The 72,089-nt window shown below is 39.0% G+C and overlaps 2 protein-coding genes and 1 long non-coding RNA gene across 4 annotated transcripts; 1 reads left to right on the plus strand and 2 right to left on the minus strand.

Annotated features, from left to right (window-relative positions):
• The first annotated feature begins 4,987 nt into the window (after positions 1-4,987).
• Positions 4,988-10,814, plus strand: LOC111841123 (uncharacterized). Its single transcript, XR_002837603.2, has 2 exons — positions 4,988-5,200; positions 6,918-10,814. It is a non-coding gene; the product is annotated as an uncharacterized lncRNA (long non-coding RNA).
• Positions 10,815-12,912: 2,098 nt separating this feature from the next.
• gapdhs (glyceraldehyde-3-phosphate dehydrogenase, spermatogenic) lies at positions 12,913-34,434 on the minus strand. Of its 2 annotated transcripts, none has more exons than XM_023806624.2 (11): positions 34,271-34,434; positions 27,342-27,401; positions 25,262-25,358; positions 24,943-25,049; positions 24,691-24,781; positions 24,338-24,456; positions 18,976-19,057; positions 18,730-18,881; positions 18,478-18,640; positions 13,637-13,734; positions 12,913-13,380 (listed from the first exon to the last, which is right to left on the minus strand). In XM_023806624.2, the coding sequence occupies exons 2-11, from the start codon at positions 27,368-27,370 to the stop codon at positions 13,311-13,313; spliced, it is 1,008 nt and encodes a 335-aa protein (XP_023662392.1). In that variant the 5' UTR covers positions 27,371-27,401; positions 34,271-34,434; the 3' UTR covers positions 12,913-13,310. The 2 variants fall into 2 exon arrangements, with proteins under 2 accessions (XP_023662392.1, XP_072572655.1); XM_072716554.1 differs by lacking the exon at positions 34,271-34,434 and adding an exon at positions 30,623-30,632 and having other exon boundaries at positions 27,342-27,403.
• Positions 34,435-39,559: 5,125 nt separating this feature from the next.
• Positions 39,560-56,949, minus strand: LOC111841121 (ATPase H+/K+ transporting subunit alpha). Its single transcript, XM_023806623.2, has 23 exons — positions 56,938-56,949; positions 53,148-53,267; positions 52,920-52,979; positions 52,312-52,515; positions 51,970-52,083; positions 51,746-51,880; positions 51,458-51,575; positions 51,019-51,287; positions 45,758-45,956; positions 45,440-45,549; positions 45,197-45,331; positions 44,789-44,981; positions 44,470-44,645; positions 44,205-44,341; positions 43,497-43,647; positions 43,038-43,206; positions 42,141-42,295; positions 41,913-42,036; positions 41,148-41,293; positions 40,709-40,842; positions 40,522-40,623; positions 40,155-40,246; positions 39,560-39,791 (listed from the first exon to the last, which is right to left on the minus strand). The coding sequence occupies exons 1-23, from the start codon at positions 56,947-56,949 to the stop codon at positions 39,763-39,765; spliced, it is 3,084 nt and encodes a 1,027-aa protein (XP_023662391.1). The 3' UTR covers positions 39,560-39,762.
• Between the last annotated feature and the right edge of the window lie 15,140 nt (positions 56,950-72,089).

Raw genomic sequence — 72,089 nt, forward strand, 5'->3', positions numbered from 1 at the left:
TTAGTCTACCTATTCTAGAACATTATTCTATTTTTTAGAACACAAGATAATTATTCAAAAGTATTCAGTGTCATAACTACATATTTGACGTTTATAAAATCAAACCGTTTGAAAATCGGTTAAAAATTGAGCACATTATGGCTATTTAAAAATTACATGTTTTACTATCAACACCATATTTTGGGTGAGCGAGCAGCCTGTGGTAAGATGGCCGCCATATGCGGACGTTCGACTCCGTTGGCCAGCAACGCAGACGAGACATTTAGTCATTCTATGTATTTCACTTAATACTAGGGGCTTAAGAGAGAATACCAAGAGAAAGTCAGTATTTCTGTTTTGTAAGGGCGAAAAAGCACACTTTATTTTGTTGCAGGAAACTCATTCCAAGCCAGAGGATGAAAGATTTTGGGTCAATCAGTGGGGAGACAAAATTCTTTTTGATCATGGGTCTTCTAGATCAGCAGGTGTAGCTGTTTTGTTTTGTAATTCACCTGGAAAATTAGTGACATCTAAATTCAGTAATAACGGTCACTGGTTAATCTGTGTTTTGCATTTGGACGACCATTATTTCATTTTGGTCAACGTTTATGGTTTTAATAATGCAGTTCAGAATAGACAGTTGATCTCAGATGTTTCTAATGTCATTGTGAATCTTAAACTTGTTTATCCAACTGCTAATATAATTATGGGTGGTGACTTTAATATGGTTAGTGATGAGTGTCTTGATAGATATCCCTCCAGATGTGGTCAAAGTTCTTCTTGCAACCCTGTTTTAACGGATTTTTGTCGTACTCACAATTTATTGGATCCTTGGCGATTTAAATATCCCTATATGGAACAATACTCCTGGTTTAAACCAAATAGTGTAGTAAAGTCAAGAATTGATTTTTGGTTAATTTCAGTTTCTACCATGAATCTTGTTAGTGACTGCTGTATGTCAGCAGCCCCTCTTACTGACCATTCAGTTATTAAATTGATTTTTAAACCTCCTGGTGTTAGTCGACAAAATAAAGGGTATTGGAAATTCAATTCTTGTTTATTAAAATGCCAGTCATTTAATGAGGGTATTAGGGCCTTGGTCTCTGAGGTGATGTCTGATAACTCAATAGTATCATACATCTCTAAATGGGAATTTCTTAAATTTAAAATTAGGGAATATTCAATTTGTTTTGGGAAAACATTGAATAAAAATAAGAGATTATCTGAAATTAATATGATTAAAGAAATAAATGTCTATTATAACAAAAAATCACCTACAGATAATGAAAAACAGAAGCTACAAGATCTTTTAAACAAGCTTGATATAATTTATCTTAATAAAGCAGAAGGGGCTTACATCAGGTCTAGGGCTAAATGGATTGAGGAGGGGGAAAGGAGTACATCATATTTCTGTCGGTTAGAAAAAAGAAGGCAAGAGAGGCTTTCAGTTAAATCATTATTAGTTCAGGGCCAGGTAGTCACTGATCAAGCTTCAATCACTAAGGAAGTTGTTTCTTTCTATAGTAATCTATATTCATCAACCCCTTCTATGGATGATAGAACATCCTTTTTTGAATATATTAAAGACTTCATTCCCCTTATAGATGATGAGTTTGTAACACTGTGTGACGCAGACATAACCTTTGACGAATTAGATAAAGCAGTAGGCAGTTTATCTTTAGACAAATCGCCAGGATGTGACGGCCTTACTGCCAATTTTTATAAACACTTTTGGAGCATACTTAAAAAACCTTTTATGTTTATGTTAAGAGAAGCAACAGAAAAGATGTCATTTCCATCCACCATGAAACAAGGGACAATAATTTTAATTCCTAAGCCTGGTAAGGACCCCAAAATATTGGATAACTTTAGGCCGATTACATTATTAAACACGGATTATAAAATTGTAGCCCTTATATACGCTAATAGATTGAAAGTGTTTTTACACAAAATTATAAGCGAATCTCAGTCTGGCTTTATGAAGGGAAGGTCTATACACAATAATATTCGTTTGGTGTTTGATATTTTGGATTACAGACATCTAATAGAAGACAGTGGCTTTATTCTCTTCATTGACTTTTACAAGGCATTTGATTCAATTGAGCATCCCTTTATTTTTGATTGTTTAAGTTTGTTTGGGTTTGGAGATAAGTTTAGAAACATTATAAGGTCATTGTATGAAGATTCTAATAGTTCGGTTTCTTTATCAGGAGGTACTTCACCCAGATTTCCCATTAGTCGTGGTATAAAGCAGGGTTGTCCTTTGTCTCCATTTCTGTTTATTATAAGCACAGAGATGCTTTCCATCTTTGTTAAGAGCTCTAAAATAGCTCCAATAAAGATACTTGGCCAGTCTATAATCATTAGTCAATTTGCAGATGATACTGCTTTTTTTTTGAAGCAATTATCAGAGGTTCCCAAAATACTACGATCTATTCACATTTTTTCTAAAGCCTCTGGTTTAAAAATTAATATGACCAAATGTGAATTAATGCCAATCCATCAATGCCACTTAACTGCTGCTTATAACATTCCTATAAAATCTAAAGTCAAATATTTAGGAATGCTTATCTCAAAAGATTCATCTGATAATGAACCTATGAATGTGTGGGAAACGATTGATACATGTCAAGTTAAACTCAACTCTTGGCTGTTGAGGGATATAAGTCTGTTGGGTAGGGTGTTTTTGACGAAGTTGGAAAGTATTTCAAGACTAATTTATCCTGCTTACACAATTGCCATTTCAAATAGAGCCATCAAAAAAATTAATCAGATGAACTTTGGTTATATCTGGAGAAAGAAGACCCATTATATGAAAAAAGTACATATGATAAAACAATATAAAGATGGAGGTTTACAAGCTATTGATTTTGATTCAATAAATGGGACCCTTAAAATTAATTATCTGAAATCCCTTTTAAATCAAAACAGTTTTTGGTTTCATATCCCTAGAGAGTTATTTAAAAAAATAGGAGGAATAGAGTTTCTATTAAGATGTGATTTTAATGTCCAACGTCTCCCAATTAAATTATCTCAGTTTCACCAGCAAGTCTTGTTATATTGGAAGATTTTATACAACCATAATTTCACACCACACAATACACCACTTTGGAATAATAGATACATTACATTTAAAAACAAATCATTGTATGATAAGGAATGGATGGAGAAAGGCATTTGGTCAGTGTTCCATTTAATGGACAAGAGTGGTGTTATATCATATGAGAGTTTCTGTATTAAATATTTTAATTGTAATCGGGCTAAATTTGGATCAATTGTTAAAGCTATCCCTAATTCCATTATAAATCTGATTAAAGAGACTCTCCTTTATTATAATTCCATGACCTTAAGTTTACCTTCACTGGTAATTGAAGGCTGTAAATTCAGAGAAGGTAAATTATCAAACAAAAATATTAGGAATATATTTAACGATATCTCCTATCCTAGCTTAGTTTATAGAAATTCAATTTATTGTTATTTTCAAAAGGATACCATTCATAGTCTTAGAACTAAATATTTAAAATTTCCCTTATCTCCCAAAATTAAAGAAATTCATTTTAAAATTTTAAATGGAATATATCCATCCAATGAGTGCTTAAGACTTAGATTTGGATTTGATACTAACAAATGTATATTTTGTGATGATATTGAAACTACAGATCATTTGTTTTTTCATTGTATGTATGTAGAGGCATTATGGTTGGACATCCATGACTGGCTTTATTCAAAGGTACGGAACCTTGATAACTTCACCTTAAAGGACATTAGCTTTGGACTTGTAATGAGTAACAGTAAAGATGATCTTTTGGTAAATAACGTCCTTATGTTGGGTAAATTTTATATACATAAGTCTAAGTACTTGAAAGTAAAACCATCATTTTGTGCATTTCATAATGAGTTTATTCTATATACAAAAGCCCTAAAGGTGATGAAAGGTAAAAATGCTGTAAATTTGTTTTCAATTATTATAGAATATGTTTTGCAAGAGAAATTCTAGCCCCCCTGTATGGAGGTATTCTCCTTTTTTCTTTTCTTTCTTTTCTCTATCCATTTTATTTTATTTATTTATTTTTTTGTATGCACCTGATTTGTAGTAATATAAAGGTGTTTGATTTTGCCGAGTTGTTTGTATATGAATGATTGTTCAATAAAAAAAAAAAAAAAGAATTTAAAAAAAAAAAAGAAAAAAAAAAAAATTTAGTCATTCTATAGATATCGATGGTCACTGCCCACGCAATGCCAACGTTACCCACAATACCCCAAACACCAATCCCTGTATGGTAATTGTAGTCCATCAACATCATATCATCACAGGAAGTAAGAGCAGAATTGACATTTTTTTTTGCTGTGTAATAGAAGGTCTGGGTGTAGTCTGTTACTACCGAAAATGTTTACACCTACCGAAAATGTAACTTCCGCTACCATGTACGCATGCGCACGCTTACGACTTCTGGAAGGAGGCGTGCTATTTTTACGGCATCGCGTCACATTTCATCCTCTGTTGATTTTTGGTGAGAACTGAGAACGTCGACAGCGAGAGGAAAGAGAAGATTTAACTGGATAGTAATGTAGACCTTCGAGTTTTACTCCACTTCAAAAGATTTTATTTTGCACAGGCCATTAATGCCCAATGTGCCTCAGAAAGAGCGACGTAAAATACGGCGTATGGCCGTCAATGTCAAAGGTGACATTACTTAAATGTTTTTCTCTATGTGCTAAATGAAATCACCATTATGTACTACACCCAGTTCGATGTACTGTGAAGTTACTTAAACTAAGCCTGCTTTTTTTCTCCTTAGTCATTTCTTTTCTTAATTGTATCAGTGTAATTACCACACACTCGTGTCAGTCATTGCAACTGTGTCTTGTGGTGCTAAATCAGGGGTGTCAAACTCCAGTCCTGGATAACACCTGTTTTCTGACAAAACATCCTACCTATCGAGACGTGCTATCGAGCCTTTCTGCGCATGTGCAGTTCCACCGTCTTGGGATACGCTCAATGTACGTCACAGTTCCGGGTTGGTTTATACCGGCTGATTAACTTCCGGTTACACCGGCGCGACAGACATGACTCTTTTTTACAGTCGCCGTCTTCAAGACCTGCCTCGTCTGACAGTCAATGATGTGGACAGACTTGTCAGGACATCATGCCCCACTCCCTCCAGCAAACGGGAAAAGGGATTTAAGATGTATATCGGCAGCAACATCGACATTTATGAGAGTAAGTCCTTACGTTGAAATGTTACGTCTTAACAGCTACTCTGAGCTAGCGTTAAATAAATGCTATCGTTTAGATGGCTAAAGTAAAATTTAGCTGTTTTGTTTGAATATGACCGACATACTTGTTAGCTAACTTTCGATTGTGAGTTTTTCATTAAGTTTAATCAGTTTCAGTCAATTCATTAATCACTTTTGAATCAGTTAAGTAAGTTCAGGTGTTATTGTTCATGTTTACAAATCTATACAATATCCGAATTGATCTATTGCTCTTCGTGTTTAGAAGTCTAAACAAAATGGAAATTGTTACTTAGCATACAGAATACCTACTGTTATTGTTTTACTATTACGCTGTATACTACTCTTGTTCCCAATTTTTTTTTATACTACTATGTAAATGTTATGTAGGCTAGCATACAATTGTACAGTTTTTCCCACAACGTGGTCATGGACAGTGCTTGAAGTGGGCCGGAACGCAGCGGAACGCAGTTCCGGAGCTTCTGTATTTTCGTCTTTTGGGTTCCGCCACTTTTTTCTGCATTCCGGTACTTACTGAAACTGATCCAACGCAGCGACAGTGGCCCGAGAATAGACAATATCACAAGACCGATAAAAGACTACATTACCCACGAGCCACGACAGTGCCCTATCATATGCATCCACTGAGTCCCAACCAATCGCATCAGCTTTAGCCCTAGTCTATTGTTAGGCCTACAAGTATCACACTGGTCTGGTTCATGTTGTTTTAATGGTTTTTCAGTATTCCATTTGTGAATTAGAAAAAAGTAGCCTATGCCTATAGGTTATTGCTTGGAAGAATGATTAAATTAAAATAGTTTTTGAACCAACACATCCTAAAGACTTGTCAAATGTCGGAAAATTAGAGTTCCTGCACTTATTTTTTCCCACTTCAAGCACTGGTCATGGACCATCAAGTTACTGCTGATGTGCTCCGAAAAGGGTTTTTTGTTTGCATGTGTGTATGCTTTAGTTATGTATCTATTTATTTAAATGATTGTGAAGGAATGTTATAGGTGTTATAGGTAACTGTCATAAGACATATACACCACACACACATATTATGACTGAATATTCAAATAAACTAAAAAGCCATTTGCGATACTGTATTTTAGTCTTGTCTTTCACCAAGTTACTCATTTTCTTAACTCTAAAAGAGCACTTAGATCCTCCAGCCAAATGTAGCCGAGGTCCCGTTTGAAGTATAGAGGAGATCGAGCTTTTGCAGTGGCAGCCCCTAGACTCTGGATTTTGTTGCAATTGCAGGTTTAAGTATGGCTGCTGTAACAAAGGAAGGAGACAAAGTCTGGATTGTAAACTTTTTTTAATGAACCGGTCAAGAAGAAGATCAATCAGAAAGAATGTTGGTACGAATTGTATGTGGTAAGACAAAACGTTGCAACAAGCAAAAATAACAACAGGGCGTCATAGTAAGAATATTAGACAATTTACAGATATTTATAACACTATATTTACACTGCAACGTCGTTCCCAAACACTTAACCTCGGCGGCTGCATTTGGCATTCACGGTTCCACTCAAATACGGTAGGGACAGCACCTTTTTTCAGACGCCTCCTACTTGTTCCTTCCACAAAGTCATCAGGTCTGAAATGGACACTGCACACCTTTGTGTGTTTTGTTGTTTGGAAGTTGTCCCTTCTGATGTTCACTATCCATTTTTTCCTAATCTCCTCTTCCACAGGAAAGGAATGAAAACTTACACAGGAGACCGTGAAGATACCGAGCACAAAGGGACACTACAGTGCTCCGACGCTGCTTTAATTTGTTTTTGACATCGCAAAACCGTCTTCTCCATGGTTATGTAGAGTAAACACAAAACTGTATTACATAAAACTTTTTTCGCTTGTTATTTAACTGAAGGTGCGATACTCCCACACAGCCACTAGTTTCTCTTGCAAACCGGAAGCTTTCCTGTCTGTATAAAGTATGAGCGGAAATACGTCAGCATTCTCGTTGCATACCCCCAATTAGGGTTTATTGATGGGAAGTTCGGCTCAATTAACTGATTTGATTCTTTCGAACTGGCCGTTGTAATGAATCGATTCTAAAACCGATTCTATGATTCACTTTTTTTTTTTCGTCTTTTTTTTTGCGCCTGACCATATGACTCAAGGAATCATGGAATCGGATAATAAATCTGTCTCAAGCTTACGTTATTTGACTGAAAGATAGCGCTGGTGTTCAACAAAAATGTTCAGCTTGACTATTCACAAAAAAAAAACAATATATAAAAAACAGAAAGATGTCGATGCTGAATAAACACACGTGTATATACAGTTCTTATTTTCTTTACTTAAGCCAAATTCATGTGCATGAGTATCAAGGACTACACCACAGTTAACAAAAACTGCAATATTACCAATACAATCACACATACATACAATGAGCATGAGTAAGCTTGTATACGTTGTTGTGTAAACGTCAAAGTTAATACAGTGGTACCTCAGAACTCGAATTTAATCTGTTCAGAACTCCGGATCGAATCCTAAAAAGTTCGAGTTGTGATGGAATTTTCCCCATAAGAAATAATGGAAAACCAATTAATTGGTTGCCGGCCCCAAAAAATTACACCTAAATATGTTTTTTTAAGCATTTAAACACAAAATGAACCGGATAAAACAAGAAGAGCATATACTGTACTAAACACATCTAAGCACATTTATTAAAACAGTAATTTGTAAAGTAAGAAAATAAATGTATCCAAATAATGTGTAAAGTTAAAAAAGCCAATGTGTCCTGCCCCAATCGTCCGCTCCTTCCGTGTGCCACGCTCCTCGTTAACCCCGTGTGGAATCCCCATGTCATCAGCTGTTTCTGGTTGTTGTCATTAGTCCTCTGTATTTAGTCCGCTTTCAGTTTGTTTCTCCAGTTCAGTCATTGTATTGGCCGTCTGCATTTTGCCTTCCTTACCTGTAATTAAACCCCGTATTCCCCGATACCCTGACGTCTGCGCCTTTGTCTCCGCTCCGTCCCCACTCGGCATGACAATATTATTATAATTAAAAGTATTAATGGTTTATTATTAATATTAAAATAATTCATAAGAAATATTTATTTATAGATGTATTTTATTATATAATAATAATTACTGTTACTGTCTATCATTGTCTAAATGTATTTTTACTGTCAAAATATATGTATTCAGCTAATGTAAACATGCAGGATGCTAGTTGTATGCGCAGGGAACTAGCAGCGAGTAGTTATTAGAGGCACAATATCACAGTGGGCCTCCGTTCATAGTGGGGTACCGCAGGGTTCAATTTTAGGACCTCTATTGTTCCTAATTTACATTAATGATATTGACACAAATACATACTGTACAGTAAACTGGTTAAATTTGCAGACGACACCAAGGTGGGCGGGGTAGCAGATACTAATCTAGCAGCAGAGAGGCTTCAACGGGATCTGGATTTAATTAGCGAATGGGCTGATACTTGGCAGATGAAATTTAACACAGATAAATGCAAGGTAATCCATGCAGGGAGCAGAAATATAAAGTACAGATATTTTATGGGTTCCACTGAAATAAAGGTAGCTGATTACGAGAAAGATCTCGGTATGTATGTTGATGCTTCCATGTCCCCCTCTCGCCAGTGTGGGGAAGCAATAAAAAAGGCGAACAGAATGTTGGGTTATATCTCTAGATGTGTGGAGTTTAAGTCAAGGGAGGTGATGTTACACTTATATAATTCCTTGGTAAGACCCCACCTAGAATACTGTGTGCAGGTTTGGTCACCATACCTCAAGAAGGACATTGCTGCCTTAGAAAAGGTGCAACGAAGAGCTACGAGAATGATTCCTGGTCTTAGAGGAATGTCTTATGAGGAGAGGTTAGCAGAACTGAATCTGTTTAGCCTTGAGCAAAGGAGACTAAGGGGGGATATGATTCAGGTCTATAAGATTCTAACAGGTATGGATGCTGTTCAGCCAAATGACTATTTCAATATTAGTCTAAATACTAGAACTCGTGGCCATAAGTGGAAATTAGCGGGAGAACATTTTAAAACAAATTTGAGGAAGCACTTCTTTACACAGCGTGTAGTTAGAGTATGGAATAGTCTTCCTGCTAGTGTAGTGGAAGCTAAAACCCTGGGTTCCTTTAAATCAGAGCTAGATAAGATTTTAACAACTCTGAGCTATTAGTTAAGTTCTCCCCAAACGAGCTTGATGGGCCGAATGGCCTCCTCTCGTTTGTAGATTTCTTATGTATCACAGCAAAGGCGAGGCTGAGACTGAAGCATTACCCTTTGTTTCCGCTGAGAGACGTGCTGTGTGACTCATTTCCCTGCGCATACAAGTTATCTTAGGTCAGCGTTCACGGTTTGACTTCTGAGATTCAGATTGAGTTCTAGGTCATTTTTTTTCGAACTGGTTGGTTCAGCTTTTAAGAAATTCGACTTCTATTGAGTTAGAGAACTGAGGTACCACTGTAAATATCTTAGTTTGTTCTTTGATGAAAGACATAGTTTTATTATACAGAAATGCAATAATTTACTGTTGTGATAAATGATGAAGAACTGCGTTTATTTTATTCCTTTTAACAGCATAACTGCATTTCCGCAGTAAATGCCACGAGGGCTCTTGGGATCGGTTCGCAAACCGTTCGTTTGATTCACCGACCGAGTGTGTAAGTTCGATTCGTTCATCGAACAGGCTCTCGGGTTTTTTTGGAGTCAGCTAGTTAGAGACCAGGTACTCGGCCGTTCGGGTGTTCTCAGCACCAGACGGAAGTCTACGAACGCAAAAGTGACGAATGTAAGTGACGAACATAAGAATAAACCTGAAAGTGATGACAAGCGCAGACGGAACATGAAAAATAAATCCAAAATCGCGGGGGATGCTTTTGGATGTTGAATACCCAAAGATCAGTTTTAAAAACGTTTTAAAATAATTCTAAAAATTGATTCGTTCAGACTTACGAATCGGTTCAACCCGTTCACTAAAAAAAAAACGAGCTAAAAAGAACGATTTGTTCGCGAATCGGCCATCACTATTAGGGTTAGGGTTAAGGTAAGGTTTTTAGGGGGCTAGGGTTAGGGCTATCGATTAGCACTAAGGTAGGATGTTTTGATAAAGTAGGACGTTTTGTCAGAACACCGGAGCCCTGCACAGTTTTTGGTTCACCCTCATTTAACACACCTGATTCAACTCGTTGTGCTAATTACCACAGCTCATAAGCTAAATCATTTGTGGTGGAATAGGGAAAGAGCTAAGCTACGCGTACAGGGCTCCAGCCTCCCAGGACTGGAGTTTGACACCCCTGTGCTAAATGAAGCGAATTATATTTGTTTCTGACAGATGACCGATTGTTTCATCTTGGGCCAAATGAGGATGAAAATACCTTGTACGTAATTGTAAATATATCGTTTGTGAGTAGCCGGGAATGTTATCATGCCCAGGGGGGTTTGGCGGCCAGTTGACCTTGGACCCCCAGAGGTTTGTTTCTCGATCCTTGCTGAGGAGTTTTTGGTTCCTGTCCTCTGTTGTGGCCTAATTTTGTTTCTGGTTTTGTAATTTTGGATAAATTTGCATTGTGTTACATGTTTTATGTTGTGCAAATAAAAGTTCTTCACTGTTATTCTGGTGTGATTTTTCAGAAAATGCTGTACATGTATATCACAACCCTTTGATAAGCAAAATAAGCTAAGGTATAATAAAACCAGATGTACGGGAATTACGGTAAATAATGTCCATGCATGTCCATAACTAAGGGGAACATTTTCATTTCATTTTTCTTGAAACACAGGTTAAGGACTTTAAAAAAAAAAAATAGAATTATAATATGGGTACACAAGATTGATATACACCCCAATTTCATTATGTTTTCTAAAGAAAAGGCATCTATTCAGCAATGCCATTGGGAAAAACCTTATGTAAGATTACTGTCAGGCACTAAAAGCAATGCGCACACAGATGCAAAATATTACAATCGGCAAAGCAAAATGGTTTAAATACACAATGAAATGACGGCTGAACTAAGTCTAAATACTAGAACTCGTGGCCATAAGTGGAAATTAGCGGGAGAACATTTTAAAACAAATTTGAGGAAGCACTTCTTTACACAGCGTGTAGTCAGAGTATGGAATAGTCTTCCTGCTATTGTAGTGGAAGCTAAAACCATGGGTTCCTTTAAATCAGAGCTAGATAAGATTTTAACAACTCTGAGCTATTAGCTAAGTTCTCCCCAAACGAGCTTGATGGGCCGAATGGCCTCCTCTCGTTTGTAAATTTCTTATGTTCTTATGTTCTTAACTACAAATATAAACATCGATGACCCATCTCACAATACGTGATCAATGTATGATGATACACGACGTCCACCCCCTGAATCACGCAATCACGATCTGCAGCAAAATGTGAATATATGCGCAGTATCGAGCCTGTGGAAGTGCATATTACGCATGTTTAATAAAGAAGTGCCGGAAAATGTAGTTTCATGGACACATGCGTGATGAATGTGCGCTTGCGTAGTAGCGGAAGTTACATTTTCGGTAGGTGTAACATTTTCAGTAGTGACAGAGTGAAACAGAAGGATTTGAGCTTCGGTTTTAAGTTTTTTCGGGTTTCTATTCCATTTTCCAGCTTATTCAATGCAAGGCTGCAGTGAGTCTGGGGCCTTACCAAGGCTGCTCATGTCACAAGGCAGGAAAACAGGCTACAGCAGATGCCAGTATACTGTTCAAAACTAATTATGCAATTCTGTCTACAGAAACTGGAGGGTTGAACAAGGTATTATTTTCTCAGGTCATATTTTTAGTTTATATAATGGGCAAACAAATTTTAATTTGTACCTCATATCAAAAGTTGAGAAACCTCTGGATATGTAGCATAGTGTAATGTGTTGTATATCGAGGGAGTGCAAAGATTAAAATGATCTGTTGTTACTTGTTTGGTGGTGGAAGCACTTTCTAGGTATATTTTTATCTTTTTCTTCACAGTGAACCACCTGTAAAGCAGGCTGTATTGGGAAGAGAGCACACAAAGATTTTAGAAATTATACTTCAGTTTTGTTTGAGATTTGCAAATTTGTATTGTAACAACATATTATATTTCTGCCAAGTAGACTGATGACTAAAAACTTCCATGGATACCCATACCTATCTCACGTGTTATATCCAGTGCTGTGCAATGTATTCTGATATGTATGCAATAAGCATGCATTCCCTTTGAAGGTACTCCTGGTTTCCTTTGAAAGTCTGGACAATTCCAACATACCCTTAACGTGTGACAGTCTGGCATTCCAGCCAATATCTACCCTGCATTGTGCAATCACTGGAAGCTTAACTGGCAAAAACATGCCTTAAATGAAAATGGATGGACAAAGATCCATTAGTGAAAATTAAAAAAAAATTAATTTCCATTTGATGAAGTCTTGTTATTGTTCTTAATGCATTGTGACCACTATCACTGTAGTATCTGTTGATGTTGTTGCTGGGCAACAGAGTATTTTAAACACCCAACAAGCCCGAGACCTCCATACATAGGGTGTGACAGTCTGCTATATACTTTACACAAGAGCAGTAAAAGTAATGCCTTTAATGATTTAACTTATGTTATTAAATTTGGCTATTGTTTTACCTTGTTTATTGCACAGACTGGAGTACCAGTAATTTCATTTCACTGCTGGTGCATCATTATATTCATGCATGCAACAAATAAGAATCTTGAATCTCGAATGATAACACCATTGTGTGCTATATAGTTGTAGTTTTATAGCATGAACATAATTAAGATACAGTATACATTTCATGTTACACATTTATTATATTCTTAAACTACAGCTTACGGTTATTCTTTTCCTATATTAATTTTAATTTAACATCAATATTAAATGGTTGTACCCGCTATGGAAACATCTATGACAATGCTCTGGAGCATCACAATAAACAATACTGTCAGGTCAAAAAAATTCTCACTGAGACTTTTGTTAAATAAAGACAAATACTCGTTCATACAGATAACACAGATTAATTTGCCTTGTAGAAGCAGAACGTGACTATGATTAGACTTGGTTTGTGTGAAGTGGGAAGGGGGTTCTTTTTCAAGCTTCTGTGTTTTTAGGAGGACAAGAATATTACTCCTTGGAATGCATGTATATCAAAAGGTCAGCCACACGATTGCTGTAGCCATACTCATTGTCATACCTACAGAGAATTGCAGAGAGACATTTAGTTAGTTCTTAACCAATGCTTTTACAAAGATACAATGACACACTTGTGACTACAGAAAATGAGCATAAAATCTAATGTATACTGATGGGAAATTAGGAGAATTTTTTTTATTGTCTGGGTGAAAGTAAAAATAAACATTACGCATCATAGAGCTGAAGATGACAATAAAGATACTTTTGACTTGACAATGTGGAAATGTGCGGAAAGACAAGTTTGGCTGTGAGCTTACCAAGAAATGAGTTTGACAAAGTTGTCGTTGAGGGAGATACCTGCGCCAGCATCAAAGATCGAAGAATGAGTATCTCCAATAAAATCAGAAGAAACAACCTAGGAAAAGGCATTCACAATGTTAGAGCTAAACTATGTTCTCATTATTTCAAATAAGAACATTCCTAAAAGTACAACTGGGACTCAGCTGCACATTTGCACCAAAAGCATGAACAAAAATATATATATTTAATGCTAAAACATAGTTACAATCTATAAACTCTGAGAGAATATTTAGTAGGACTGGGAATTGCAAACTACCTCAGAATACAAAGGTAGCACTCAAAACAACTTCAGAAATAATATTGTTAACTTAATAAAGGACAAATTAAAAATGCCCGTTGATACTGCTTGATAAAAAAGCATGAGCTATTAACTGCAGAATTTGAATATTAAATCCTGACTTTTCCAACAGAGCATTACCACATTACCTGGGCATTTCTGTTTTGTCAATCAACACGTTAAAATAAAACAAAATATTCACACCCATTTTTCCACATTTTGTTATGTTACAGGCACTAGATTTGAGTATAGTAGTTCCTCAAAGATCTACACACATTATCCCATAACAACAAGGCAAAAACAACTTTTTAGAAAGATGCGCAAATTTTTTTTATTTCCAAAAGCTTATTAATCCAGTGTTTCCTAAGTATTCACACCCATGGCATAATAGTTTGTTGAAGCACTTTTGGCTGCAATCACAGCCTCAGGTCTTCTTAGGTATGCCTCTACAAGTTTGGTACACCTGTTTTTGGCGATTTTCTCCCATTCAGGTTAGATAGGCAGTGCCAGTAGACAGCCATTTTTAGGTCTTTCCAGAGATGTTTGATTGGATTCAAGTCCAGGCTCTGGCTGGGCCACTCACGGACATTCACAGAATGCTCCTGAAGCCACTCCTGTGTTATATTGGCTGTGTGCTTTGGGTCATTGTCATGTTGGAAGATGAATTGTCACCCTAGTCTGAATTCCAGAGTACTCTGGAGCAGGTTTACTTGAATAATCTCTGTATAGTTGGCTGCTGTCATCTTACCCTCTATGTTGCCCAGGTCCTGCCACAGAAAAACATCCCCACAGCATAATGCTGCCACCACCATGCTTTACAGTAGAGATGGTGTTAGCCAGTTGATGAGCAGTGCCTGTTTTTCTCCAGACATGAGTTCGCTTTGAGTTCAGGCCAAAAAGTTCTATTTTGGTTTCATCAGGCCAGTGGATTTTGCTTCTTACAGTCTGAGAATCCCTGCCTTCAGCCACTGCCCAACTCATATTGCACCGGACCCCTTTGGCCCCTCCTACAGGTGGTGAGAAATTTAAGTATCTTGGGGTCTTGTTCACGAGTGAGGGAAGGATGGAACGAGAGATCAACAGGCGGATCGGTGTGGTGTCAGCAGTGATGTGGGCGCTGCATTGGTCTGTCATGGTGAAGGAGCTGAGCCAAAAGGCAAAATTCTCGATTTACCAGTTGATCTACGTTCCTACCCTCACCTATGGTCATGAGCTGTCGGTAGTGACCGAAAGAACAAGGTCACGAATACAAGCGGCCAAAATGGGTTTCCTCTGTAGGGTGGCTGGGCTCTCCCTTAGAGATAGGATGAGGAGCTCGGTCATTCAGGAGGGACAGAGGGAATTTCCCTGGAGGAGCTGGACGAAGTGGCCGGGGAGAGGGAAGTCTGGGTTTCCCTGCTTAGACTGCTGCCCCCGCAACCAGACCCGGAAAAGTGGTAGGAGATGGATGGATGGACAGTTTGAGAATCCTTGCTTTTTAGCAAACTCCAAGCGGGCTGCCATGTGCCTTTAAGTGAGAAGTGGCTTCCGTCTGGCCACTCTACCATAAAAGCCTGAGTGGTGGAGTGTGTTAACTATGGTTGACCTTCTGGATGGTTCTCCTCTCTCCACAAGGGAACAATGGAGCTCAGCCTTAGTGACCATTGGGTTCTTGGTCACCTCTCTGACCAAGAATCTTCTTCCCCGATTACTCAGTTTGGTAGGGTGGCCAGATCTAGGGAGGGTGCTGGTGGTTCCAAACTTCCCCAGATTTGTTCCTTGCCACAATCCGGTCTACAGACAATTCTCTGGACTTCATTGGTTGGTTTCTGCTCTGACATGCACTGTCAACTGAGACCTTATATAGACAAGTGTGTGCCATTCCAAATCATGTTAAATCAACTGAATTTACCACAGTTGGACTCCAATCAAGTTGTAGAAGCATCTCAAGGATGATCAGTGGAATTCAGATGCACCTGAGCTCAATTTTGAGTGTCATAGCAAAAGGTATGAATACTTATGTACCCATAATAATAATAATAAATTGTATTTATAATTCACTTTTCATTAAAACAAATCTCAAAGTGCTACAAAAGTAAAATCAGCACATAAAAACACATAAAATCAGCAATGAAATGCTCGTTTAAAAAGGTGGGTCTTTAAGCCACATTTAAAAGTGGTTACATTCTGTGGTGCCCTAAGATGCTCTGGGAGGGCATTCCAAAGACGAGGGGCAGCAGAGCAAAAGGCCCGATCCCCCATTATGTTTAAATGTTTACATTTTTTATAAATTTAATAAAATGTCTGAAAACATGTTTTCACTTTGCCATTATGGACCATTTTGTGTAGATTTTGTAAAAGAAAACTATACTCAGATCTATTTTAGAATAAGTCTGTAACGTAACAAAATGTGGAAAAAGTGAAGGTGTGTGAATACTTTCTGGTGGCACTGTAATAACTTGCAATTTACACTCTTCTGAAATTAAGTATAAAATCATTGTCACAAAGGACTCAACTGCTCTTGAAAAGCATGAATCATGAGTTAAGGCAACTCTGTGTCTGCATAAAGTGGTTGACAGAAAATGACAATATTTTTCATGCTTACAGCAAAATACTTTGTGATCATTGACCATATACTTTTCTCTTTTCCCCTTTATTATTATTATTAGTAGTAGTAGTAGCAGTAGTAGTATTTTCATCTTTATTTGTGCTTTTTTTCTTTTTTACAAGTACATCATCTCTCATCGCCCTCAACGATCATATATATGCAATCCTGTCTTCCTTCCTTCCTTCTTTCCTTCCTTCCTTCTCTCCCAATGTTGACTTCACCAGCCTCCTAGCCCTGCTACTTCGAGAAAATCCTAGTTTGCTCCGCTACATCCCCTTCCTTTTGCCTGCTGCCTCTGGGGGGTTGGGTCATTGGGTGCACTGGGGATGGGTTTCCGAGCCAGTCTGTGGTGGTGGCCCTCCGGTGAATACTTTCCCGCCTACTGATCTCTCCTGCTCTGGGCTGGACCTTCCTGCATGACTTGGTTCTTTTAATGCGGGTCGTGTTAGGTGTGGTTTGCCCAGGGTTGTCATGGGTGGGGCGCTATCCTGGGGGCTGCCATGCCTCTTCTCCTGGCCCATTTACAATGCACGGTGGGCCCAACTTGCCTAGGTTGACCAACAACAATGTTCCCTCCATTAATCTTCCTTTTGCTCCTACTTCTCCTCTCTTCCATCTCTACCCTCCCATGGATCACTTTTATCTTCCCCAACACACAGAAAGACACAAACACATAAATGTTCACACACAATATATGTCCACCATTAAGGGAGAAGTTTCATATGCAACCTCAATAGTCTACACATGTTCACATAATAACGCCCAATGGTTCTGTCATTGTACTATTATTTATTTATTTATTTGGTTATTGTTATTGTTGATTTTATTATTAATCTATATCTTCCTCTGTTCTACCTTCCTGTATTTCCTTGGTAGAGGGGAGAAAAAGAACAAGAGCTCATGAGACAGATATATACACATCTAAACCCTTTGCTAATTTATTTTATATGTGACTTGACCCTTATTTATACATATAATGGGATGTATGTAAGGTATATGCATTTTATTTTAGTTGAATAATCTTATTATTGCTAATAGTGTTAATACTTTTTTTTGTCTTTTTTGTTTGTCCTGTTCCTGTAACTAGATTGTTGTATGTTTGATGTTCTTTCTTGCACCTTAATAAAAAAAAAACAAGAAAGTAATTGACAGGAACTGCATACTGACTGCAGCAAGTACATCTGCACAATGCCAGATATCATCCTGACATATTCACACAACCTTATAAGGTTGCCTGTTTCTACAGATGAAAAAAATCACTGCATCAGATTCCCCAGAGGGAGTATCACTGACTATTTTCTTTGCACATACAAAATGGGGATTTAATTTAGCATTATGCACCGTATCGAGTTTTGGCTGAGATGATTTCTTTGGTTGTGTGAATATGTCAGGATGATATCTGGATAGATGAAATTGAAGATCTCTTGCTTCTAATATATTTTATTCTGGTGTGGGTCAGCATACAATCTGTGTTGCTCAACTTAAGATACTCATGTATTAATAAAGCCAAAGTGCATCCACACGTCCAATTGAATGCTGCAGGCGGTAGTCATATCTCCACTATGGCAAAAATGTAGCAAACAGCAAGGTAACAGACCTACAGTAGTAAGCTACAGAAGAATCTGAACAAGATTTAATAGCCTTTAGGATTATGTCTGCCATTTACAGATTTTACGTGGATACTGCATTCACATTGACTGAACTGTAGCAATGGATAAGAATACACAAATAGAAATAAATACTGATACACTAGTTCAAAGCAGTGATAAAAAATCGTGAATTTTTTTGTACTAAATTGTATTATTAGTATAATTCTATTGCATAGTGAATAGAATGTCAGGTGAAATAGTTACAATTATTATGCCATTAAGGTTTAGCTATTTCTTGCTTTTTTGTGTACTGTATGCCATGCTCAAAACTACTTCTTGGCTCACCGAGTCCTCTGTGTATCCCAGCACTCCCTTCATGGGGCCATGGGCAGCCTTCTTGACTGCCTCCTTAATTTCTCCGTAGCTGGCAGGACGAGAGAGGCGGCAGGTGAGGTCCACCACAGACACATCAGCCACCGGTACCCTGAAGGCCATTCCTGTCAGCTTGCTGCAGGAGCGGGACAGAGGAAGTGATGTCAGCACATGCGCTATCTTTCAGAGACAGTCAGAATCATGTGATTACAGGTCCTGGCTCACCCATTGAGTTCCGGGATAACCTTTCCAACAGCTTTAGCAGCCCCAGTGGATGCTGGGATAATGTTCTGGTGTGCACCACGCCCATCGCGCCATGCCTTCGCAGAGGGCCCGTCCACGGTCTTCTGGGTGGCTGTGTAAGCATGGACTGTGGTCTGATAGAGGAATACAGATTTAAAACTGTTAAGATCTGACAAATCATGTAAAAATAATCTAAATTAAAAATGAGGGAGGGACCACAGGCCTGACCATGAGTGCCTCCTCAATGCCGAAGTTGTCATGGATGACCTTGGCCAGGGGAGCCAAGCAGTTGGTGGTACAAGAGGCATTGCTGTAAAATGAATGTGATTGAATAAAACATTATAATATAATAAAAAATACAATGAAATGATTGCAAAACCATACTTTCCCTGTTATCAAAGACTTTTTAGGATTTGAAAACTAGATAGCTTGTTGTTTAATTGTCTATGCTAATTTTCTAAGCCTATTCATGTCATTGATGGAGATACAATATAGAATGAGTGTAGTGAAAAAAATTTAATTAATTTTATGTTTTTTGTACAAATTAAGATTTGAGTCACTTCTGTGATGTCATTCAGCAAAATGCTTGTAAGATGGATAGAGGTCCAAGTATAATTAAATGGTGCTTTATATTCCATTTCAAAAATAAAAATGTTTATAATATATTCAAAAATTATATTTGTATGATTTGGAGCTGAATTAAATACTAGATAATGGAGTTCCACTTCAAATCACAATACTAGCTTAAAAAATGCTATGCAAATGTTATGTAATTTGGAAAGGTAATGTATGAGTCATAAATGTGAGTGGAATATTTGTATGTATCTGAGCTCAGTCAAATGGCGTGTTTCCACTGCCACCAAGATCCAAGCCATACCCGAGCCATAACCAAGCTAACATGGAGGCTGTTCCACAAAGCGAGCTTATAAAATCGAGGATTATTTGTAATAGCCTTGCTTGAGTTAGCCTAACAGTTCACTTAAGGCTCATTGAGTTCCACGAACAAAATTCAGGTATATTTAATCTCCTTTAATTCAAGCCAAGCTTGACAAGTCAGTCTCGTGCGCGTCCACGCGATATAAAAGACAGCCTTCTTAATCGATGCTGAATAAGTAAGAATGGAAGGAAAAGAAAGAGCTGCGTTTTCCCCCCAAGCGGAGCAAGAATTATTACTGCAAGCCTATGAGGACTACAAAGACTACATTTTTAAAGAATTCATTTAAAGCCCACGTTGCATTGTATAATTTAGTCACCAAAAAGAGAGCTGCGGCTGATGCAACCGGTGGGGGCCCACCTCCAGCAGCCTGTACCCCAGCCGAGGTGATGGCCCTTGCACAGAACCGTACACGGCCTATTATTGAGGGGATTGAGGAAGGAACATCCTCAGACGTTGTTCCTTCCAGTCATGTGCAATCTTATGTTATTGGTACTGTATTTTTCGGACCATAAGATGCACCGGACCATAACACGCACCTATAGTTTTAGAGGAGGGAAATAAAGAAAAAAAAGATTCTGAACCAAATAGTGTCCTAAATTATTTTATGTCAACCATCCTTACCTGCCCACATCCCTCCCCCCTTTTATGGCGCTGATGGGGATGTATCTGGATCGCGTTTCACCGCTGAGTTGTTCAGCAAATTACCATGCGAATGCGATTTGAATACGCGCGAATGCGTTTATTAAGAATGTGAATAGCGATCTTCAGGTGACAGCGGTACTACATGCCCACGATGCAGGTAAAACAAAGTAAGGTGACATGGTTTTTAATTTTTCTTATTTCACCTAATTTTGAAAAGACTGATTACGGATTTAGCCAGCGTTCTTTCATGATTCTATATTAAGATTTCAGCGAGATAAACTGAAATAGACGCGAAAAGTACGCTGCGTCGCCGACAATGCACTCGACCCCAGAAGGTTAAAGCATGTGAGCAGAGCAATATTCGGACCATAAGACACAGTGACTTTTTCTCCCCATTTTTGGATGAGGAAACTATTTCTGTTTGCTTATTAGTGCTAGCCGTATGAAACTACGTTGAAACTATTTGGCAGCGAATAACATTTGTCTTCCTTATAAACCCATGCAGTATTTGCTGTGTACAGGCAATGATTTTTATGTTGTAAATGACTAGATATTTAAAGATTCAGCACCATTAATTCCAAAGAAAGCTTCCTTAATGCCAAGGCTTAAGGTTAGCCTCGTTTGTGGAACCGAATTTGGAAAAATTAAGCCGGAATTGTCTAAATAAGCCTGGCTTTTGAGGTTAGCTCGCTTCGTGGAACAGCCCCACGGTCTTGTTTCTATAGCAAGGCTGTAAGCCTGACCAACTAGAGGTGGTTATGTCACCACCATCTGACTGATCAAAAATGCACGGAGATATTGTGTCAGAGTCAGCGTCCGTCTGACCCTACCCTTCCTGTCTCCTCCCTGTTTGGTCAGCAGGTGTAGCTGGCCATCCTGTTCTCCTCCCTGTCTCTGGTCTTTCAGCCCCAGTGTGCTATTCGCTTTACCTATGCTACCACATGGCTCAACAGGTTGAGGGTGTGCTACTGAAAATGTTAACCCTTTAGCTATGAGTCCAGCCTTCTCTGTTTATTTGTATTTTTTGTTCCCCATTGTTTCTTTTCTATTAGTTTTCTTGTCCCTATTTTGTGGTTTGTGTTGTTTTGGTTTTTGCTTTGTGCCTTTGTGATTATGTATTACATGTCTTTGTTAATCCTAGTATTAGATTCTGTTTCCTAGTTTCCCTGTTAGTGTCTTAGTTCCATGATTAAGTTTATTAGATCCACCTGTTTCCCTGTGCCTCATGATCATTGCACATTGTCCTGTACCCTCTCTGATTGGTTGACTGCTTTTGCTCCTTCGTTACCCAGTTCAATTTTATATATTTAAGTGCCTGCCTTGGTCCTGCTTCTTAGTCGAACCATTGTGAATGTTACTGTGTATTTGGGCTTCTATTCTACTGCTGTGGTCTATTCCCTAGAGATGGCAATTTCGAAACATCGAAACAATGTTTCGAAACGGTTCGAAAAGTTTCGAAACACTAGTTGTGCACAGCCTGCTGGCAAAAACCGGAACTGCAGCTATAGCAAATACGGCAGAACAAAAACCTGAAAGTTTCAAATCTCACGAAGCTCGAACTGTCAAAAATGTGCAATATAATTCATTTTTGATTATTTTTATATTCTGTCATAGGTATCCTATATCTGCAATTAGCGTGTGATAACATTTTGCAAACCGTAATTCAACTAGTACGAATCATAAAAAACGTTAGATTATTAATGTCTCTTGTGTATGGTCGCGAAACCTCTCTTGCACTAATATTCGAAGTAGAGAAGAGGATGTTAGCAATATTATGAACAAGTCTGCACGTCCACTTCAGTGGCCTCTATAATGGAGCATATTTAGCCACCGGCTCATTCCACCATGCTGTGCTAAAAATGCTACTGGGGATTATCGCTGCTCAAAGCAGTCAGACAACAGGTGACCGACATCACACTTTCTCCAGACGTTACACTCCCCATCCATAGCCATAATACGTCAGGAAGCATCCTTTCTTGTTATAATACAATCCGGTGCCTTGTGTTCTAACTGCACATAATTTATTTGCAAATGATTATTATTCTCATCTTTAAATATTGACGTTTAGTCTCACATTCTGCTCCTCAAGATTTTACATCCATTTGTGTACTATGGAGGGAAATCCCGGACATTTTTCAAAAGGAATTGCAAATTGCATTTGCAATTGCGTTTTCCATATGTGGACGCATAAAGTGTGACATAATTCAAATGCAATTGCAAATTCTGCATTAACGTTTGCTTTTTCGCTTTCGCGAACAAACACTGACGGCCACATTTCAAATGAAAAAGCAAAGTCCATTTGCAATTGCATTTCCCATGTCTTACAAGGGAAATCTCGGACATTTTTTAAAAGGAATTGCAAATTGCATTTTCCATATGTGGACGCATAAAGTGTGACATAATTCAAATGCAATTGCAAATTTTGCATTAACGTTTGCTTTTTCGCTTACAAGGGTCAGGGGTGGGTCTATACTGTGGGGCGTGATTGTATGGGGAGTGACGTCACTCGCAGTCGACTACCAAGAGGGGTGTGGAAGTAACTTGAAATTTGAAATGTGGCCGTCAGTGTTCTTTCGCGAAAGCGAAAAAGCAAACGTTAATGCAAAATTTGCAATTGCATTTGAATTATGTCACACTTTATGCGTCCACATATGGAAAACGCAATTGCAAATGCAATTCCTTTTGAAAAATGTCCGGGATTTCCCTCCATAGTATGCTATATGTACTTGTAAAATCTGCTGCAGTATGTTTACTTAATTAATTTGTATAGAATAGAACAGTGCAAAAACGCAGTTTCAGGCAACAGTCTTTGTCTATGTTAGCAATGTTAATATATGTATACTGTATATGTAATCTGTGTCTATGCGTACTCTAGCTTTTTGATTTATGTTTCTAACTGAATCTAAGCAAAACCTTGATATTACACCTACTATAACTATATGCCCCTCACTATACTTATGCCTAAATCACACTAACTGCTAACCTGTTTCACTAATACAATTGGATTTCAAATAATAATAATCGCCAAACTACTCGCTCAAACCAACAACGCCACAAACACCCAACATGCACCAATTTTTTTCTGAGTTTTTTTCTTCTTCTAGGTTTTTTCTTTCGCTGTGAACAATGACACGGCGGTCACGTGACTGATGTTTCGAAACATTTCGTAAACTCTATATCAAGACCAGAAATTTCGGTCGTCTTCGGAACGGATCGAACCTGGGTGCCGAAATTGCCATCTCTACTATTCCCTATGTTTTTGCTTAGGTTCTTAGTTTTGCTTTATTTCACGGTTTTAGTTAATTCAGTGTTTTTCCCCTGTTTGTTTTCTGACCCCTCGTGGTCCATTTGGTTTTGTAGTTTTACCCTGTGTGTTAGTTCCCTCTGCAAACCCCTTTTTTTAAATCTTGAGCCACTAATGGGTCGTCACCTTTTTCCCTCCCGTGCCGTGTTGCAAGGAATATCTGAAGGAAAGTGTATATTCTGTATTTTACTAATTATTAGTAATATTGCACATCGAGAAATATTCCTGAAAACTCAGAATTTGAAAATTCCTACTAAAAAAAAAAATACTATAGAATGGCTCAGTGTAATGGATTTTTACTCCAAATTTACACGAGCAAATGGTAATTCCACTACCATTTGACACTTGCATAATATGGTGATTCTCATAGACGTGCTAGTGGAAATTGGCATACGGTAAAAAAAATAATTGCACATAGTTAATCATGTGTCTGTATTTTGCATCATTGTTGCTCCCCAAACTTGGCAATGCCTTTAACCAGCTGACCTTTCTGCAGTTAAAAACGGAAGTGAGCTGGAACTGTGCTGTATCTAGGCTCTGCGCGGTACAGGTCAGTCCCTATATATCAGTGGAAATGTGCTAAGAAATAATATGAAGTTCACTGACATTCACATATCACTGCATATTTACTTTAGAGTTGAATGTTAAGGCTATTATATATTAGTATCTAATAGGTAAATGTAACAGCAGGAAAAACAAACGCTCACCTAACGATGGTCATACTAGAGGGGTCATACTTGTCCTCATTGACTCCCATAACAAACATTGGGGCGTCAGGGGAAGGGGCAGATACAACAACCCGCTTAGCACCACCATGCAGGTGAGACTGTGGGGACAGGCCATGGTAAAAGCAGTTAAACCAAGTTTGCAGTATTCCCTGCAATTGACTTGCAGTTTCATTGTTAAATCTGAGCATTTACTGGACATTTACTCTCTGTCTTCTGGAGTGCTGCCAATCTCAGAGGCAACAGAAAGTATTATTATGGCACTATTATGAATCAAAGCTAATCAAGCTGAAATAAAATATTAATAATATGAGGATGTAATTGTGAGTACTCACAGAGGCCTTATCAATGCTGAGGAAGACTCCAGTGGACTCTACAACATACAGTGCACCCGCATCTCCCCAAGGGATCTCGGCTGGCTTCATGCTAGAACATGATCATACAGGAGTGGGTGATGGTTGACAAAATTCTTCCCTTCTTAACAAGGGCAGGGTGAGGGAGCAGAGAAAGGGCTCCTGCAGAAGTGCTCTAGCAGCGCTGTGTACCCTGCAGCAATGCCACCAGGCATTGCTGCGGGCATTGCTTACCACTGAAAGACGGAGATGACATTGTTGTCGACAACCAGCTTCCCATCCTCAGCGCGTACATCGCCATGGTAACGTCCATGTGTGGAATCATATTTGAACATGTAGACCTAATTAATGAAATGAATAAAAATAAGTATAACTTGACAATGATACATATTTACATTCGTGTATACATGAGGTCAGATTGAAAATGCCATATTAGCTGCTGGTTTTATGATGTAGCACCCTTATTATAAACTGAGGTCTAAAATTAAATGCTACACTATGTGGCACTAGACTGAACAAGGACACTGTGTGTTGTGGCTAGACTGTCACTCACCATATACTGCAGGTCAATGAAGGGGTCATTAACAGCAGTGACTTTGATTCCCTTCTGGAGACAAGCCCTGAGCACCAGACGGCCAATGCGGCCAAATCTGATACAGAGATAGGTATTGATACTGGGGTGGGAACTGGCAGAGACAACCCAATTCAATATTATATTGCTACTTCTTTGTTGGGTCAATAGGTATTGCAATTTTTAAATAGTTTTTGCTGAACATAATTTCAGGTTTACATCTATAGTAAGGACAAGGTACACGCATTCGATATGTGCCTTTTGGTTACTGCATTTTCGGTTTGAAGCATACAATGACACAAAAGAATAAATTTTTTGAATGGGCTAAACCTACAGTGCCTTGCAAAAGTATTCACCCCCCTTGGCATTCTCTCTATTTTGTTCCCTTATAAACCTAGAATTTAAATGGATTTTCAATTTGAAGTGATGGACCTACAAAAAAACTACAGATTAATGAATTAAAAGGGAAAAAAATATATAAAACTGAAATGTGGTGCGTGTTTTCCTTCAAAAGCCACTTAATTAGTTAAATAATATCTACCGGTAAGCAATCAAAGTGTCAAATTATCTCAGTATATATACACTATACGATGAAGCAAGGTTACTGGCTTAATGGGGTAACATGTTGGATTTAAGGTATCACAGTTTAAATGGACTTCATATTTGTTCACTTACATTTTGCCCAGACTACCTTAAATCCAACAAGTTCTGATGGGCTTAATGGAAGAGTGGCCAAGAAAAAGCCACTGCTTAAACAAAAAATAAGGAAGACCATTTGAAATTTGCCGAAAGGTGTATTGGACATTCCCCAAACTTGTGGAAGAAGGTGTAGTGGTCAGATGAGAATAAAATATAACTTTTTGGCCATCAAGGACAATGCCATGTCTGGGGCAAATGTAATACCTCTCATCATGCTGAGAACACCATCCCCATAGTGAAGCGTGGTGAGGGCAGCATCATGCTGTGGGGAAGTTTTTCATCGACAGGGACTGTGAAGCTGGTCAGAATTGAAGGAAAGTTGGATGGTGCCAAATATAGAGGAATTCTTGAGAGAAACCTGTTTGAGTCTTCCAGAGATTTGAGACTGGGACGGAGGTTCACCTTCTAGCAGGACAAAGACCCTAAACACTGCTAAAGCAACACTCCAGTGGTTTAACGAATGGCCCAGTCAAAGCCTAGACCTCAATCCAATTGAGAATCTCTGGTATGATTTAAAAATTGCTGTACACAAGCGGCAGCCATTCAACTAGAAGGAGATGGAGCAATTTTGCAATGAGGAATGGGCAAAAATACCAGTGTCTAGATGTGCCAAGCTTGTGGGTGATGGTTGACAAAATTCTTCCCTTCTAAACAAGGGCAGAGTGATGTAGCAGAGAAAGGGCTCCTGCAGAAGTGCTCTAGCAGCGCTGTGTACCCTGCAGCAATGCCACCAGGCCTCCTTCACTTACCACTGAGATGTGGAGATGTTCCCAAAGAGACTTGTCGCTGCAATTGCTGAAAAAGGTGGCTGTACAAAGTATTGACTCTGGGAGGGGGTGAATAGTTATGCACACTCAGGATTTCTTTTTTTGTCTGATTTCTTGTTTGTTTCACAATAAAAAATAATTTGCATTTGCAAAGTGGTAATTGTGTTTTACAAATTAAACAATACAACTCCCTCAAAATTCCTTTTAAATTCCAGGTTGTAAGGGAACAAGATGGAGAGAATGCCAAGGGGGGTGAATACTTTTACAAGGCACTGTAAATTTACCAGTAGATGTTTAACATGGAAAACATACTAATTGTGGCTGTGAATTGGTTATGCTTGTGGTCAAAAGAGAGCTCAAAAACGTTCCATATCACTTAAGTTAGTAATTCGGAAACATTTTGGTTTTTGAACATTGAAGAGGGTAGTTGATAGGACAAAGAGTCTGTAGGCTCTGTTATTCCGACCTCGGATATGTTGTTGGAAGCACATCCAACATGCTTGTTTTTAATAACTGATTTGATGTTCTGTTTTATACCAACTGCGTTTTATACCAACTGCCTCTGTGGTCAGAGACTGAAAAGGCTTCATGCTTACCCATTGATCCCAACGCAGAGATCTGACATTGTTGCAAATTATAAATAATGGGTGGTGAACCTGAAAAGAAAAAAAAAAAAAATCAGTAGACTGTTATGTAAAACTTTACTCTTTAAATGTAGATACCGGGGAATACATTTGATTTCAGAACTTGTCTGCTGCTGCCACAGACATTTTGCTTGTTAAAATGATAACTTAAAAAGTATTTGATAGGTATTTTTCAAACTTTGCAGAGGCATTGTATGAGTGCCGAACTGATTACATTTAGTGGCAGACTGCCCTAATATTGAAGCAATGCTGCTTAGTGCCAGCAACGCAAAGGATGAAAGCAGACGACGTGACCTTGTGAATGTGACAGGTCAAAATATATTTGATGGATCCTATTACTGTTTCATGAAAACATTAAATGGATGAATATACATGCCATATAGCAATATTAAAAAAGGAATTTTCTTACATTTGATTTTGTTAGCGTTATAACGCTTTTTTATATACTCTATTTTATCTTTGATGGATCTTATTAGCATTTCACATAAACATGGATGAATTTTTACGCTCACGCCCCAGCCAACAGCTAAGGAGCTAACATGCCACACCTGTGACCGAGTGTGGCATGTTAGAGGGCTATCTCCCTCTGCACGGTGCAAGCCTTATCCCCTTAGCTGTTGGCTGGCTCGTGGATGGGTGTAACATGAATATGTACCCCTGAAAATCTTCCCCATGATAGAATCCAAATAAACTAATATTTGGAAATGCACAGCAGAGGGCAGCTGAGTGTGAAAATGGACGCTGCACCTACCATCTTGTGAACATAGCTATCTGCCATCTAAATGTGTTGCGTGGATCTTTTTGCAAACTTCCCGGGAACATTGTACAGGCCAGTGATTCTCAAACTGTAGGGCACGAGATGATTATCTGAATATTCTATAATAAAGTTTACATTGTTTTTTTTTTCTCCATTGCTACCTTCCCCGCTCAGCAACTTTTATGGGTAGCAGTCTGGTAGCCATATGGTGGATAACTTGTTGATATTTATCATGTTGGAATTTAATTTGTTTTTTCTTTAGGCAAGAACATAATTTATTTTATTTTCCAAAGGGGAAAACTGATTTCATTGAGTAAATGTGTGCATCTCAGGAATGTTAATGTAGAACTATCTGTATTAATGCAGCAGCAAAATGCTACCACAGCCTTACTTTATGGAACATAGCAGTTGGATGTCTCAAGCACAAAGCACAAGGCAGGGGGCACCCCAGAGCAGACTTCAGTCTATAACTTTATATAGTTATATTAATTGCCAGTTCACCTAACCACATGTTTTCAGACTGCAACAGGAAACCAGAGTACCCAGAGAAAATCCCGAACCTGGGACCAACATGCAAACTCCACATACGGGAACCCACAACCCTGGACGTGTGAAATCATAGTGCTATTTCCTGAACTCCTCAATAAACAGATTCTGAAACTGAACTTACCAAGTTCATCCTCTTTCCAAATAGGTGATTTTAGAATATTACAGTTTGGAATCTTTTTTTTTTAATCTTTTTGGTGGGAGTCCAAGCTAATTAATATAAAAACAATCAGACTATAGTACCTCTTAAAACAGTACAAAGTTTATTCATTTTAATTAAAAAAAGAGGTTCAGTAGAGGAAAAAATCCATCTGTTATATTTAACACTAAGAAATGGTACAATTAGATTGGAGCAGTCTGTTTTCTCATTTTTTGTGCAATAACTCCACAAAATGATCAGTATTTTGGAACATGGTTTCAGCAGCATAGGAAAAGGGGATGTTCTACAATGACAGGAAATGTCCCATAAAAAATCTATCTGAAGCAGTCAGCTAGTAGCATCTCTGTCATTGCTAATGATATGGCGACATAATACAATAGCCCACGTTTGGTCAACGGACACCTCAGGAAATAATTCAGTTCCCTCAGCAGATTTTGTCACGCATTAAACAAAGAACAATGAAAATTAGACTGCTATGTAACATATAAAAGCACCTTTTCACTATATTGTCACCAAAAATTATCTGAGCCACATACATACAGTAATTAAACAGTGACTTGTCTTGACAACACAAGACTATAGATTTATGCTCCAGACAAGCACAACTGAAATAAAGGTAGCTGATTATGAGAAAGACCTTGGTGTGTATGTTGATGTTTCCATGTCTCATTCTCGCCAGTGCGGGGAAGCAATAAAAAAGGCCAATAGGATGTTGGGGTGTATCTCCAGGTGTGTGGAGTTTAAGTCAAGGGAGGTAATGCTAAGATTATACAATTCCTTGGTGAGACCTCACCTAGAATATTGTGTACAGGTTTGGTCACCATATCTTAAAAAGGACATAGCGGCCTTAGAGAAGGTGCAGCGTAGGGCCACAAGAATGATTCCTGGTCTTAGAGGAATGTCATACGAGGAAAGGTTATTTGAGCTAAATCTGTTCAGCCTCAAGCAAAGGAGACTGAGGGGGGACATGATCCAGGTCTATAAGATTCTAACAGGTTTGGATGCTGTTCAACCGAATAGTTACTTCAGCATTAGTTCAAATACAAGAACTCGTGGCCATAGGTGGAAATTAGCGGGAGAACATTTCAAACTGGATTTAAGGAAGCACTTCTTTACACAGCGTGTAGTCAGAGTATGGAATAGTCTTCCTGATAACGTAGTGCAAGCTGAATCCTTGGGTTCCTTTAAATCAGAGCTAGATAAGATTTTAACAACTCTGAGCTATTAGTTAAGTTCTCCCCAAGGGAGCTCGAAGGGGCGAATGGCCTCCTCTCGTTTGTATAATTCTTATGTTCTTATAAACAACCTCTGTATTGCAGAGGACAAGCAGGATTGCCCTTACATTGAGCTGAGCATGAAGTAGGTCGCTTGGTTATCTCTTAATCTTTCTGTGAGTGCATGAATGTCACTGTACCACATTTAACCCTTACGGATTATCACAATCTCCCCTATGTCCCTTTGTGGGTTTTTAAAAGAACCACAAAATGTATCTCTGCTGTTGCATCACCTTTACAGAACCAGAGGCCTTCCCAGTTACCACTCAGTAAAATCAAAAAGTTAACTGTATAGTCTCACTATACCTGTTTCATGTTAGAACAGTACACATGAGCATTCATAACTAGGTGTGGAATGAATGCCAAAATTACTAAGGTTGGCCTTCAAAGCTTTTGGGTGGGCATTCATATCCATAGCAAATAGAAAATAAAAAATGAGAGGTGCTTCATGTTTGTCACTAATTTTAAGTATTTGTTTCACAAGTGATATATGTCCTCTACAGATGACAAAAATGAACTGCTAGATCTCAGGAGGATATTTTTTTTAACTAGACAAAAAGGTCGAAATGACTTTGAAAAAATGTGGTCATTGTTGTTTTTGCCCTTACGATGCTCTATATTTTTACCCACAATTATGCTATATTATAGTATTTACTGGCTTGATTACAAACTCCACAGAGTTTTGTGTGGGAAGTGGGCGCCAGATTGTAAGCAAAGACCTGGTAAGACTACATAAAAAACCTACCAGGCCCTTTAAAGAAGCATGTACTGGCAATACTTAATACTCTTTCAAATAGTCAGTGACAGTTTGCACCATGTACGGAAGTTACCTTGAAAGTTTTTTAAGGCAAAATGTGAAAGGCAAAAGGAAGTGCCCAGTTGATAACACATGCAAGCTGCCTGAGGAATCCCTATCTGAAATTAAATAAAGCAACAACTGCATAAATTATTTAGAATGTCTTATGCAGAGATCATGTTAGCGTCAGTGTTTCAGTAATTAAAAAATTATTATTTTACAATATTGTGGCATGAGGAAATAAATCATTTGGCTCACACTGAAATTTAACTAGGAGCATTTTCAACTTGCTTTGAAATTACTCACCATTGTATTAGTGCCAAATAGTACAGTTGGATGGGTAACCTATAGTTCTAGGTTGTTAAATGTAATGATACAGATGTTTTAAGGCCTACAATAGACTTGGTAGAGTACTATAATGTTCCAGCTGTTTTATGTTATATGTACATGGACAAAGGCAATAATAATGTTCATTGTGCTATGATGAATGAATAAAAGTCTGAATACAGAGGATTTATATTTCTCTGCATGTACTTCATTGTGATTTGATCAGTGTGTTTTTATTCTTGATTAGTTAGCATGGTATGGAATTATCCAAATTAATAACTGTGTTTTCACTTTACCGTTGTCTCTGTTTTTTTTCCACAAATCAGTATTAGATAAGTTCAATGTTATTTCCATTTAGCTCCCAAAAAGGGATAAGCCACTGATATTGTAGATTTAAATCAAGTTCATCTGCTATTATTTCCTCACTCAACAGCAAAAACAGGATTCTAGTGTAACTAGGTTGCTGCCCTCAATGGACACAAAGACATCCAGTCATGCTGAAAATGTCCAACACTGGAACAAAAAACACTCTTGGCATGTACCCATGCATAAACATTAAAACTGTGCAGTTTTCCAGCTTTTTTTAAGAAGGTGAAAGAGTACGTGTGAGTAAGTGATGCATTGACATTTTTTCAAATGAGAAAAGTATCATATATAAAACAAATTCAAAAATTCAGAATCTCCTGCAATTGGAGTTCAGTCCATACCACTACCCTAAATAAATCAAATGAAACTACAAATGAAGGCATCAGGGGAAAAGCCTGGCGGCCATTTTGTGGAATTCCTGCTGTGTCATTCCATAGCCATTTACAGAACACCCTGAGAGCCCAGCCACTGAGCAAACAGAAAAAGACTTTAATGTAGAAACATACAGCTATACATTGTTGTATATCAGGGTATGTTCATGCACATCCTACATCTTGGAAGACCATTCCTCTCTACCTAGCACACACCAGCACTTTAGTAAACATATGATGACAGTCTTGATAAGATCACACACTGTTCTGATTCACATTCAGCTATGACTACTTGTAAGGAAAGCAACAACCAAGTTATCTGGCAAAACTGGAGGCCAGTTCCAAAAACACAGATATGTGAAACAATAAAAAGGAATCAACCTATATATTGCCTCTTAACTGTGGTCATACAGACCCGTTTCAATATGTAACTGAACTTCTTATATCTTAATATTGTATCTCTGCTGTTTGCCATCTGTTAATAACAACAGGCTGGATCCCATATGAGAACATTGTATTTTATTAATGCAGCGTTGCTTATTCACAAATACTGGATTACTGCTATCCTCTTCAGGCCATGAATAAATAAAAAACTGCACATAAACAGTTATACAGCCAGTGCTATTTATTTACAAACTGCACTTTCCTATACTGCAGAGGATGCATGATCTAGTGTTAAAAAGACATATTATAAATATACAGTATTCATTGGTATATGTCAATGATTTGGAGATTACTAAAACCAACAAGAAAAAGTCAAAAGCATATCCCTGTATATTTCTCTTCTATATCCATTTCCTATTCCTGGCTTGCTTTGTTCTCTGCAGGGTTGTGTAACATATCCTATAAACTACAGGTATAAGGTAGGGAAAAATTAGGACAGGGTACCAGCCCATCAAAGGACACACACATTCACACCTAAGGACAATCTTGGACTGCTGTGGGAAATCCCCACAATGACATGAGGAGAAAATGCAAACACCACACATGTAGAGCTGGGGAAGGGACTTGAACCCTGGTCTCCAGAGGTGTGATGCAACCATGCTAGCCACTGCCCCCCATACCATCCCTTTTGCCTTCCTCCTTTGTCAATTATTCAGTTTTATGCATTGAAGAATTGCACTTTTTGAAAATTATTTCAATGAAGCATTTTGATGCAACACAAATAGCAATAAACATTATAGATCCCCTGATGTAATATTCTGAACAAATTCAAATTATTTAGTGAATATTCCAGCAACACACCGACCCAAATCAGACAAATCAGCTCACATAAATTTCAAATTACTGTCCAGCGATACAAGCATTTGCAATCTGGAGCATCTCAGCAGTGAGACCCTTACACTGCATGTTAGATGCCCTTCTCTCGTTTCAATGGATATCCTTCTGTTCAGATATGACCTTCATCATATAAATAGTATCCCATGGCTAACATTCCCGCAGTTTAATTTTTGAAAGAATGTACTAAGACAGCCATACTTCAGATTTACCTGTTATTGTAATAGTCGAACATCAGTACTTGAATGTTTTTGCGGAACCCATTACTGTCACATTACACATACATTTTTAAAATAAATGTGATGCGTTTTGTGCATACGGGATAGCAAAATTAGATGAGAAAATGCAAGAAAAAGGGTGATGCAAAACTAATACGGTGCATTTTTGCTCTGTCTTATGGTTGAAGAATTCCCACTTATGCCACTGCTTAACTACGGTACATTCTCGAACATTGTGACGTAACAATAATCGTTTATAAAATTGAGGCACGTATATTTTTTAGACTTCCTGTAGGCACACTTTTCCCCATCATTACTAATAGACAGAATCAGGCTACGTCCCGCAAAACAAACTGCATCCTGTGCCTTATTTCGTAGTATTCCTGTGTTTCTTAACAAGACATATTATTATAGCTGTCTGCATAACGACCGTATCAAGTTACTTAATTGCTGTAAATGATGTATTCGTGTGAAGCGCAGGCGTTTTATTACGTATACAAAATACGAATACCATAATTTGTTAAACTATACGTTCCTGTATCAAAAATGAGGTTATATAAACTGACTAATATAAAAATAAAAAATGGATGTTGAACTTTGCATACCTAAGATTACACCGTGAAGATATTCACTCCCTGCTTATGTTCTGACACCCAGTTTGTGAATTGCACCAGATACAAATCAGGACTCCATAAGGCAATGGAACAAACCACCACTGAATGCTGAAAGCCAGAGGCAATAGATATGTGTATGTATATCCGACATTACCCCGAAGCCCCCGAACTTACCTTCTACAGATGCTGCAATGTACGTAAGAATGTCGCCCTTAGCAGTCCGGATTTATACCCAGGCTCTTGCACCACTGTAGTTGCCCTGGAAACGTGACGTCATGTTTTCCGGGGGGCGGCGAATGCTCTACATTAGAGGACGCGAGGACAGTCACGGCTACCATGGAAACGTTTTCCGAGAGATTGAGGACTGCCTGGCAGATAAAACAGTGCTTGATGGGTAGGTGTACGTTTGTGGTAGTATATATCGATAATAACATTCAAAATAAATTTTAAAAGACGAAACCACATTTGTGATCGAATTTCCGTGTTTTAACCCCTTCTGCCTCACGCACTTATAAGTCACTGGCCACATGAACTGCATGTGGACTGTGAAATTGATTTATTTATTTTTAACCTTGGTTTAATCAGGTTTGCCCCATTTAGATCACAGATCTATGGAGTCAGAATAGTGCCATATGTACTTGTATGTGTACTTTCCAATTTGCACCCGTAAAAAGAAATTTGCTTGCACTGAACACAATTTTTATTCGCAAAAAAAATATTTTGCAAATACACGTCAATATTTTTTGTAAATGCGAAACCAAACATCTTCATAAAAATATTTTTTACAAAGATATAATGGTTTTCAAGTACAAAACCTGTATTGGAAATCCAAGTCCTCTTGCAAATACCAACCTGCGAGTACAAATTCACACTTGCGCACATAAATAATTTTGGCACTAATTTGCCTAGCGCTTTGGATGCGCAGCACGAGGCATCCTGTGTGTCGCTAATATGTGCTCTACCTGACACAAACGCTGCATATATGGTTCCGCATGGTATAACTGTATATACGGCATCTTATAATATAAAATGCAATAAACATAAAACACACAAAACAACAAAAAAAGTTTACACTGTTCAGCCAAATAGTTACTTCAGTATTAGTTTAAATATTGGAACATGTAGCCATAGGTGGAAATTAGCAGGAGAACATTTTAAAATGGATTTGAGAAAGCACTTATTTACACAGCATTGTAGTTATGTGGAGTATGGAATAGTCTTCCTGTTAGTGTAGTGCAAGCTAAAACCTTGGGTTCCTTTAAATCAGAGCTAGTGTCCGGGTCAGCATCTGTTTGTCCTAGTCTTTCGTCTTCTCCCCGTTTGGTAGCAGGTGTCGCTGGCCATCCTGTCCTCCCCGTTGTTAGTCTTTAATGTTTCCCCTGCTTCCCTGAGAACCGCATAGCTCAATGAGCTGAGCATGCGGCTGTCTATCAACCCCTCTTGTGTTTAAATCAAATGTCCTCTGTTTTTGCAGATTTTGTTTCCTTGTGTTTCATTTGTATCAGTTTTCTAGTTCCTGTGTCTTGTGATTTGTATTCATTTTTGGTTTCATGTTTTAAGAACATAAGAACTATACAAACGAGAGGAGGCCATTCGGCCCATCGAGCTCGCTTGGGGAGAACTTAACCAATAGCTCAGAGTTGTTCAAATCTTATCTAGCTCTGATTTAAAGGAACCCAAGGATTCAGCTTGCACTACGTTATCAGGAAGACTATTCCATACTCTGACTACACGCTGTGTAAAGAAGTGCTTCCTTAAATCCAGTTTGAAATGTTCTCCCGCTAATTTCCACCTATGGCCACGAGTTCTTGTATTGGAACTAATGCTGAAGTAACTATGTTCAGCCTTGAGCAAAGGAGACTGAGGGGGGACATGATTCAGGTCTATAAGATTCTAACGGGTCTGGATGCTGTTCAGCCAAATGACTATTTCAATATCAGTCTAAATACTAGAACTCGTGGCCATAAGTGGAAATTAGCGGGAGAACATTTTAAAACAAATTTGAGGAAGCACTTCTTTACACAGCGTGTAGTCAGAGTATGGAATAGTCTTCCTGCTATTGTAGTGGAAGCTAAAACCATGGGTTCCTTTAAATCAGAGCTAGATAAGATTTTAACAACTCTTAGCTATTAGCTAAGTTCTTCCCAAACGAGCTTGATGGGCCGAATGGCCTCCTCTCGTTTGTAAATTTCTTATGTTCTTATGTTCTTATGTTCTCCCTTGACTTAAACTCCACACACCTGGAGATATACCCCAACATCCTATTGGCCTTTTTTATTGCTTCCCCGCACTGGCGAGAATGAGACATGGAAGCATCAACATACACACCAAGGTCTTTCTCATAATCAGCTACCTTTATTTCAGTAGGTCCCATAAAATACCTGTACTTTATATTTCTGCTCCCTACATGGAGTACCTTACATTTGTCTATGTTAAATTTCATCTGCCAGGTGTCAGCCAAGTCACTAATTAAATTAAGATCCCGCTGTAGCTGCTGAGCCGCTAGTTCAATATCTGCTACACCACCCACCTTGGTGTCATCTGCAAATTTCACCAGTTTACTGTATATATTGGTGTCTATATCATTTATGTAAATTAGGAACAAAAGTGGTCCTAAAATTGAACCCTGCGGTACCCCACTATGAACGCAGGCCCACTGTGACATTGAGCCTCTTATAACTACTCGCTGCTTCCTATCCATTAACCAGTTATCAATCCAGGTCGCTACAGTTCCTAAAATACCTGTCGCTTTGAGTTTAAGTGAGAGCCTCTTGTGGGGAACAACATCAAAAGCCTTTTGGAAATCTAAGTAGATGACATCATAGGCCTTCTTATCATCAACTTCCTGAGTAGCTTCCTCAAAAAACTCCAACAGATTTGTTAAACAGGATCTACCTCTCCTAAATCCATGCTGGCTATCCCTCAAAATGTTATTTGAGTCCAGGTAATCTAACATTTTCTCTTTGATTATAGCCTCCATAACTTTACCAGTTATACAAGTTAGACTGATTGGCCTATAGTTTGACAAATTACTTCTATCCCCTTTTTTGAAAATGGGCGTTATGTTGGCATGCTTCCAATCAGAAGGTACCACAGATAAGGATTTTTGAAACAGTAATGTTAAGGGTCGGCAAATAATATCCCTCATCTCTTTTAACACTATAGGTAAGATGCCATCAGGGCCCTGTGATTTATTTATTTTGAGCTTAGCTAGGCTTTGCAAAACATCAGCTTCAGTTATATATATATTAGTTATAGACGATGTTGGATTAGTAATAAGAACTGGTAAGTTACTAGTGTCCTCAACAGTGAATACCCGTGCAAAACTATCATTGAACTCATTTACTATGTCAATGTCGTTTTCAATTATAAGACCCTTACTATCCTGCAGATTAGTAATTTCAGCTTTTAGAGCTCTTTTAGAGTTAAAATACTGGAAGAAACTTTTAACGTCATCCTTAGCCTCCAATGCGATCTTCCTTTCGACATTCCTTTTAGCTCGTCTAATGTCATTTTTTAATTCAGCCTGTAGATTTAGATACTCTTGCTTTATTATGTCATCATCAGTTATTTTCCATCTCTGGAACAAAGCCCTTTTCCTCCTTACTTTATACTTTATTTCCCTATTAAACCACCTAGGTTGCAATTTCCTAGATTTATTCTTGCTGGAAACAGGTATGAAGTCCTCTTGCACTTGCAATAATGTGCTTTTAAAAAATTCCCATGCCTCCTCAACAGTTTTGTTATTTAACTCCATCCAGTTCACAGTTTCTAGTTTTAATCTCATACAATTGAAGTTAGCCTTCCTAACATTATATATTTTTGATTTGGACTTTGCTCTTCGGGCACTAAACTTAACCTCAAATTTAACCATGTTATGATCGCTACTGTCAAGTGGTTCTAAAACGTCTAATTTACCAATCCTGTCCTGGTTATTAGACAAAACAAGATCAAGAATGGCATCTCCCCTGGTAGGGGTGTTAACAAACTGAGTAAAAAAACAATCCTGTACTAATTCCACCATCTCAAGTTCATTTTCAGAAGAGCCAGCAACAATGTCCCACTGCATCCCCGGTAGATTAAAATCACCCATAACTACCACATCATTTTTATTGCTCATAATCCTAATATCACTGTATAACAATCTGCTTTCTTCAGCAGCTACATTGGGTGCTCTGTAACAAACACCGACAATAAGGCTATTTGAGTTTGTAGCATCTAATTTTACCCATATAGCTTCCGTACTTTTACTTATATCAGTAAGCTCCCTTGCCTGCAAGTTATCCTTCACATATACTGCAACACCACCTCCCTTCTTACCTATATGGTCTTTACGGAACAATGTGTGCCCGTGGTTGTGTTTTACCGGTATGTTATTCCCCTAGTGTAGATTATTTTTCTTAGTTTCTCTTAGTTTGAGTCTCTCGAGTCAGTTATTACCTTCACCTGTTGCCTGTTCTTGTGCCAATCCTTGTGTGTTTCCTGATTGCTCATTGTCCTGCACCCTCCCTGATTGGTTAATTGTCTCATATCTCACTCCTGCTGTGTCGTTATCTGTTTTAGTTTTTGTATTGAAGTTCCTGTCTTAGTTAAGTTCCCTAGTGGGTCATTGTTGTATTTTAGTTGTGTTATTTGTACTTTGCCTGCCAACCTGCACCTTGTCCTAATGCCCTAATCCGTCTCTAGTTAGTCATTGTTATACCCTTTTTAGTTTTGTCCCCTCGTGGTCTGTTTTTGTTTAGTAAGTGCTTCTAGTGTTTTCTGTATTGTTAATAAACCCCCATGTTCCCTGACCCGCCAGTGGTTCGTCCACCTTCTTCCCAGCCTGCACCATGCCACGCCCTTGCCCCAGAACCCCTTCGGTTCTTGACAGATAAGATTTTAACAACTCTGAGTTGAGTTCCCCCCAAACAAGCTTGATGGGCCACATGGCCTCCTCTGATTTGAAAATTTCTTGTGTTTTTACAAGTTATGTACTTAACAATTAGATCACAAGCCACTGTTGTGGTTGGTTTGATATGTGAATTTGCATTATTGATTATTGCAGCAAAAAATATCTACATTTTTAATAATATCTAAACACATGATCATGAATGAGAATATGTTTATATAGACTGTTTTGCATTTTTGTTTACAAGCGGTACATAGGTAATGTTTGTTTAAAATGTCCTTAAAACAGTGCTGTACAGCCTATAATTTCCCAGATTTGTTTTACATGTAATTGTAAAAAGCAAGTTTCTGTGTCACAAGGCAGAGATGCTGGACAGAAAGCTTTACAGTTTATCACAGATGTTGCACAGGAAAGCCCCATTTACAACTCATGACACCAAGGCAAAAACTACTCAAGACACAATTAAAGCATTCTTTTCACCTTTTATTTTACCTATGCACTGAGTTTGAATTCTTTATGGAGAACTGGTTATGTAAATAGAGTGATTAAATATGTACCATTTTCCCCAATTGTCTGAATAAACCTAAATTTATAAAAATCTTTAAATCTAATTTTTTACTTTGAATTACACATAAATACAAATATTATATATTTTAGTTATACAGCACACATTTCTATGCATAGAGAGCACTGGGATTTCCAGTACATAGTTAATTAGTTATTAAATAGGTTTGTTTCCATTTTCCCCAAAAATGAACAATGAAGTTCTTCTCATTCAGTAGTACAACTCCTGGTCCCACCAGCCTGGCAGAAAAGAATGTAATATTTCCTTGATTATTATGAAATGAAATGGTATAACATAAAATGACTAGACAATCAAGAAGATTATCGCCTGATATGATGCTTTAAATGTAAGTTTTTGCAGAGGTTTGAAATATGTTATTTACCTTCCAAACATGGTATACTTGTGTAACATTCTGTCTAAATATTTTTCACAGTTTTTAGACAATTCATGCGTGAAAGATTGTGAGCCTTCAAATATATTTATTACTGAGAAAGACTGTTGATAATGAAATTTGTACCTCTGACTGCCCCACATGAGATTATAAAAATAAATAATGGATGTTTAAGTTCATATATTGGAGATTACACTGCAGTGATACTCACTCCCTGGATATCTTCTCACACCCAGTTTACGAATCTCATCATAGATGAAGATCAGAATTCCATAAGGTAATGGAACAAACCACCACTGAACTCTGAAATACAGAGGTAATATATATGCATAAGTATAAGAAACCAGTACAAGAGCTATATATAAGATCATCTTGCTTAAGTATGAATTTGAATTTTGAACCTTAAGAGTTCAAAATGTCTTCCAACAGGATGAAAATCCTATCTCTCAATAGGATGAAATATGACTAGGGTTTTCTAAAATATTAACTGTTATATTTTATAAATAAATTGCAGTTTGTAAAGGGAGACTGTAAATGTGACAGCATACATATGCTTATAAAACAAAAAGCAAGCTTACCGAATGGGCATGAAGTTAAAAATATTAGGCATTCCTGGGCAGTAGCACAACAGGTTTCCCAAACAGAGCTGGAAGATTATGGCAGCAACCAGCACCTTGTTTCTGCAGAGGGAGGAATCATTGGTTTGTTCTGATGTACAAACAAGTAGCTAAAAGAGTGAATGTGCTGCAATTAAAATCCACTGACCTGAAGAACCCCTGCTGGAAGACAGACAGCCGGCGAGTCTTTCTAATTAAGACATCAGCAATCTGACAGATTTCAATGCTGACAAAGAAGACAGTGTAGCAAGTGTACTCCTGGTACATGCGTTGGCTATATGTCTGAGAAAAGCAAAACAGCAATAACAATTCTCTTTATACTGAAACTCAAAAAAGACATTGTAAGTTCAACAAACAACAAAATGTCTCATTTGTAACTATTTCAACAAACACATTCAACAAAATGTTTCATTTGATGCTTTTTCTAATACTCCTGAAAATATTCTATGTACATGGTGAAGTATGTACATGTACATACTTAACCTACACCTAAAAGTGACCAGTTTATTTGTACTCTAACTCTCCTACAGGAATATACTTTTTCCTAAATTCAGGCAACAAAAGCAAAAAGGAAGAAGTGCACTAACCCACTCCTGACCATAGCTATCCTGTAAGTCCTGAAGGTGAGTGTTCTCCCAATAAGATCTTAGCCCCACGCACAGCAGGGGATACCAGCCCTCTTGCGCCATGGCTGTAAAGTAATCTGTAAAGCCAGCAAATGACTGGATTGCACCTAGAAGGAGAATAAAAAAGTTGTCAACAGATTTACATGCACATGTCCATTTACACAATTTTTTAAACATTTAATGCAGAGAATGACTTTGGTCACTTGTTATGTGTGACTTCCAAATAAACCTTCCAAACTGTTCTGCCACATGAGTGCAGAGCAGGATTGGACAGTTATTTTCTCTGGAGCGCCAAACCCAGGGCCATTTTTAATGATGATTTTCATGTCCCATTAAAGTTAAAAAATAGACCTTAAATTTTCTTCTTCCTTTATTGAAAGTATATGCTGAAATTGCTAGAACCTGTGCATGTTCCATGTTTAACCTACATGTTCATTTTTAATTCAAAGAAGAATTTATGGGGAAAAATTGGTTTATCTTCATAGATCTGAACATAAAACTTTTTATTTTATTTTAACAACAGCATGGGCCATTAAAAATAGCTCCACGGGCCAGCTTTTGCCCAGCTCTGTTTTACATTAATTTGCTCAAGATACAAGTAGCCCAAAGAACATCTACAGATCAAAAGAGCTTGTAGACACAGCATGTTCTTCAGCTAAATTAACTTTGAATATTAGGGGCTGAATGAAAAAATAAGTTTGTTGATTCATATTTAGAGACGCTAACCAATCTGGAAGTAAGAGTAGACAGCCAATGCTTCATTGACCAGTCTGTCCCGCCGTGGATTTCTAGGCTTCAGGTGCATTATATCACTCTCTGCTTTCTCATATGCTAGAGACACAGAGGGAAACTGTGGATACAAAGAAAGTAGGATGGTTAGATTGAAGGGCCAGAAAAGCAGAAACAAAAAAAGAGATGGATGATGACTCTACTAATACACACTAATAAACTCACAATATCGGTGGCAAGCTCAATGAAGAGGATAGTGATGCAGCCCAAGGGAAGAGGCACACTGACAGTGATATAAATAAGGTAGGGTGTGAGCTCCGGGATATTTTTGGTCAAAGTGTAGGCAATGGATTTCTTTAGATTGTCGAAGATCAGGCGACCTAGGAAAGGATGACAGTAAACAGGAAGCATGGGCAGGTGAAAGATACTTTTGACAAAACGGTTGTAATATTTCAGTGCATGGAGGTAGGGGTTATTATACATAGGGCTGGGCGATATCTAAAAAAAAAAACATGATATTCTAATTTAAAAATATCAGGATGAATGAAAATATGAAGTTGTCTAACACCAAATGTCCCCCACAATGTAATAAAAACCTGTTATTTTTACATTGTAGGGACCATTTTTCTGGTGCCTCTGCAATTTATGCCAATCATTGCCTATTGCACAAATCTGATTGTATGTGACATTGAATTTTAATTTAGCATCTGTGGTTTAACTTCTTGGATTGGTTGAGTGTTCAGTAGTTTTGTGCTTAGCATTTGCAGACCCAAGACCCATTTATATAGGTTAATTTGAGGATCGGGGCTGATTGTGGATCTTCATCTTGCTGGTCCACTGTTGGATATTGACCCCAGGTCTGGTATTGTCGAATTATCGGTAATATTGTCATATCACCCAGCCTTAAGTTGCAAACCAAATTAATTTAGAAGCATTAAATGTTATGCTGTAGTATCCTCATTTTCATTGTTTCCCTTTCTTGAAGGCTATATATCCATTGTAGACATTTTCTGTGACACAGGATGAAATTCTACTAATTTGAGGAGAATATACATCCAGCTTGATTTCTATATTATGCACATGGAACACATCACACAGCAAAAACTATTCCCATTTCCTCACCCTGTTCTACCCCAGTCACAATGGAAGCAAAATTGTCATCAAGCAGAATCATATCAGCGGCATTTTTTGCAGCGTCAGACCCAGCTATTCCCATAGCAATTCCAATGTCAGCCTTCTTCAGGGCTGGGGAATCATTCACTCCATCCCCCGTCACAGCTACAATGGATCCCTAGAGAAAAATGTTTGAAGAAAGGAGAACCAGAAAGTATTAGATATCAGAATCGTAGATATTATGCAAATCTATAAAATTCTAGCAAAATAAATGTCAATTAACTGCTACACCTCTTTAGTTCAGGAGCTGAAATATATACTTTTTAAAGTATAGGTGGTTTGTGTATATTCCAACTATGGCATCAGTGACTCTAATCTTGTAGCTCATAAATCATATTGGAATGATTTAGTTAAATTTATATATGAAGTAAATGACTGGAGCAAATAAGCCAAATTCTCTTGGCTCACCAATCGCTGGCAGCTCTCCACAATAATGAGCTTTTGCTGTGGTGAGGTACGGGCAAACACCATCTCTGGGTGGCACTTTAAGGCCTCATCCAGCTCATCACTGGACATTTCTTTCAGCTGCCCACCATTTATGACACAGGCACGTGCATCCCTGAGAACAGCATTAGAAAGTAAAACGTTTTCATGAAAATGGAAATACAACATAACTCATTGAAAGCATTTAGGAGTTCATCCTTTAAACATTTTATGTTGAGAATGACTTTGGTATCTTGCTATATGCGACTTCAATATAAACCTTCCAGATTCTTCTGCAATGTGAGTGCAGAGCAGGCCTGGGCAGTAATTTTCTGTGGAGGGTGAAATCTGAGCTTCTCCATGTCAGCAGGGGGCATTTTTTAATTAGTTTCATGTCCCATGAAAGAAACTTGTTAGATTTTACTTTTCTCTTTTTGAAAATCTTGCATTTTTCATATTTGATTTAACTTATATGTTTAGTTAACTCATTGCCGTATATTATTAAGAACTAAAATGAAGATTTTACCTACAATATTCATCTTCAAAGAACATAAAACTTTAACCACTCATTCATTCATTCATTTTAATGCTTGTGAGCACCAGTAAAATTAGCTTAGTGGGCTGGATATGGCCTGTGGACCTGGCTGTTACTCATGTCTGTTAGGGCTATAGCATCTCTCTTTTTTTTTTTACCTCCTGTTAACCTGCTCCACAGGAATACGTAGTCTGTGGGCAATGTCCTCCACCGTCTCACTGCCCTCTGAGATGATACCCACATTCGCTGCAATAGCCTTTGCTGTAATTGGATGATCACCTGTCACCATGACAACCTGAGTGAAAATACATTTTTATATGAATTATTTATGAAATAGTTACAAAATCCCATGCTTACTCAGTACAAACCCTCTAGCCTAATAATATGTAAAAAAAGTTTTTACTTTGCATCGTTCATTAGTACCCGGATGCCAGCTGTACGGCACTTCTTGACAGCGTCGGGAACAGTGGCACGTGGTGGGTCAATCATGGAGATGAGGCCAGCAAAACACAAACCCGACGTGGGGAAATTCATCTGATCAGTATCAAAGCGGAAGCCTCGGGGAAACTCTTTCTCATTAAGGTATATGTGGCAGAAGCCTATTTCAAAAAATGCAAAATTTGGGGACATGGGATCAGCATAAACTCCTGCGGAGTCACTCTATCCCTACACCCTTCAGGTGTTCTGTCTTCCTGCTTTAAAAACATCCTTTCCTAAATTGATGCTCATATATATCACTTACCAAGCACTCTCTCACCCAGACCTCCCAAGTCTATATAAGCTGTCTGGAAGGCCTCCTTCCACTGCTCATCCAGGGGAAGTTCCTGACCCTTAATAAGTATGGTGGCGCAACACTCCAGGATCCTCTCTGGTGCTCCCTTCATCACCAGCAGGTAGCGCAAATCTAATGGGTCTTCTAATTCATGTATTGACAACTGCCAGCCAACATGGGGAGAGATTAAGTTAAAACTAAATATAAAACGAGTGAAAATGAACAATGTGTTGTCATGGGACATAGAACTCCACAGACAAAATGTAAAATGCTAAATTTCCCTGAAGGATGTGATAGAGATCCTGTATATCAAAGGCAATTGTATGTACCTGAAAACCCAACATTATTGGTCAGTTTAACAAAAGGTCAATATCTTACCTGGAATTTGTTTGTGGAGTTGAATGGAATTTCACAGACTTTGTTGAATCGATTTCTATACTCCACAATGTTACCGATGGTTAGCTCTGTGAATTTCAGTAGGGCAGTCTCAGAAGCATCACCCACCACTTCTCTCTTTGTAAATCAGTGGATTAAATTAGGGAAAAATATGTCTTTATTGATTGCTGATATTCAGATGTGTATTGCTGTATCAGTCTGTCTCCCAGTGGGCTTATTCCTCACCTTTGGGATGGGCACAGTCTCCTGATTAGGTTTGAATATAGCTCTGTTACAGAGTCCTGCAACCCTTGCAAGAGCTCGCCATGTTTCTGATGACTGGTCAAAACTTTGACCTGTGTACAGAGATACATTGAAATAAGTATGGCATATTCAAATACAATGGGCTTAGCCTTTCAGAACTCATAGTGTCAATGTCATTATATTTACATCTGGTTTAAACTGATTTGTACTAATAATCGACACCAAACCTTCAGTATCACTGGATGTATGACACGGCAGTTTTCAAAAGTTTAATAGACTGGACATGGGGTCACCACTCACCTGACTGGTCTTCAGTGGTATCAGCAGCATGGATCTGGTTGTCGAACCACAGATGCGACACCGTCATACGGTTCTGGGTCAGTGTGCCCGTCTTATCAGAGCAGATAACTGAAGTAGAACCTAAGGTCTCTACAGCCTCCAAATTCTTCACAACACAGTTCTTACTTGCAAGTCGCTTAGCTGTCAAGGACAGACACACCTAGAGATAGGGAAGAGATTATTCATTCTTTTGTGCCATTGAAAATATGGGAAAAAATGGTTACAAGTATGCGATTAGAAATTTATAAAAATCCCATATAAGGTACTGTGCAAAAGTCTTACGATGCCAAACAAAATTAAGAAATTTATCTTTATCTTGGTGTAAAACTACAATGTCTGTGTGTTAGATATTATACCTGAATGTCACCCTGGTATTTACAGTAACCATCCAGTCTACCCATGTAATTTTTGACTCAACTACTAGTATACCATGTTTGGCTAATACCGCATCGGATCATTTAAATGTTAATTAATTAAGTGAGCAGCTAGTGAAATTTAACATATACATAGAGGGGTCCCTGAGAATTGGTTTGGGGAGCAATGAATTTGTCGGCTGACAAGCAAGCTTATTTATTTGTTTGTTTGTTTAATAAAAGTATGATCCAAACTTTGGTGTTATTTGGTATTATTTGCTATAAATTTAATAAGCAATTAAGGGAGATGGTAGTGAAATTTAACATATACATGTACTTGATGGGCAAGGTGGTGCAGTGGTTGGTACTACTGCCTCACAGCAAGAAGGTCCTGGGTTCAGTCCCTGGGCCACACATAGGACTTTTCTGTGTGGAGTGTGCATGCCCTCCCAGTGTTCGTGTGGGTTTCTGCTGGGGGCTCTGGTTTCCTCCCACAGTACAAAAGTGTGTATGATAGGTTGGTTGGTGACTCTAAGTTTGCCCTGTGGTGTGTTGGTGACTGCCCACGGTTTATTCCTGGCTGTGCCCATTGTTCTTGGGATAGGCTCTGGTCCTCCCCGACCTTATTTGGGATTAAGCGGTTACAGTGATGTAATTTACTAGATGTAAATGACTTTTACAAATATGAACTTTGTTATTTCTGAAAATTTTCTTTTTAACTTAACAATTATACACAAAACCTCTCTGAAGGCACATAATTAAATCAAATGTGTCTACTGGGTTGATGAACTGTTATTTATCTGCTTTTATTTGACATTATTCACTAACTCCATCTTTTAAATGAGAAGTAGGTTGAGTTTAGTGACAAGAAATCTAAACAACCAGATGACAGCCAGAATGTTTTGCTGAAATTTATGCTAACTTGCCACTGTTGAGCTTGTCCATGGGGTGAGAGGAAATGTTTAGTGCAGCTTTGCTTGGGATGACCCCTAATTCCCAGACAGGGCTGTAACAGTACACATATTCATCATGTGCTGTCTGGTTTGAATTTGGAGTGCACAACGAAATGAATATATTTCTTTGGAGGTGGTGTTGCCGTATAGGGAGGTGGTGTTGCAATATACGTAAAAATGGTAAAAATAAAAGTACAGAAGCTGTATGGGTAAAACTAGATGCTAAAAACTCAAATGGCCTAATTGTCGGTGTTTGTTATAGAGCACCTAATGCAGTTGCAGAAGAAAGCAGAATGTTATGCAACCACATCAGGCTTTTGAGTAATAAAAATGATGTGGTAGTTATGGGTGATTTTAATTTACCTGGGATACAGTGGGACATAGTCTCTGGCTAAAAGAACTTGAGATGGTGGAATTGGTACAGGATTGCTTTTTTACTCAGCTTGTTAATACCTCTACCAAGGGAGAAGCCATTCTTGATCTTGTTTTCTTCAATAACCGGGATAGGACTGGAAAATTAGATGTTTTACAAACACTGGACGGTAGTGATCATAACGTGATTAAATCTGAGGTTAATTTTAGTGTCTGAAGAGCAAGGTCCAAAACAAAAATATACAATGTTAGGAAGGCTAACTTTAATGGTATAAGACTGAAACTAGAAACTGTAAACATCATGGAGTTAAATAGCAAAATTGTTGAAGAGGCATGGACATTGTTGCAAGTGCAAGAGGACTTCATACCTGTTTCCAGCAAAACTAAATCTAGGAAACTGCAACCAAGGTGGTTTGCTACGGAAGTTAAGAATAAAGTGAGGAGGAAATGGAAAATAACTAATGCTTTCAAAATAAAGCAGGAGTATCTAAGTCTACAGGTTGAGTTAAAAAATAACATTAGGCTAAGTGGAATGTCGAAAGGAAGATTGCGCTGAAGGCTAAGGATGACATTAAATGTTCCTTCCAATATTTTAACTCTAAAAGAGCTCTAAAAGCTATCTTCAGGATAGTAAGGGCCTTATAATTGAAAATTAAATTAATATAATAAATGAGTTTAATGAGCTTTTTGAGAAAGCTACAAAGAGAAATTGATCACAAAAAGGCCTATGATGTGATCTACTTAGATTTCCAGAAGGCCTTTGATGTTGTCCCCCACAAATGGCTCCTGCTTAAGCTCAGAGATTTTAGGAACTGTAGCACCTTGGATCAAAAACTAGTTAACAGACAGGAAGCTGCGGGTAGTTTTTAGAGGGACAATGTCACAGTGGGCCTGCATTCATAGTGGGGTACCACAGGGTTCAATTTTAGGACCACTACTGTTCCTAATTTACATGATATTGACACCAATACATACAGTAAACTGGTTAAATTTGTAGACGACACCAAGGTGGGTGGTGTAGCAGATACTGAACTAGCAGCACAGAGGCTAAAATGGGATCTTGATTTAATCAACAACTGGGCTGATACCTGGCATATGAAATTTAATGTAGATAAATGTAAGGTAATCCATGCAGGGAGCAGAAACAGTACATATATTATTATCATTATTTTCATTTTGATTCTCTTTGTTTTTTTGTGTTCTCCCTTCTTGTGTTCTCCTTCTGTGTTTTTTTTTCTTTTGTGCAAAGGAAATTGAAAATAAAGCCGTCCCCTGCGGGGGCATATACAGTGGTACCTCATTTCTCGAACTCATTAGAACTCGAATTTCTTAAAAGTCGAACCAACCAGTTTGAAAAAAAATTACATAGAGCTCGATCTGAATCTCAGAAGTCAAACCGTGAACGTCAACCTAAGATAACTTGTACGCACGGGGAAATCAGTCACGCGGCACGTCTCTCAGCGGAAACAAAGAGTAAAGCTTCAGTCTCAGCCTCGCATTAGCTGTGATAGCATTGTGCATGTTTACACTAGCTGAATACATATATTTAGACATAAAATACATTTAGACAATGATATACAGTAACAGTAATAAACATAATAAAATACATTTAAAAATAAAGATTTCTTATTCATTATTTTAATATTAATAATAAACCATTAATACGTTTAATTATAATAATATTATTGTGCCGAGCGGGGCCGGAACGGAGACAAAGGCATACTGTAGATGGAGTTTAATTACAGGTAAGGCAGGCAAAACGCAGACGGGCAATACAGTGACCGGACTGGGGAAACAAACTGAAATGCAGACTAAATACAGAGGACAACAACCAGAAACAGCTGATCACAGGGGGATTCCACACGGGATTAATGAGGTGGCGTGGCACACGGAAGGAGCGGACGATCGGGGCAGGACACATTGTTTGGATTTTTTTTTTTTCTTACTTTACAAATTACTGTTTTGATAAATATGCTTAGATGTGTTTAGTACAGTATATGCTCTTCTTGTTTTATCCGGTTCATTTTGTGTTTAAATGCTAAAAAGAAAACATATTTAGGTGTAATTTTTTGGGGCCGGGAGCTAATTAATTGGTTTTCCATTATTATTCAATCACAACTCAAACTTTTTAGGATTCGTTCCGGAGTTCTGAACAAATTAAATTCGAGTTCTGAGGTACCACTGTAGATATATTCAAGGTGGGGTCAGCATCAACATACACACCAAGGTCTTTCTCATAATCAGCTACCTTTATTTCAGTGAGACCCATAAGTGGAACCCATAATATCTGTACTGCGCACACCAAACTGTGAATTTGGTGTACTATTACACCCCTATTCCTGGGTATTATTTTTTTTTGAATATCAAATTCATGTCGTGGACCGAAAAGAACTGTGCCTGATGTAGCCTGTGGACCTTAAGTTTAATATATGTGTTCTAGCCGTTTAACAAGATATCAGCAACATTTTGGATAATTTTTTGAAGTTAGCATTTATTGTTACTGTTAATTTGCATATATTCTAATGTTGTCTTTTTTTGGGCATACCCTTAGTACTTAGATACATTTAGAAACAATTTATTTATCAGCCTAACACTTCTGTATGGTGTTAATTTTGTGCCAAAAGTATTAATCAACCGCAAGCAAATTATTAAGCATCAGAATGAATATCAAAAAAGTCTAATAAATGTTTTTTTCCTTCTTCTCTAATTTGTTTTGCTTCTCAAATGTTTTTCTTTGCTTTTGATTTTTTATTTTTTTTTGCGTCTGGAATGTTTTTCTCTGCTTTTGAATTTTTTATTTTTTTTTGCTTTTCGAATGCTTTTTTGCTTCTTGCATTTGGCACTGTTTTAACGGGTGAGTGGGCCTGAGCAGCTCACACATCTATTGGTCAGCTGGAATTTGGAGTGAACATGCCATCTGAGCATGCCCACTCCATGACGCTTCAGAACATCGCAACATGGCAGGAAGCTCCGGAGCCAACAAATATATAGATGAAGTCTTCTAACATTTTGTTCAGAATTTAAATGCGTTTGCCTTACTTTATTTAATTTTTGTAAGGCCTATTCCTTTGACATTGGGTTCATAGGATAAGCAGAGGGGATAGGCTTGTTATTCATCCATCCATTTTTCCCCTATGCTTGTTATATTATAAAAAAACTAATTTTTACTATAGTACTACAGAGGACAGCTTATTATCTCTAACAATAATGAAGCCTTTATTGATACCACTTTTCTTGAGGGGGCACAAGTAACCTAGAAACTCAGTTACTACCTAAGTACAAATCAAAAACAAATATTGCAGCTGCATGAAATATAGGAACCATTATGACTGATTAATGATGAATGAACATGGGATCCGTATGTAACTAACACTTAGGTTTTAGTTAATGAATACATTAAATAAGAGTGTACTACTGCATTATTTGTGCCCCCTCAAGTAAAGGGTTACCACTTCATAATCAATTTTAAAAAGGACTATAAATTAAAGTACACTGAAATATCTGTTAACATATAAAAAATGAAAAAACACTCATATATACTCACAGTAACAGTGGCAAGAAGTCCCTCTGGAACATAGGCTACAACAATGGCCATGAAGAAGATCATGGCCTCCAGGAAGGCGTAACCAATGAACATGGCCACCACAAAGAAAGTGAAGCCAAAGAAGATGGCCAGCCCAGCAATAATGTCCACAAAGTGTTCAATTTCAATGGCTATTGGGGTTTTCTCATTCCCCACCCCAGAAGCGAGACTGGCAATGCGGCCGATAATTGTGCGGTCACCTGTATTGATGACAATGCCTGTGGCCACTCCTGAAAAGGGAGATAGTCCCATGTGAAATTATTGAAATTTATGTGATTACAGTACAGTACAATGATTCAGTTTTTCTGTCACTTATTGTAGTTTGTAAACTTACAAACACAGTTTACCCTTTGTTGGTGTGGTGTGAACATGTGAACATCCTGTGAATATAGTAACTGACCCTCAAGGCAGGTTGTAGAGAAGAAGGCAATGTTACGTGTCTCCAAAGGGTTCTCATGGGTGCACTCAGGAGTCCTGTTCTGTGGTTCAGACTCCCCTGTAAGAGAAGAATTGTCTACCTATGGCGAGAGTTACAATATTTATCAGCTGAAAAGTCAGAAGGTAAAAACAAAGTATTTGTCTGGTAACAGTAGTACCAGAACTCAATATTTCTCACAATGCTTTGCCAATATTTATGTCAAATTGTATTATTCTGTTGGACTGAATCAACACTTTATTGGATGATTACCTTACAACTCTGAGCTGTGATGATGCGGACGTCAGCCGGCACACGGTCTCCACCCTTAATCTCCACCAAATCACCCACTACCAACATGTTGGCATTGATCTGGTTCTTCTGCCCATTCCTGATTACTATAGCTTGCTGTGAAAAGGAGTACACAGTTTTGATCAATATTGTCTAAAAGTTTAATGCCATATACATTAGCAGTTTTACATTATTTTTATCCCTACCTGTGGTACCAAATTTTTGAAGCTGGCAATTATATTGGTGCTCTTGAACTCCTGGTAATAGCCAAAACATCCCGTCACAACCACCACAGCAATCAGAGTGATTGCCAGGTACAGCTGGAAATAAAACAGAAAAAGATGTATGGACAATGCAAATATAAACTTAATATTATTATGACAGCACTATACTGGCAGAATTAGTGGGTAAAATGATGGATATTTTCCCAGTCTTGGTAACATTACAGAGAGCATATGCATTATTTAATCCCGGTTATCAAAATAGGCCCTCCGTGACTCCTCCCTTCCCAGTTTGTCCCTTATGTCCTTTTAGGTTCTAATTCTCACATTGTCATCACTGGACAGGTCTCCCTTGGCATACTCAATGCCAAAGGCTATGAAGCAGATGACAGCTGCCACCCACATCAGGCACTGTAGCCCTCCCGCCAGCTGCCGGGCAAATTTCACATATTCAGGGGTGCCCTTGGGAGGCTTTAACTCATTTGGTCCATCCCTTTCCAGGATTTGTTGTGCAAAGGTGGTGGTCAGACCCTATGGTATGTGGAGACCAAGAAGGAAGAAAAAAAAATATGACTACAGAGCAAATGAGTATATAAGCAGCAGACACATCAATGGGGGAAGAAGCTAACCAAATATCCAGTACAGTATTCCAGTCAGTCTGGAATGTATCCCAGGAAGCAGGGACACACCCATAAAGGGCTATTTAGAGACTCTAATTCACTGAATTGCATGTCTTTAGCTTGTGAGGAAATACAAGTGTTTAAAGCAAACCAAGAGGACATGCAAGCTCTTCACTCATAGAATCAGGAACAGGATTCTACCACCCAACGCTAGAAATATGAGGCCATAATACTTCCCATTAAGATACCATACTGCCCATTAAAATGCATTCTGCATTCACATTAGAAAAAGCAATGGTCAAACAGTCCTGTTACCTTTGTAACACTAGTTGTGTATTTCATTTCAAGTTCCTCTATGGTAATCTCATGGTCATCCTGTAAGGACACACACTTTTAACAGACATGCTCATTTCATTTCAGTTTCATTTGATGTTTATCAATTTTTGTTTCCAATGAAAATCTTCAAAACAATGCTTTCAGACATTATTTTCCCAATGATACACTTTTTCTGAGACTACATGGCCTTGTCTTTATAATACATACAATGTCCATTTCCCTTTTCATGTTCTCCAGCCTCTCCTTTTTTCCTTTTTTCTTTCTCTTGATCTGGACCTCCATCTCCCCATCCACCTTTTCCATCTCTACAAACATATTGTAGGAGTCCTAGAAAGAGGAAGAGTGAAACATAGAAAGCAGCATGGCATGTTTGAGGGTATCTGCATATTGTAGGAGTCCTGGAAAGAGGAAGAGTGAAACATAGAAAGCAGCATGGCATGTTTGAGGGTATCCTTCAGAACTTCAAGGACATAGTACTCAATACCATATTGTTATCTTATACTAGACAAAGGAATATTTTGATAAAGAATAAGCATGTAGCGGGAGACATCTGAAGCAGACATAGTGGACGTAATCACATGTGCAGCATGCAGCAAGAACCAAAACACATTGCATTACCACTATAGAGGTTTACCGTAGTTAAATCCTGTGCTGTACAGTATATTTAATAATAATAATCAATACTTTATTGATCCCTGTGGGGAAATTATCTTTACGCCTCCCTCAACTTGCTCTTTGAGTTTGAGTTTATTATTATTATCATATGTACAGAGTACAGTGTACAAAGCACAATGAAATTCTTACTTGAGTACCATCTCTACAGATAAAACATATAAGACTTCAGACAAAACATAGAAGGCATATAGTGCATATGACATAAAGTGTCAGTGCCATGTAAATGCTATGAGGAGCAAAGTATGAGGAGACAAAATTTGTATTGCCAGGAGAAAAAGAGAGAAAAAAAGCCTCTCTTGTTACTGGGTGTTGAACAGTCTTACAGCACTAGGGTAAAAACTGTTCCTGAATCGTGCTGTGCATGTATATATTGTCCTGATTCTCCTGCCAGATGGCAGAAAAGTGAAAAATGGCAGTGCAGGGTGACTACAGCATCTCCTCTGACGTAGATGAGGGAATGACTTGTTTGTTTTGTTTATATTGTCTTGTTTTTGCTGCTACTTTTGCAGCCAGTGCATAATTTAATAACTGCTCTTTGTGGAGTAAGCTGTCCACGAAGGGCAGCCACCTGTTGGGGCACCTGGGGAGCTGGGGGTTAAGGGCCTTGAACGGGCAACCTTGTGATTACAGGCACACAGGCTTAGTCCACTGAGCCACACACTGCCCCTCTATTTGACCTCTCCCCTGTAATTTATATACGTCTAGATTGACTTATGGTCTCAGAAAGAAACCTGGACACGAGTCAATAGATACCTGTATGTGTGTGTGTGTATATATATACAACAAGTTCATGTGTGTAAAGGCAGATGTCCAAATACTTTTGGCAATATGGTGTGTGTGTGTGTGTGTGTAAAACAACCAAAAAAAAACACTTAACTAAGTCAAGAGAATTTAATTAACTGAAACTCCCTGTCTCAGAATACCGAAGTCTTAGACCTCAGTCCCAAACATTCTATCAATCCATCTTCAAGCTATTTATCCAGTATAGGGTCAGTGACAGGCTGGAATTTATCGCAGGTGATACAGAGCACAAGACTAGGTTAGAGCCTGAATGGGCTGCTAATCCCTGTTAAGACTGACATTCATACATACTTACATCATATGGGCAACACAGATACATCAGTTTGCCTTAATATGTGTTTAGGGACTGCAGGAGTAAACAAGAGTAGCTATAGAAAACCCACACAATACCAGCAGAACATGAAAACTTCCTGGGTACACGGTTAAAATACCTAACCCAGGAAGTGTTACCTACTGTATCTCCCCATACACATAAAAACAATAATAAAATACCAACTAAAGAACTAAGAGGGGATGGGGAACATAAAACATAAATGTATTTATGTAGCAATGAGAAGGAAAGAAAATCTTAGAGAAATTATTAGTATTCGTGTATCACTTGACCGAATAACTTGTGACGTCCCAGTCTTGTTTCTGTCCTTTTGTTCTCAGTAGAAGTTTTATCTATAGTGTCCATTCTCAAGAAATTAATAAGCACCACAAAAAAATTATGCTGGCAAAATAATCGGTTAATTTTGTTCATCACTAGATTATATGGATGTATCCAAATAAAATAGTATTACAACCTAATAAATGGAAACTTTTATTTAATCCATCTTCTGATACCTTTATGACAGCTTTCCCCTTATGAACCCATTACAATTTACTTGCACATTGCAAGTATCCACTCCACAAACTGTTGGCATTTTTCTTATCTAAGTATCTGCTGAACGTTTTTCAGTGTCCTTCTGAATACCATATATATTGATATTTGCAAGGCCTCTCAGGCCTACTGTGTTTTCTAATCTTCGGTTGCTTAGTTTGCTTTGGTTCTTTGAAGTGGATTCTATGAAAACAATTGTTTTTTATTCATGGTGAAATGCTTAGTGGAAATTATATAAAGCTGCAGAGTAATGTCAAGATTATTATTATTATTATTTGTGGTACATGCAAATTTAAAGAATTTATAAATATACATAGAAAATGAGGCAAATTCAAATTTAGCAGTGGCGGCTGGCCCATAGGGGGCGCTTGGGCGCTGCCCTCCCAGATGTGAGGGGAATATAAAATATATAAAAATAAAATATATATATATATTTTTTTATCAATGTCAGTTTTACTTAATAGTGTCTGCCTACATACAATCTGAATTATTTAAACCCTATTTCCACCAACTGACTCTCATTCAACAGTGAATTTCCACCGACAGATTTCCACCAATCATTTCTCTTCTTGGGCGCTCATCAAAGCCAATTTCGCCCCTGCTACAGAAAAAAGGGAAAGTTTTGGATTGCTCTCAGGTCAGTCAGAGATGATGGCGACGACGACAGTTGAGGGGCAGCTTCTACCGAATTCGGTGAGATCGTTATTGAATTACTCTTTTGCGAGAAGGACGACGGTGGAAAAAATCCACGTTAAGGAGCAGGGACCCGACAAACCCGAAATAACTGTAGCTTTAAATTGTTAATTTACTTTATCTGTGAAACTGCTGATTTTGAGAAGGAAATTAAATTATGATTGTGAAATTGTTGTCATTTTCTGACTGTTCATTTGAACGCTTATACTGGACTAGGAAGGGAAAAATATTGGTACGTCAGCTCCACCAAGATTTTTTTTCACCAGCCGCCACTAAAATTTAGTAATAGAAACATATTAAGAAGTTCAGCAATTAACAATCAGTTTTTAAAATTTTGTACAAGAGGCTTGTTTTCACATGCTTCATGGCTTTAGACATACATTCAGCAGATGTCCAATGCAATGAAAAAAATGAAGAGAATTTGGGGTTAGTTAGTATCCTGCTACCCTCGAAGAGCTGTGATAAGGGCCTTTCCCAAAAACCCAAGAGTGACACAATCACTCTGCTGGCTGCAGGATTTGACTCCACAACCTTCTAGGTTGTGGCGTCAGAAGCATTTTGAAAGTGGGGGGGGGGGACACTGCCATAAAACTAATATTTTATGTTAAATGTGGGGGGGTCCAAAGGAATAATTATGAAATGTGAGGGGGACATGTCCTCCTCAGATTTAATGGCGTCGATGCCCATGTTCTAGACACAGGCACAAATCCTTACCCTGCTGAGCTGCCCACTGCCAAAAGGATAGCCAGCGATTATAATGGAAATTGCTGTCTTTGAATTTGAGACTTCAACAAAAACATAGAAATTTCTGTTCTCCTATTATTATTTTAAAAGAGGCAGTGTAATATGCCAGCACCAGATAAGTTCTTTTTCGCTAAATTTCACAAACGCTTGAATATATTTCAGTTAAATAAGAAAATGAACCTCCAATATATCTTGTGAACTGTTAAAAATATGACCACCCACCTTTTTACTCATGCTGCTGAAGTCTCTGTCCAAATCAATTGTTGTCCAAACCCCACTGTTGCTTTTCTCTGAAATTTTGAATTTTCATTTGATCTCAGCACAGGTGTTTCGCTTCAACAAGATCCCCAAAACTGCAGAACATATGTTAGACTGGATGAATTTTATATTCCCCACCCAACAACTGAACTTCCGCCCAGTGCTGAAAACATACAAGGACCTCCCTGTTCTAAACACACAATCTCACGTCAAATTCAAGCATAGAAAAATGTCCTATCAGTCTACATGTAAAAGCTTTGTGTAAAAAGCTTGTCCATATCTGAGTAAGTCTGATAGTCTGTTTTTATTGGCATTGAGTGGATTTCAGATAGCATTAATTTGGAGTCCAAGGTCATTTATTAACTGTTATTGCCTGTTCCTTACGGAATTGTAAATGAATCGGAAATGTATATTGTAAACATAAATCAGTGAATCTCTTGGTTTGTGTACTTGGTCATCTTGGCATTTTTAAAAACTTTTCTATATATTCTGTATTTCTATATATGGTAAGGTAAATTCTTAAATAAGCTGAGAACAAATGTGTTTTCAAAATGTTGAAAAAAAAATCACACTTTGTGTAGTTTCATAAAACCTATTACGTAGCATAAACGTGTTTAAAAGTGCTCAGACACTATCATTACTGTTCAGAATCTTATTATGCCATTACAGCAGTTTCTTGCGTCAAAGTTTGGGTGTGGTTCAGTTGTTATCAGTGCTGTGAATATTGTACTTGTCAGATTTTTATTTGTGAATACATATCAGATATAAAGAAGCAAGCACTGATAGGATACAGTGTTGAGGTGCGTAGACTTTTAAGAAAGGTCATTATGAATGCATCTTATCAGAGAAAGTGAGAGCAAATACTGCTATCATCACAGTAGACAGCAAAAACGTTTCCCTTCTATTGCCTGAATTTTAATGTTACAGTTGAATATTTGTCTTATAAGTAATAATCATTTAAGTTTGGACATACATATGTGTCATTATTCTGTATTGTATAAGAAAAGGTTTTTAAAAATCATTAAATATAATATGGATATAATGGGGCCCTTTCAAAGTGAAGGTATAATATTGAAGGTCAAACAAAGTACCCAGCTCATAATCTAAACTGAAATCTATTTCAAAAGGCAATCAAGTGATAAATGTGCAGGTTAGCCATGTTAAGACAACCATACCATTTAACTACACAAAAGGTATGAATTTCCTGCTACCACCTACAACCGGTAAATATTTGCATGCATATCAAACAATTGTACTAAGTGCTCTTAGAAAGTGGCCCATGACCAGCAACAGAATGAATGTAGGCACTATCAAGCATTGGATTCTGTGGAAAGAAAAGGGAAGAAAGCTATATTAGGCTATTGGAGAAAAGGCAAGGCCTCTTAGGGATGACCTTGGAGTTCAAGGAATACTCAGAATCAGAATTCACTTTTATTGGCCAGGTACAACTGCATGTACTAAGAATTTGTTTTGGCAGTACTGGTGCTTACATTCACAGCCGTGTAGAATTTAGAAATGGACTTTTGCAAGCTTAAAGTTCTTTAGCTGATGCAAGAAGTGTAGGTGTTGTTGGGCCTTCTTAGTGATAGAGGTGATGTTTGTGTCCAATTTGTTGGATGCTAGTGCCCAAGAAATTTGATGGTTCCAGCTCTAGTAACAGTAGTGTTTCGTATGGCCAAAGGAGATGGTGTTGGGGGGTATTTCCAGAATTCAATGATCATTTCCCTCATTTTTTGCGTATTACTGCATTTTCAGCAATCCAAATGTCCTTTCAATGACAGTAAGTGTTTAATTCTTCTAATTAATTAGAATGTTTTTTTAATGATATGGTTTATTCTCTACTTAATATATATGTTTCCTATGGTTTTTCATTGACCTCTCCTGGAGCCGAGACCTTATCGTGGTGGAGGGGTTTGCGTGTTCCAATGATCCCAGGAGCTAAGTTGCCTGGGGCTTTATGCCCCTGGTAGGGTCACCCAAGGCAAACAGGTCCTGGGTGAGGAACCAGACCAAGTGTGGCTCAAAAGACCCCTTATGATGAGTAAAAACATGGATCTACGTTTTCCCTCGCCCGGACGCGGGTCACTGGGCCCCCCCCCTGTAGCCAGGCCTGGGGGTGGGGCTCGATGGCGAGTGCCTGGTGGCCAGGCCTGCACCCATGGGGCCTGGTCGGGCACAGCCCGAAGAAGGCACGTGGGTCCCCACTCCAATGGGTTCACCACCTGTAGGAGGGGCCAAAGGGGTCGGTTGCAGTGCGAGTTGGGCAGTGGCCGAAGGCGGGGACCTTGGCGGTCTGATCCTCGGCTGCAGAAATTAGTTCTAGGGACATGGAATGCCACCTCTCTGGTGGGGAAGAAGCCTGAGCTGGTACGTGAGACTGTGAGGTTCCGACTAGATGTAGTCGGGCTCACCTCGACGCACGGCTTGGGCTCTGGAACCAGTCTCCTCGAAGGGGGTTGGACCCTCTTTCACTCTTGAGTTGCTCACGGGGAGAGCCGCTGAGCAGGGGTGGGCATACTTATTGCCCCCTGGCTGGGCGCCTGTACATTGGGGTTTACTGCGGTGGACGAGAGGGTAGCCTCCCTTCGCCTTCAGGTGGGGGGACGGGTCCTGACTATTGTTTGTGCTTATGCCCCGAACAGCAGTTCAGAATACCCACCCTTTTTGGAGTCCTTGGAAGGGGTGTTGGAGAACGCTTCTGCCGGGGACTCTCTTGTTCTGCTGGGGGACTTCAATGCTCACGTGAGCAATGACAGTGAGACCTGGAGGGGCGTGATTGGGAGGAACGGCCCCCCTAATCTGAACCCGAGTAGTGTTTTGTTATTGGACTTCTGTGCTCGTCACGGATTGTCCATAATGAACACCATGTTCAAGCATAAGGGTGTCCATATGTGCACTTGGCTCCAGGACACCTTAGGCCGCAGTTCAATGATCGACTTTGTGGTCGTGTAATCGGACTTGCAGCCGCATGTATTGGACACTCAGGTGAGGAGAGGGGCGGAGCTGTCAACCGATCATCACCTGGTGGTGGGTTGGCTCCGCTGGTGGGGGAGGGAGCCGGTCAGACCTGGTAGACCCAAGTGTATAGTGCAGCATCATTTACATTTACATTTACAGCATTTGGCAGACGCCCTTAGCCAGAGCGACTTACATAAGTGCTTTAAGACTCTACAATGAATTTTTCCCAATACTAGCTCAATAAAACCAAGGCTATGAATACCATCGATCTAATACTCTGTTGGAAAAGTGCATTTTTTTATTTTTTATTTTTTTAAAGGAATGCCAGAAAGTATAATGCCAGAAGTGCTAATTCAGATATTTCTGGAAAAGGTGTGTTTTAAGTCGTCTTTTGAAGACATTCAGTGACTCAGCTGTTCGGACATCTAGGGGGAGTTCATTCCACCAACTTGGTGCCAGAACAGAGAAGAACCGGGAGGTGTGTCTTCCTTGTGCCTTGAGGGGTGGTGGGACCAGTCGGGCAGTGCTGGAAGATCGGAGAGTTCGTGGTGCAGTGCGGGGTGTGATGAGGTCTTTTAGGTAGGATGGAGCCAGATCATTTTTGGCTTTGTATGCGAGCATCAGTGTTTTGAATCTGATGCGGTCAGCCACAGGAAGCCAGTGTAGGGAGCGCAGCAAAGGAGTGGTGTGGGAGAACTTGGGAAGGTTGAAAGTAGTGATGCGGCCGCTGCATCGGTCTGTCATGGTGAAGAAGGAGCTGAGCCAAAAGGCAAAGCTCTCGGTTTACCAGTCTATCTACGTTTCTACCCTCACCTATGGTCATGAGCTGTGGGTAGTGACCAAAAGAACGAAATCGCGAGTACAAGCGGCCGAAATGAGTTTTCTCCGCAGGGTGGCTGGGCTCTCCCTTAGAGATAGGGTGAGGAGCTCAGTCATTCGGGAGAGACTAAGAGTAGAGCCGCTGCTCCTCTGCATTGAGAGGAGCCAGATGAGGTGGCTCGGGCACCTGCTTAGGATGCCTCCTGGACGCCTTCCTGGTGAGGTGTTCCAGGCATGTCCCACTGGGAGGAGGCCCCGGGGAAGACCCAGGAGACGCTGGAGAGACTATGTCTCTCGGCTGTCCTGGGAACGCCTCGGAATTCCTCCGGAGGAGCTGGAGGAAGTGGCCGGGGAGAGGGAAGTCTGAGTTTCCCTGCTGAGACTGCTGCCCACACGACCCGACCTCGGATGGATGGATGGATAGTTTTATATTTATACTACAATTATTACTATATACATACATACACATACATAATTACATGTTTATCATGTTTATTATCATTACTGGTACTGTTAAAATGAATTACCATATAATTATCACATTACCCAATTGCCAGTCTAGTGTTTATTACCACCAAGGCAAATTCTGATGTAACTAACCTAACAAACTTTTTTTTTTGTTTTTAACATGTAATAGTATAATGACATCAGAGATTTGTTACCTTTTCCACTGATTTAGTATAAAACAAGGTCACTGGCTCAACCCTAATCTAGTCAGCAAAGTTAGCTGGCAGGCTAGAGAAATACATTGCCCTGCTGTTGTTTATTTCACGTGAAACCTGTTTGTATTTCTTGAGCTTGAGTATCTCATGTGGCAGAACAGATGTCAAGCACCTATAATAAATCTAACTTTAACACAAATTTGATAAACATACTTGTGGAGTAACAACCTTTTGTTGATCCCCGGTATGTAAACCGCGGATTAACTGCAAAGTTTAACTGCAATGATGAGAAAAAGTTTTATTGCTGCTGTCACGTGTTAGAATGAGAGAATCCCCCACGTATGTGTAGGATACAGGGGGAATAATTTTTATTTTCTGTGAGAATGCAATAACAAAAAGAACTGCATGAATGCAATAACATGATAACATGACATATTAAGTGGGCTCTGCCTCCCTCCTTCTCATGACACATGCTGTTCATGCGTTCCTATTGCAACTTTTATTTTTCCCAGATAACTTATTTTGTGATCTTGAGAAAACAACTTTGGCTTTGTTGAGATCACGAGAAAAAGAAGTCATGATCTCAATATAAGACAGATGTATGTCTTCTATGGACTAGCGTCCGATGCATATTTGCAGTGACAGGATATAAATAAAGCAGTTTGTGTATTCACGGGGAACACAAAGACCATACTTGTGGTCTTAGCATGATCAGTCATGCTAACTTGCCTTCCAAGAATGAACTTGGGGTGCAATGAATCCTGGGCTTGGTCTCATTCAGCAAGGATGCAACCGGTGTATCCTTAATATTTGGAGTGGAGCAAGACGAACATGTGGAGACTTTTACCGTCCTCATAGATTTTTTTCTTAGTATTGGAACTGGCCCTTGGCAATGGAAGATGACGTAAAAAATAGGTACATGCGAAGACAAATACAGTGAAGTACACATAATGAGATTCACTGTACAGTATTGATTGGTTGTCCATGGTAAAAATGTCATTCTGTGCGACAATATTTTTATTTAGTAGCCACTAACTATGATGTAACTTGTAGCAGTGGTGCAACTGACATAGAACGTTGTACTAATTTCAAACAAGCTGGTTTCAACATAAGACTTAATGTACACTTTACACCTGACCTTACAATTGACATTACAATTATCATTCATTAGATAGGGGCAGTGTGTGGCTCTGCAGATTAGGATGCTATACTATTGATCTGATCCAGCGATTAGCAAAGTAACTTTGGGGCTGGGCTGACCCTGCTTTATAAGTAAATAAGTAAATGTAGTTAAGGTCACAGAGCAGAGATTGGGGGGTTACCTGAACACCTGTCTGTTTTGCACAAACAAAAGTGTCTCCCATCTTGAGTTGTGAGTGCCTTTTTTTTTATTTTACTGAGGGGGACCCATCTGGATGGCAACTTTAATGGAGTGTCTGTTTTCTATTATAAACGATCTTGTAATTTTACCAAGTGGGACCCACCCCCTCGCCCCATGGTTGGCAAGATTTACCAGTCGAACACCTGTCCTTCAAGAAGTTTCGGTAACCCTTCCATTTACAGTCCACTAATTACCTGGGCCGGTATGCATAAAACTTCCTAAGAATGGTCTTAAGAATGGTCGTACACTTTGACTTAAGAGTTAAAAAAAGTCTTAGCAAAAAGTAGGACGTAAGAGCATTGTATAAAGCTGCTAAAAGTAACTTTCAGCAAAGTCTAAGCCCAATTCCTAAGTGCTGATGGAGCCAGCATTTAAGTGTCGTGAAATGAGGACTACAAATAAAATCCCACCCCAAATATTAAGTTCAACCAATAGAGGAGCTGCACAGTGAATATATTAGTGACATTAAACCGTTAATGTAGAGCTTTATACAACATGCCTTTCTGTGATCATACTTTTAATTGATTGTATGAAAATCTACCTAGCACATCACCAATCAATTTCCACTAATAGAGGCACATGTTGTATAAATTATGGGTCAAACGCAAAACTCATAGCAAAACATTGGATTCTAAAAGAAAATGTGAAAAAGGTGCTATAATGTTTTATCGACCTCGCGAAAGGAAATCACAGTTTATAAAGCAAGCATGCTAAAAGGGAGGTATATGCTGGGATTAAGAACGAAGGCAAAGTCCATCAATAAGTCCGTTATCCATGTTGGCCTCTGAGGGGTGGCCAAGGTCTTTTCTCCAGGTTGGGCTGTGCCGGGTGGCACTGAAGTCTGCACCCGCAATGATATAGTTCATATGGCCCATTTGCGATGTCACTCCTCCATGGGACTGAACCAGGACTCCAACTAAGATGGTGCCCACCCCGGGCACCACCCGGACATGTGGGAAGGCAAAGAGCATGGATGGTCAGAACATGCATTGACACATAAATGAACAAGCATAGTAGATAAAAATGACATGTACAGCAGCACCAGCAGCCATAGTTATGGTGTGGTAGGTCGCGGGTAAGGTAAACTGAAGTAAGGGGTCTTCAGTCGAGATTTAAGGACCGAGACCGAATCAGCATCCCGAACAAAGGCTGGTAAATCATTCCACAATATAGGGGCCCAGTAGCAGAATGCTTTACCGCCCACTCTCACTTTATTTACATGTGGAATTCCTATATGCAGACCTGCCTCCAAACAACAGAACCTCAGTTTTCTGAGCATTTAGCAATAAGAAGTTTTCCGCCATCCAGGTTTTAACCTCGTTAAAGCAATTAGCTAAGGTGACAATAGGTGTTGTGTTGTTAGGCGTAACCGAAATCAACATTCAATCAACACAGACTTTTACCAAGTGTGTGATGCAATATTACCAGGTTAAACATCACTATTTCCCCATTAATTAATTACTGTACTGTAAAAGGAAGACATGCTTCTTTCTGTGGTATTACCAGGCTCTTACCAAACATTTGCCATTTTTACATTCAGCTGATGTAGAGTTTTACCAAGTCTGCCCTGCAACATTACCAAGTTAAACATCACTATTTTCCCTTTAATTAAGGTTAACTGTACTGTAAAAGCAAGCCTTATCAGTTTGGTAAAATTACCAGGGCTTTAACACACAATTTCTACCATGGGTTTTTATTAGTTAATCAAAAAACCTATACCATACAAGTAAAACAAACAAAAACCAAGATAAAAGTATATTCCGAAACACTGTCAACCATAATGGCAAACATAAGGTATGGCAGCTGGCAACAAGAAAAACATCCAAACAGAACACTACCAAAAGTAGAATATAACAAGGCTCAGTATTTACTTCCTATATTTTGGGGCTATTGGCAGCTTTTTTTTTCATTAGATTAATTTTGGCTAAGAGCTCTTCATTGCCTTCAATGAAGGCCTTGCACTTCTTTGCATAGGCATTCGCTGTTTCCTATGAGGTGCTGTTAGGGACTTTATTCAGAATGACCATGCATATACATATGTGAAACCATGCATAAACATATATGAAAGCAAAATCCTTCACATAGTATACTGATAATTGCACACACTTACAAGTGAAAGCACTACTGACTCTCACATAATTAACGGAAACACTCTCATATAAACAACTGAAAATGTATCCATTCACATACACAACTGAAAAGCTCACAAACACTAGTGAAACCTTCCACACATACTACTGAAACGCTTTCACACACACAACTGAAAAGCTCTCACAAACAAATGTCATCTTTGCTAGTGAGTGTGAATGCTTTTCAATAGTATGTGTAAAAGTTTTAACTAGTTTTTGTGAGAGATTTTCAGTTGTTTGTATGAGACAGTTTCAGTAGTATGTGTGAATGCTTTTCACTTGTATATGTGCAAGGCATTTCACTTAAACAGGAAGGCATTTCACTAAAACAGGAAGTTGTTTTTTAAAAGCGCGCGTTTATCGCTAAACCAATGTCATGGACCGCGTTATCATGCGCAACAGTGCTTCGGGACCTAGAGTTTAGGCAGGAGAAGAAAAAGGTAAGTAAATGACTTTAACCATACTATTGTTAGATTCTGCAGTTTAGGAGATGTTATAACAAATGGGGCACAGACCGGGGAAGCAGGCGGAAAAGATGCAGGATCGGGGAATGAGGGATTTAATAGATAATCAAAGACGCATTCAGGACAAACCATCACAACAATATAATGACAGTACTAGGGAAACAAACTTAGTCGCGGACTGAAATACACAAGACTAATGAAAAACAACTCGAAACAGCTGATGACACGAGAATTCCACACGACGGTAATGAGGGGGCAGGGCACACAGGAGGATCGGACAAGCGGGTCGTGACAGGAAAAAGTTAAAATAACCTTAATGTACACCACTGACTGACCGAGTCTCCATTTTAAGACATTTGGGTAAATCCTTTGTTGATATCGGAGCTAGTCCCAATTGCTGGTTTTGAAACTGATATTAAGTTTGTGAAAATGCAATGAAGGGAAACTTCAGTTTCTTTTTTCTAATAAGATTAACTTATGGTGCGTTCGTTTTTCTCTAGGAACTCGGAAATTCCGAGTTGAGTGACAGCACATCCGACAATCTCCCGTTCGAGCTACCACATCTCAGAAAAAAGATGGTTGCCTCCATGAACACGCTGCTGAGTGTTGTTGCTTTATATTTTAGCAGATTTGGAGTGAGATAATTTTTTTCCGAGAGACAAACAAACAAGAAACACAAACTAGTCAAGCCACATTAAAAGCTTTATAAAATATTTTAGTACATTCATAGCGATATTCTGTTTTCGAGAGGCAAACTACAAACAAACCAAAGACACTAACAAGTCTGGTAAAAATCTGATATTGCATACTAGGATACTGTTTACAGTCATGATATGATATTCTCTAAATCGAACACGTGCAATTACATTTATAACTATTAATACATTTAACAAAATAAACATTTTAAAGATTTATAAAATAGAATTACTGTTGAGTGTGTAAGCCGCCATGTTGAAATTACGTCACAAGGGCAACTCGGACAACAAAATCTTGTCCGTCATCAACGTCATAAAAGAGGCGTGTTTCCGACGGGAAGTGGCATTTTTCGTGACGTTTCGTGACGTTTTCATCCGAGTTCCGACTTGGAGAGAAATAATCGAACGCACCATTAGGTTAGTTGTATTCATGCAATGCATTTGATGACAGGGCGCACAAAGAGAAGTCCTCCTGTACATCACCAGTCACAAAAATGATTCAAATTTAGACTTAGCCAGATTTAGGTTGATAACAGGATACTTTTTGTATTACGCTCTTGTCAAACTTCCCATGGTTAATATATGCTTTTGACCTGATACATAATAGTGTTCAATAAAGTTCGACTCAATTAACTGATTCGATTATTTCGAACTGTCCGTTGTAATGTATCGATTCTAAAATCGATTCTATGATTCACTATTTTTTTTTCATCTTTTTTTTTGCGCCTGACCGTATGACTCGATGAATCATGGGATCGGATAATAAATCGAATGGTGTCTCAAGGTTACGTTATTTGACTGAAAGATGGCGCTGGTGTTCAACAAAAATGTTCAGCTTGACTATTCACAATAAATAATAAATTTAATAAATTTATATATAAAAAGCAGAAGGGGGGGATGCTGAAAAAACACGCGTGTATATATAGTTCTTATTTTCTTTATTTAAGCCAAATTCATGTGCATGAGTATCAAGGACAACATAACAGTTAACAACAACTGCAATATTACCAATACAATCACACATATAATGAGAATGAGCAAACTTCCATACGTTGTTGTGTAAACATCAAAGTTAAGAAATATCTTTGTTTTTTGATGTAGACATATAGTTTTATTAAACAGAAATGCAATAACTTTCTGTTGTGATAAATGATGGACAGCTGCGTTTATTTTATTCCTTTTAACAGCATAACTGCATTTCCGCAGTAAACGGTGTGAGGGTTCTTGGGATCGATTCACCAAGTTGCCGTGTCCGAAAACCGTAAATTCGATTCGTTCATCAAACGGGTTCTCATGCTTTTTGGAGTCACCGAGTTAGAGACCGTATCTCCCTTCACTTATATGAATTGTATGGTCTGTTTTTACATTGTTGATTGCATTCAGTCTAGTCTTTTCAACAATTTCGCTGGAGAAATATCACACATTTGCACTTTTATTTTAATACAGGAAAAGACATGTGTGAGTAATTGAACCTTTAAAATGACATGAAAACACAAAGTACAGTAATAATACTGTAAGCATACAATAAGCACAAATAAACGTGCACAAACAGTTGTATTAACGCCAAATGCAATAAGTGCATTATTTTAATGATTATATATATATATATATATATATATATATAAAATCACGGTCTGATGAGGCCAACAGAACCACAACATCTGCAAAAAGCAGAGACCGAATCCTGAGGTCACCAAATCGGACACCCTCAACGCCCTGGCTGCGCCTAGAAATTCTGTCCATAAAGTTTATGAACAGAATCGGTGATAAAGGCCAGCCCTGGCGGAGTCCAACCCTCACCGGGAATGAGTCCGACTTACTGCCAGCAATGCAGACCAAGCTCTGACACTGGTTGTACAGGGACCGAACAGCCCTTATAAGGCAGCCCGGCACCCCATACTCCCGGATCACTCCCCACAGGACCCCCCGAGGGACGCGGTCGAATGCCTTCTCCAAGTCCACAAAGCACTTGTAGACTGGTTGGGCAAATTCCCACGCACCCTCCAGGACCCTGCCGAGAGTATAGAGCTGGTCCACTGTTCCACGGCCAGAGCAAAAACCACACTGCTCGGGGGGGCCATTCCTCCCAATCACCTCGGGGGTGCTCAGATCGGGGGGGCCGTTCCTCCCAATCACGGCCCTCCAGGTCTCACTGTCATTGCCCAACAGAACAAGAGAGTCCCCAGGAGGACCGCGCTCCAACACCCCTTCCAAGGACTCCAAAAAGGGTGGGTATTCTGAACTGCCGTTTGGCGTTTAAGCACAAACAACAGTCAGGACCCGTCCTCCCACTCGAAGGCGAAGGGAGGCTACCCTCTCATCCACCGCGGTAAATCCCAATGTACAGGCACCCAGCCAGGGGGCAATAAGTATGCCCACCCCTGCTCGGTGGCTCTCCCCGTGAGCAACTCCAGAGTGGAAGAGGGTCCAACCCCCTTCGAGGAGACTGGTTCCAGAGCCCTAGCTGTGCATCGAGGTGAGGCCAACTATATCTAGTCGGAAACTCACAGCCTCGCGCACCAGCTCAGGCTCCTTCCCCACCAGAGCTAGCTTCTGCAGCCGAGGATCGGACCGCCAAGGTCCCCGTCTTCGGCCACTGCCCAACTCACACCCAACCCCTATGGCCCCTCCTACAGGTGGTGAGCCCATTGGAGGGGGGACCCACGTGCCTTCTTCGGGCTAGGCCCCATGGGTGGAGGCCTGGCCATCAGGCGCTCGCCATCGAGCCCCACCCCCAGGCCTGGCTCCAGGGGGACCCGCATCCAGGCAAGGGAAATCGTGGATCCAATATTTTGATCATCATTAGGGGTCTCACCCAGGACCTGTTTGCCTTGAGTGACCCTACCAGGGGCATAAAGTCCCAGGCAACTTTGTTCCTGGGATCATTGGAACATGCAAACCCCTCCACCACGATAAGATGGCTCCAGGAGAGGTCCTCTGGACCTGAGGGCTGAAAACAAAATTTGCGTCGCCTCCTGAGATCAACTGAGATTTAATTAATCCCTTAAATGTGTGTTTCGGGTGATAGTTAAATTTTTGCAGTATGGAATGTGTGTCTGTGGTGTTACGGTGAGTGTCGGGCGAGCAAGCAGGAAGCGGGGAATCAGGGTCAAGTAGACGGTATTCCAGAACAAAGGGGTTTATTTGGACCAAACAGGGAACCACACGGGACAAACGTCAATGACAGATCTAGGGGAGACAGGCTAGCACACAGACTAAATACACAGAACTAAGGGACGGAAATGCAGAATGGCTGAGAACAATCAGGAATTCACACAAGGTTGATGAGGGGGCATGGCACACAGAAGGATCGTACGAGCAGGTCACAACATGTGGGTTTGAAATACACCTTGGTTTTTAACTTCCTATCTTTTGTAGCCGTAGTGCTAAAATAAACCGTTGTGTCTAGGAAATTTACTGATTCCCAATCCATATGATGTATAATTTTAATATCAGTGTGATATTAGGGTTTTTGGAATGTGTCTACTCCGCCCTGCCATACTCAAAAATGTCATCTAAGTATCTAAAGCAGGGGTCTCCAACTCCGGTCCTGGAGAGCTACCGTCCAGTAGGTTTTCTATCATACCCGGCTTCTGATGAGCCACACCTGGTCTCAGGTAAATACCAGGAACAGGCGTGGCTCATCAGAAGCCAAGTAGGATAGAAAACCTACTGGAGAGTAGCTCCCCAGGACCGGAGTTGGAGACCCCTGATCTAAAGTAAACCAAAGGTAGGTGAATACACCCCCTAAAAAAGACTGCTTTCCCAGTCTGCCATGTAAATATTTGCATATGCTGGGGCAAATTTTTTGCCCATGGCAGTACCCTGGATTTGTAAATGTATCTGCTCGTCAAATTGAAATTCATTTTTAGTATGGCTGATCTCTAGTAACTGCAATAGCTGTTTGTCTGGGCGATCTGGGTCAGGATGTCATCAGAAACACTGTTGGAATGCCTGTAGATCTAGTTCCGTACTTATATTTGTATTTAGACTTTCTAGGTCTATAGTAGAAAGAAAGGCCCCTTCCGGAAGTTGTAGGTTTGAGATTTTATAAATAAGTCGTATGGATCCCTCAAATAGCCAGTCGTGGATCAGTGATAAGGGATTGAGAAAGAAGTCAATATATTCTGCGATGTTGTATGTCTCACTGTCACAGTCCGAAACTATAGGCCTCCCTTTGGGAACTTCATGTGGGATGGTCCATGTGCCTGGATCTGCATGAATTTTGGGGAGCAAGTAAAATTGTTGGGGGCAGGTTTGAACCCATTAAGAACATAAGAAAATAAGAACTATACAAACGAGAGGAGGCCATTCGGCCCATCAAGCTCGTTTGGGGAGAACTTAACTAATAGCTCAGAGTTGTTAAAATCTTATCTAGCTCTGATTCAAAGGAACCCATGGTTTTAGCTTCCACTACGTTATCAGGAAGACTATTCCATACTCTGACTACACGCTGTGGAAAGAAGTGCTTCCTTAAATCCAGTTTGAAATGTTCTCCCGCTAATTTCCAGCTATGGCCACGAGTTCTTGTATTTGAACTAATGCTGACGTAACTATTTGGTTGAACAGCATCAAAACCTGTTAGAATCTTATACACTTGGATCATGTCCCCCCTCAGTCTCCTTTGCTTGAGGCTGAACAGATTTAGCTCAACTAACCTTTCCTTGTATGACATTCCTCTAAGACCAGGACTCATTCTTGTGGCCCTACGCTGCACCTTTTCTAAGGCCGCAATGTCCTTTTTAAGATATGGTGACCAAACCTGTACACAATATTCTAGGTGAGGTCTCACCAAGGAATTGTATAATCTTAGCATTACCTCCCTTGACTTAAACTCTACACACCTGGAGATATACCCCAACATCCTATTGGCCTTTTTTATTGCTTCCCCACACTGGTGAGAATGGGACATGGAAGCATCAACATTCACACCAAGGTCTTTCTCATAATCAGCTACCTTTATTTCAGTAGCACCCATAAAATACCTGTACTTTATATTTCTGCTCCCTACATGGAGTACCTTACATTTGTCTATGTTAAATTTCATCTGCCAGGTATCGGCCCAGTCACTAATTAAATCAAGATCCCACTGTAGCTGCTGAGCCGCTAGTTCAGTATCAGCTACACCACCCACCTTGGTGTCATCTGCAAATTTCACCAGTTTACTGTATATATTGGTGTCTATATCGTTGATGTAAATTAGGAACAATAGTGGTCCTAAAATTGAACCCTGCGGTACCCCACTATGAACGGAGGCCCACTGTGACATTGTGCCTCTAATAACTACTCGTTGCTTCCTATCTGTTAACCAGTTATCAATACAGGTCGCTACAGTTCCTGAAATACCTGTCACTATGAATTTAAGTAGGAGCCTCTTGTGGGGGACAACATCAAAAGCCTTTTGAAAATCTAAGTAGATGACATCATAGGCCTTCTTATCATCAACTTCCTGAGTAGCTTCCTCAAAAAACTAAATCCATGTAAACCTCTCCTAAATCCATGTTGACTATCCCTCAAAATGTTATTTGAGTCCAGATAATCTACCATTTTCTCTTTGATTATAGCCTCCATTACTTTACCAGTTATACAAGTTAGACTGATTGGCCTATAATTTGACAAATTACTTCTATCCCCTTTTTTGAAAATGGGCGTTATGTTGGCATGCTTCCAATCAGAAGGTACCACACCTTCAGATAAGGATTTTTGAAACAGTAAAGTTAAGGGTCGGCAAATAATATCCCTCATCTCTTTTAACACTATAGGTAAGATGCCATCAGGGCCCTGTGATTTATTTATTTTGAGCTTAGCTAGGCTTTGCAAAACATCAGCTTCAGTTATATATATATATATTAGTTATAGATGATGCTGGATTAGTAATAAGAACTGGTAAGTTACTAGTGTCCTCAACAGTGAATACCCGTGCAAAACTGTCATTAAACTCATTTACTATATCAATGTAATTTTCAATTATAAGACTCTTACTATGCTGCAGATTTGTAATTTCAGCT

This window comes from Paramormyrops kingsleyae, chromosome 9, assembly GCF_048594095.1.
Source record: "Paramormyrops kingsleyae isolate MSU_618 chromosome 9, PKINGS_0.4, whole genome shotgun sequence".
In the NCBI taxonomy this organism is placed as follows: Eukaryota; Metazoa; Chordata; class Actinopteri; order Osteoglossiformes; family Mormyridae; genus Paramormyrops; species Paramormyrops kingsleyae.

Coding starts and splice junctions, on each gene's coding strand:
- gapdhs (XM_023806624.2), bottom strand. CDS start 27,370: ATGTCAGATCTCTGCGTTGGGATCAATGG. Junction 19,058..24,337: donor TCTAGTATGACCATCGTTAG/GTGAGCGTTTGT, acceptor TTCATTTTACAG/CAATGCCTCTTGTACCACCA. Junction 13,735..18,477: donor TGGGATACACAGAGGACTCG/GTGAGCCAAGAA, acceptor GCCTTTTCCTAG/GTTGTTTCTTCTGATTTTAT.
- LOC111841121 (XM_023806623.2), bottom strand. Junction 45,332..45,439: donor AGACTGTGCCCATCCCAAAG/GTGAGGAATAAG, acceptor TGATTTACAAAG/AGAGAAGTGGTGGGTGATGC. Junction 43,648..44,204: donor GTGGAGCAGGTTAACAGGAG/GTAAAAAAAAAA, acceptor TGCTGTTCTCAG/GGATGCACGTGCCTGTGTCA.